This window comes from Rousettus aegyptiacus, unplaced genomic scaffold, assembly GCF_014176215.1.
Source record: "Rousettus aegyptiacus isolate mRouAeg1 unplaced genomic scaffold, mRouAeg1.p scaffold_m13_p_8, whole genome shotgun sequence".
In the NCBI taxonomy this organism is placed as follows: domain Eukaryota; kingdom Metazoa; phylum Chordata; class Mammalia; order Chiroptera; family Pteropodidae; genus Rousettus; species Rousettus aegyptiacus.
Window position 1 is genome coordinate 54,554,580 of NW_023416311.1, and position 72,089 is coordinate 54,626,668.

The window sequence follows — 72,089 nt, forward strand, 5'->3', positions numbered from 1 at the left end:
TTTAAATGTCTGCTCTTCAAAATACACAACTAAGAAAACAAAAATACAACTCACAGACTGTGAGAAAATATTTGCAAACCTTGTATGCGACAAAAGGCTTATATTCAGAGTATTTGTGTGTGTGTGTGTGTGTGTGTGTGTGTATCAATAAGAAGATAACTCAGTTTTTTAAATGGACCAAAGATTTGAACAAACACAGAAGATTGGCAAATAGCAAATAAACAGGCCCAAAAAAGACATTTGACATCATTAATCATTAAGCAAATGCAAATTAAAACCATAATGAGCTACCATAAACATCCACTAGAATAGTTAAAGTTAATAAAATTGACAATATTGAGTGTTATCAAGGACAGAAGCAACCAGCATTATAATATATTGCTGGCAGAATGCAAGAGAGTACAGCTACTTTGGAAAACAGTGTGGCAGTATCTTATAAAATTAAACATAGATTTACCATATGACCCAGTATACCCTCTCCTAAGCATTTATCCAAGAAATTAAAGCATATTTCCACACAAAGACTTATGCGTAAATCTTCAAAGCAGTATTATTCATAATAACTAAAAATTAGAAACAACTCAAACGGCCATCATCTAGTGAATGAATAAACAAATCATGGTATATTTAAAATATGAAATACTACTTATTAATAAGAAACAAAGCTGATAAAAACAACACAGATAAATCTCAAAAGCATTAGGCTCAGCAAAACAGTCTCGACACAAAAGACTACCATTTTATATGATTCCATTTATATGTATGACATTCTGGAAAAGGCAAAACTGTAGTGACAGAAAGCAGATCAATGGTTGCCTGAGGTCAGGAGTCAAATGAGAGGATCAACTGCAAAGGGCACCAGAGTACTTTCTAGGATAGAATATTTTTATATCTTGATTGTGGTGCAAGTTGCACAGCCATACATAATTACCCAAATTCATCAAACTGTACACTTAAATGAGCAAGTTTATTTTCCTCCTTAAAAAATATATTTTTTATTAGTTTCAAGTATACACTACATTGGTTAGACATTTATATAGTTTGTAAAATGATCTCTCTAATTGCTCCTTCTCTCCTCTGGTTTTCCACTTAGCCAATATATTAATGCTAACTGTGTTCCCTCTGATGATGAGCAAGTTTATTATATGTAAATTATACCTCAATAAAGCTAAGAAAAGAAATCTCAGTGTCAGGAAGTCTTCATTTACTCCTGCTATTCTATAAAACCATGCTCTCTGAAATACTCTGAATACTTATCACAATTTTATAACAGACTTGAGGTTTCCTTTCAGAAGGAACCACTCAACACTTTGTATCTGTGATTTGTTTGATATTGTTTTAACTTAAAAAGATAAATCAGAAAACTGAACAATAGTTTGACTTGTTCCTTTGTCATCATCAGAACACCATTTTCTGAAGAGGAAAGACCTCACCTGAAGTCAATACATTCACAATGTAATGCAATTCAACAAGCATTCATTGAGGGTTTGCTAAGTTTTGAATTCTGGAACCAGACTGCCTGAATTCAAATTACATGTCTACCACTAAGCAGTGTGACCTTGGACAAGTGACCTAACTTCACTGTGTTTCATTTTCCCATCTATAAAATGGAGATAATAGTAATACCTACCTCATTGGGTTGTTCTGAGGATTAAACGAGTTATTAAGAGTTCTTAGAACTGTGCGCAGCACATGAACGAGTACCTTGCCTTAACTATTATTATGTGCAAGGCGCTAAAACTATAAAGAGGAATGAGACAGGGTTCGTTGTTGCTGCTTATTCATTTGTTTCAATGAGCTCACAGTTCAGTGGAGAGACAGAGAAAAAACTAATAACATGTGTCAAAAAAGACACAAAGAGAAATGTTTACACACTATAAGAGTGCAGATACATGAGCAATTCATGGTGGCAGCAAGGGGAGCTCACTGAGGGATGCTTAAAGAGCAACTGAGTCTTGGAAGAAAAGAGGGAGTTCTCCAGACCAACAAAAAAAAAAGTACAAACAATGGTTGTGATCCTATACTGAATGTCTGCTAAATGATATGCACTGTGCTATATATTTTACACAGACCATTTCTCTTGTAATTGTTATAATAGCTCCATAAGACATGTACTAGAGTACCCATTTTACATGAAAAAACTGAGAATCAAAGATCGTCAATCACTTGTCCAAGGTCACCAAACTAGTACATACCTAAAGTTAGAATCCATATACAACCTTTCAGACTCTAAAACCTGTGCAGGGAAAACAGCATAGCATAGACTGAAGTGTTGAAGCACATAATAAGTATTGAGAAAGAACAAAGAGCTTAACGCAACTAGAACACAGATAAATCTAGGAAGATGAGCTCTGGGCAATCCTGCCACCAGTTCTCATATCTCAGACAGAGAACTCTATTACACTGTTCCCAGACAGGAAGCTTTTTATGGTTGCTTCAATAGATTTTATTTTGTTAAGTATGTATTCTTCTTTCACGAGACACACCTGTGCCAGAACCCTGGGGAAATTGTTTAGGAATACAGATTGTCCAGGTACCACACAAGTCTATGGAATCAGAACCTCTTTGATCTGGGCCCTGAACTTGCCTTTTTTAACAACTTCCCCAAGTATTTCCCACACATACAAAAGTTTGAGAGCCTTGGCAATTGCAGATTTATTCAGAACCCTACCCCTCAGGACTCCTAGAGCTGAGCTCTCAAACTTCAGTAAGCATACAAATTACCTGGAATCTTTTTAACAATAGGATTCTAATTCAGTCATCTGGGGGAGTAGGGAGGGGAACTGAGATGTTGCCAGATGTCGCAGATGTCACTGGTCCACAGCCCATGCTTGGCATCACAGGACTGTAAATTATTTCACCTGGATTATTCCTTCCTTCCTACTATCCCTCATGCTCTTGAATTTATCTCCAGACTACTTCTCTTTTCCCAGGTTTACTGCACTTTAAAACAACCTTCCATTTACCATCTAAAAATGTACTTTTGCTGAGAAGTGAGGGTCAAATTTGTATTTTCATATTTTCATTATCGAAAAATAGTTTTACAAAAGTGTTTCTTAGATGTCTAGAGTTGCTCACTGAAATTCTAAGAAGGCCTTGGAAGTCAGGCTAGTAATATATAAAATAGAGAGACTGATAATGATTAAAGGTGTGAAAAATTGACCTTCCCTTGTGGTATAATGTATATAGTCAGTAATAGGGTCCTACTAACATTTTCTTCAATACATTCTTTTAAATACCACAATGAAATCAACAGGGCTACTATTTCTGGAGTCATCAAGGACTGACTAAGAAAGAATCTTAATCAGAATGAAACTCCTCATTTAGACCTTAAGGAACCTCAGCTTTCTGGTCTCCTGTGCAGACACGCTCTGGGAGCCTCTCCTTGCTGGCACTCCTGCAGCCGTGTGAAGCTGCCTGCCAATACTGCAGCTTCCTGGCACCAGGCAATGGCAAAAGCCACTCCAGCTAAAAGGTGTCTTTTGCACTCTGAATGAGAATGGCTGCTTTAGAAAATGGCCTTTTCAGTTCCTAATGCTATTTTTCTATGTTCTATGATATTTTAGAAGTATTAATCCTTAATCCTCATGGAGAAGATCCTTTGTAAGACCACGCTTAATATTTTTGCAGTAGCTGTTCTAATGGGCTCTCCAAAGCCTTTCCTAATATGTGTCCATTGACTTGAACTCATTTTTGACTTTGCAATTCAGACAGTTACTTTATCTCTGTGGTTAAAACTCTTCTGTTTGTTATTCCCACCTAATAAAGGGGCTACCTTACCCACACCCTATAAAATGGACAGGCCTGAGTGCTTTGGTGAATTTTAGGTGATGAAAAACACATTTTGGCCTGAAATCCCACATCTTTCCCCCAAAGTCTTAGAAACTACCAATTAAATTACTAACATTGTTGTTAAGAAACATATTATCTATGTATAGACAAATTTGTACTTTGAAAACTAAAATTAAGGCTCTCTTTGGTACTTAGGAAGCCCTTCTTGGTGGGGTCAACCATCTATGGCTCATGGGAAAAGCTAAGGAAGATTCTTGGCAAATTTGGGAAATAAATACAGTTTAATTTTGAGTTCTTTCTACTTCCCTGTTATTTGCTTCCTTCCTCACCCATCACTCCAGTTTCCCATTTACTTAATAAATTTTCTCAAATAGGATACTATTAGGCTCTAGAGATATAATTTTAAGTAAGTCTAAAGTAGTCTCCACTCACAAAATTTTCACCCAGTGGAGGATATAAGGGTAAACAATGACAATATAGTATGCTCCATTCTTAAAAGTGTTTGCCAACCAATCCCTGGCATGATTTGATGTCTACTCAGTAGGTTTGGATTTGCAAGATCGGTTAATTCTTCCTGGGTAGGATCACTATGCCTGCAATTTGTGTTGTTGACACTAGGGGATACAATGGATTCCTGGATTACATCATATATTCTAGCTGGTTTTTGCCAGTCTCTCAGAGTACGTAGCATAGAATTGAGTCAGTTTCCTTTTGTATAAAAGAAGCTTTTGCCGAACTAACAATATAAATAGAAAACTACTCATTAACATTGCTAATTGTAAAACTACACAAAATAAGACTTAAATACAAATCCATACAAATAAATTGGTGCCTTCAATCACATGACTCTGACTCCTGTCACTACTCATTTAATGTAATGCAGTGTTGCTTCTCAGGTCCAAACAAAATTTCTCCCTGACTCGATTTTTAGAATTAGAAACGTTTACACCGCATGTAATCATCTGCCTGTACTTTGGAGCTTCTAAGTGAAAGTTTACCTGTAGTCATCTGACTGTACTTTGGAGCTACTAAGTGAAAGCTTACCTGTTGACTGGGATCATAAACAGGATTACACACAGGATCTACGTTTTTAACCATCTCCTTCTTAATTATCTAGGCAGGCCCCATTTTCCCCCTTTCATAATGCCCAAAACCAGAATTTCACAAGCCTTTCCACTTGGAGAATCCTCCTTCATAGTTACCCCTTTTTCCCAATCCTGGCCAGATTCTCTGTGCCTCAACTAGAGTAAAAAGAATAGGAGACTGACATATGAATGCAAGGATATTACCCAGTGAAAACCTCTTTGAATCAAACACACACACACACACACACACACACACACACACACACACACAAACATGACCTCCAACAAGCCCTCCAGCTATTTCACTCAGATATTTTCTAAATAAGCCTACTTGTTTGAGGGGTGTCTTACATATAATGGTTTAAGATTACTCTATGATTTGTGTATTCACATTTCACTTTATCAGAGGATTATCTTTACTGATTGATTGTTAAAGGACATTTTCTACTTCTCACAAGTATTTGAGATGACTTGCACAAAATTCACACATACAATTAAACCATATGATCTCAAAAAAAAAAAAAAACACACACACACAAAGGTAAAAAGAGAAAGAGAGAAAAACTGAAAATAAAACTTTCCAGAACTGGAAGAAATCTAGCCTGATAGACCATCTACAACATTGAACAGTATTTATTTGGTATCGTGTGTGTCACCTTCACTCTCTACTATATTGTGAGCTCTTTGAGAACTAGAGATGTGTCTTAGCCAACTTTTGTATTCAAGGCTTTTGGCAAATGCTGGATACAGTCTGGATTTTCGATAACAGTTGTTGAACTCACTCTGAATTTCTGAATTCTCACTCTATTTCTTTTAAGGGCTGTGCTTTATTTTTTGTTTTCTTTTTTAACACTTTAACATGCAATTTAAATACATTAAAATATCAGGACCATTTTAAAACATAGTTTTATGTGGTTTTTCTCATGATATTGCAATATTACTTTATAAAGAATTAAGATATGACTCTTCCCAGAGTGACTTGTATTTTTAAAGGTTAGGGGGAAAACTTCCCTCCTTTTTCTGTGTCCTCTGTCAATTTTTCTCCTTCGAAACCCTGAAAGAACCTCTGCACCCACCAGACAATCTTACCGCACAGACATGCAGAGAACATGATTGTTAAGCCACCATTGCTCCTGTCCTCCCACCATTCCGGCCACCATTGCTCTCATCTCTTCCCAGACAAGAATATCACCCTGCTACTACTCAGAAAATTGTAACCAATAAAGATCTGTTTTTTTGATTCCAAAATATTGTTAATCTCTCTTAAAAGCTGACTGATCACTGTTAAACAGTATTTGTAAATACTAGTGCACACAATTTACCTTAGAGCCCTTATAACCTCATCAACATTTTCTAAAAGATTTTACATCACCAGGATAAAATTGTATGCCTTTCATTATTCAGTTTAGCTTTTGAAAATATAAGAAGTATCAAGATAAAAGCTGATTACATTTATGATTTATTACATTTATTGTTTACTAAGTCAAATATCATTAATAATATCTGTATTTTGCCAACCATGTTATAAAATGTCATAATTCCTAATCCTTGAAGATCTGTTTAAATTTTAACACCTCATAAAATATTTCTGTCCTCCAAATCTTAACAAAAATATTTTTAATTAAAAACAGCTATTGATTTTGTGTCCATCTCTGATAGAAAATTTCCATGACAATGATCTTTGTCTGTTTTATTTATGCACATTATCCTAAGCATCTAGACCAATGCCTGGCACCAAAAAAAAAAAAAAAAAAAAAAAAAAGTACCAATTAAACATTTCCTGAATAAATAGCAATATTCTTTTTCTTCTTGGCCTATCATTATTTCCTTATCTTTACCACTGTAAAAAGGGCAGCCTATCACTAAGACTCTCATAATAGATTGGCAGTTTCTTGAGAGGATATTATTTATTTTTGTAAAAGCATATAACAAAACACAGAAAATTCTTGGGTGCCGGTGAGAGCATGTAAGCGGCCAAGAATAGCTGCATTCTGAGGTTCCTCATGGTAGCATGATTCTGAATGGAGCATCATGGAAAGCATGTAGAAATCCAAAGATAATCTTTCCATTACCTTCAGCCTAGTTTTTACCCTTATAAAACTGCAATTGGTTTAAGTAACTAATGAGAAAAGAATTTGGAAATGGTTTAAAGCGGAGGCAGAAAGATGATTGAGTGATTGGGAATTAAAGCTAATAAAGTTGAAAGAACTTGTTCAATTTGGTCAGAAAGAAACAAATAAAACTGAAGAGAATGGATTGTTGTAAATGAGCCTGCTTGGGAAAGAGGTTTGAGGGTCTCCAGAAACACAGCCAACATTGCAAGGGTGTCAGGGGTGAAGATGGAAGAGGATAAGCAGCTGGGAACTTATGTGTTGAGCAGCACAATGGACAATGTCCAAAGGATGTGATGAACTCAATTTCATATAGCAGACAAATCTGTAATCAAGTAGGCAATGGTTTCGTGGCTCTGCATAAGCCAGTAATAACCATTATGAGAGCAGCTTATGCTTATTAAGTACTTTCTAAGTATTTTACATGTGTATCATTTAATTCTCACAATTCAATGAGATAGATACTGTTATTTCTCTGTTTTACAGATGAAGAAACTAAGGTAACCAGTAAACTTAATTTAAAAAAAAAAAAGAAAGAAAGAAAGAAACTAAGGTAAGATAGATATAGAAAATAAGATGACAAAATCCGAAATGGCAAGGTCATTTGCCCAAGTACCAGGTGGTACAGCCAAGTTCCAACTCAAACAGTTTATCTATAAATCCACTGTTGGCCCCACGGGACAGTCCACTCTATGAGCTGTGTGATCAGTCAGTAGGGAGTCCAGAGATCAGCCCACAGGAAAGAAGAGGCAAGAGACAGGCAATAAGGTGGGGGGTGGGGGGCAGAGTGGGCTAAGACTAACTGGAAAGTTAGGATGGTAAACAGAGGCAGAAACCAGCATGTTAGGGGAAGGAGAGACTCCAACAGAGAGGTCACATAGCAGTCAGATCAGGCACACCAGATACAACCTGTGTGGCAGGACTCATGCCGGGCCCAGGAGAAAAGACTAAGGGCATCAATCTAATTTCAGTCCTGGAAAAAAGCAGCAAAGAAGAAACTGATCCTGCAACAAGGGGCAGGGGTGGTGGTGTGGGGGCTGGGGGGGAGAGGCAGTGGGGCCTGGAAGGAATAGGGTGACCAGAAACTGCTACCCCTCAAACAGCCCACCAGCCACATCTCAGAAATTGAAGGTGACTTAAGAAGAATCTGTCCTACCTTGAAATCCCAATAAAGACCTGAGTGTCACCCATGAATTTTGTAGCAGGTGCAGGCAATTCAATAAGGAATAATAATAGAATTAGATGCAAAGCCCTATAAAATGTTACATTTTTAGATAGGTGAGCAAACTGTCAAAGTTCAAAGAACTTCCTCATTTATTCAGGATAAATCATTTCTTTGGAAAAGCTTAATTACTTAGAATTATCTACAAAACTTTTTTAAAAAATTTTTCCTAGGTCCTATTTCAAACTTACAGGGTCGGAATATCATGTGGTAGGGCACAGGAAATTGATTTTTTTTTTAAGTGTCCTAGATAATTTTGGTGATATGTGTGATGCATCGGCATGAACACATGCAAAATACTGCCAACAAGAGTCCATTTGTGGGAATATTCCTCAAGAGCTGGATCTTTTTGCAAGTTCTGAGAGAGGTCAATGCCACTGCCCTGCCAAGAATACCAGTGCTGGGCTCTTAGTTTAGGGATATGCTGAACCCAATCAGGAACAACCCTTTACTCAGATTGGTGAAAGCTATCTTGATTCAGACACTTCTGCTGCAGATGGTAATGAAGTAGGGTCTTAAGCCAGGGCCTTCAAACAAGAGGATTTGAGAATGGCAAGGTCAACTGGGAATTAAGTAGGAAACAGATTATTAAGTGGTTAAATGAAATAAAGGCAACCCTGCAGTATTGCACAGAGGTAGGTTTAAATAATGACTGACAAGGCCTCTTTCCTAAAGTTATGACAGTTGTTCAGTGGAAATGATTACACCCATGGCTTGGTTCTGCTCCCATCACCTTGGTCTTGTTCAATCACTTTTGTCCTCCTCTGGGTGGAGGGCTCATTGTAAGCCTTGGGACTAAATAAGAGTAATAGATAATTTTTACCAAATGCTTAAAACTGTTGGTTTTGTCCTACATTGTTTATAAGCAATTTCATCTAATGAGCAACTTTAGGTCTCTAGGATGATTTGAATAGCAAAGAGATCTCTGATGATTCAGTCTAAGGATCCATAGTTTCTTGGTCTTATCTTCCAGTGTATATGCAGCTTTCTTAGATAGTAAATGGTAAGAAGCTATTTCCATCTCTCTTTAGGGCAGCTTCAGAGGCAGGTTACTTGAATTACAACCTTGTGGATTGAGATTAGGCAAAGGATAAATTTACTGATAATAAGGTTAGTCTATCATTGTGACCTAATTGTCATATAATCCAGTCTGGTGTCTTCTTCCATATGAATAAGATGATGTTTACATAATCAATTCAACTGGCTGTGTATTGGGCCAAAACAAACAGAAAGATGGCTAAAGACATAGTCAACCTTGTCATCATCTGCTCTTTTCTGTTATTTAAACACAGTCTAAATTGCTAAACACTAGACTTAATAATAAAAAGAAGTTGAACTCTCTTAATGGATTTAATAAAATGTGATGGCTTTTCTGAGGATATTTTTAGTGGATTCATGTCAAGAAGATAGGAGCAAGGTAGAAATAACAAGTTGGCCTTTCAAGGTCTCTTGCGTCAAAGAATGCAATGATTATATCACATGCAGAAGAAGTGCCAGCCAATTTTTCCTTCGTGCCTAGCATATATTTTTGGAATTTAAAAAAGAGAATGTTGATAATTTGCCACAGGTTCAAGCAGAGAACATACCACCTTTCACAGAACTCTATTTTAGAGTGACAAGAGGCTAAAAGGCAAGCTGATCAAAAAAGCTTAGCGGGGACAGAGTAGGGGAATGATGAAAATCACAGCAAACCACTAAGTGTGTTTACAAATCAGCATTTCTTTCAGCTGTTTTTCTCAGAATGCTACCCTTGTGAAAATGGCTTACACAAGGTACAGCCTAAACCCAAACACTTCAAAAACACTTCACCTTTCCCTTGTGCAACCACCTTGGCTTTGAGCCCCAGACCCAAAGAACAGGTAGAGGTTACCCTTCCAGGCAGCTAAATATAGTGAGAGAAATGAAACACCCTTTCCCAAGCACCCCCTCCAAATCAAACAGGATTTGGAGGGGGTAAGAGGCCAACAAGGATTTAGATTTGCTGAAAAATTTCAACAGCCATAAGGATGACTTTTGTAGCATAATTAGTTCACAGTAGCTAACAGCCAATGGAAATATGCAATCCTCTGAGCTGCTTGTTGTAATAGACAAGTCCAACCAATCCATAAAGAACCAATGTCCATAATTGAAAAATAAAACATGTAAAAAGTTGGCAGCTTCTCTGAGCCTGACTTCCTGCCCATGATCTGCAGAGTAGAGTGAGAAAAATTCAGATTCAGTTTTAAAGTCAGATGGCCAGTTTAACACCCAACTCATTTTATCTCTCTTAGCCTTTCTCGGTATCATTATCTGTAAAAAAAGAATGATAATTATATCTACCTCACAAGATTACTGTGAGGATTAAATGATGATGATGATGATGATGATATATTTTTACTACATAAAAATGTTTGCTGGCATTAGGAAACCTTGTAGCATAATCCTCTTCCAGCATATCTTCTTTTCAGTCTCTCAGGATGGAGGAGATATGGTAGTGATAAAATGGGATGCCCCTAGGACCAGAAAAAAAATTTCACTCTGTGTAAAAAATCTTTTTAAAGTTCGTCAGTCTACTAGTGGGTATTACCACAGTCCCTCAAATGTCTCCCTTAGATATATGTGTGAATCAAACCATTTCTAATGCTCCACTAATACAAAAACTTATGGAAACTCATTGGGCATAGAGGGTGTATCAATGTGACTATATTATTAGTCAGAGAACAAACATTCCAGGTAAGCAATTTTGTTTTTCTCTCATAGATTAAATACATTCTCATGTGCAGAGACTAATGGGCTCCAGGGATCTTTATATATTTAACAATGATATAACTAAGTGGCAAGGTCAACAATAATAAGAAGGCAAGTGCAATGAACCAAGCAATTTTTTTACAAATATTGTTTTTCCTTAAGGGAAATAAGACACACCTTTAATAAAACAGCTCTGTAACTTGAAACAAGAAGAAAAAAGATACAGGGAGAGAAAGACTACCAACCTAGAGCAATCAGCTCAAACTCTAATCTTGGCAGGAAATGAAGTTCACAGACACAGATAAACTTCTTGGAACTTGGTTGACCAGGTTAAAATCCTTAGATCCAACTTTGAACAATTTCTTCTCTTAATCTACCAAATCTAAACAGTTACCCCATGCTTATTCCTTTGAAATACTTTATATTTTCTTCTGCTTTTCCATCTTTACTTGTCTCTGCCATCTTATCGTCTCTTGCCTAGATATTGAAATGCCTCATCCAGACTTTCCAAACCCTAATTCCCAAGTGGCAGTCTCCAATAGGTTTCTAGAGAGTCACAATTTAGCTCAAAATGCAAGGTGAGCTCCCTGTGCTCTACAAGTCTGACCTCTTCCACCTCACTTTCAAAGTCCTTCATAATATGACTCCACTCTACCAACATGACCTTATTTTTTAGTCAGACTGGCTTTCTCACCAATACCCCATGAATATGTAAGACACATACCCACACTGCTCCATCACCCCTTCCATTGTTTCGCACATACTGCTTGCCCTAGTGTGGAAGCTCTGCTTCTCCAACTGCATATCCAACTCTACTCATTCTTCAGGGCCTAGGTTTAGTCCCACCACCTCCATGAGGCCTTCTCTTACTCCTACGCAACTGAATAAACATTTTCTCTGTACCATATAATCTATCGATTCACAAAACATATGCTTATTGTTCACCACTCATTTCATATGCACTAGAAGAGTCTCCATAACTAGTTAATAAGTAGGTCATAAAATTCTGGTCCTCATGCAAAACGTGATCCCAAACACATTTCATTTGATCCCCCACTGCCCATGAAATTTCCTCAATGAAATCAATCTTCTGCCATCAATCTTCAAATTATTTAAATTAAGAACATATAAGAATATACATCAATAAAACCTCTGCATTTTGAGTGCAGGAGAAAAGGCAATGGATAAATTAGAAATATCATTGAACCATGATTTAGGAGATCTAGCTTCTAGGCACCGCCCTACCACTAACTAGCTCTGTAATCCTGGTGAAGCCATGTAGTGCCTCTGCAAAATAAAGGGGTAGGATGGGTGACCTCCATGATCTCTTCCAGATCTTTCTTCCTATGATTCTAAAACTCCCAACAAGGTATTGGAGCCTAGTTTGGTCGTGTCTAAAAAGTAGAAGTGAAGAGGTTTCTCTCCAGGAAATAGAAAAACTCTAGTGTGTCACCTTTATAATCACGATGTTAATATTTTGAGGGAAAGTTAGTATCAAATTATTCCCATATATTGGGTAACATGTTATAGTAATCTTCTAGGTCAAATACAAAAGAGGCAACTAGTTAGTTTCTACTTCCTGAAAGTCATCATTATGTTTTGAACCAATATAGTAGTGGCCTATCTTGCATTTAGGTGTCTTAAAGCTACATCATGAAGCTATATGAAAGTTTAAAAGAGGCCCAAGTCAAGTTTGGCAGGAAAAAGTCCAAGGGTATGTCACAGAGTAGACCTAAAATAATTTTGTGCATAAAATCCTGAAAAGCAAATATTCTCCTGTTTTCTAGCCAAATGTATATTCTAAGTAACAAGAAATACTAACAAAATATGCTATAAATCTCTGAGATCTTTATTTTTCTTTTCTATTAGTCTTAAGAATGAGAGAGTTTAAGACAAAAAAAAAAAGAAAGAGAGAAAAGAAAAGAAGATGTTATAAGTCACCTGTGAAAGAGAAATTGTAAAATAATACATAGAAGTCAGAGAGTTTTCTAAGGGGAGAGGAGTAGTCAAGAAGGAAAGGATGTTAAAAGTAGGTCATCCAAGGGTTCTAGTCACACAGGAACAGTAATATGTCACAAAATCAGTCACACTGTGATTCTGCTTTGGGCATCCCATTCATTCATTTATCATTCATTTATTCACCAAGGCCTTATGTAATGTACTGGGCACTTGGGATATAATAAAAGGAAAGACACAGTGTCTGTTCTGCAAGAAGCACTGTGCTGAGTTACACATATCATGAGCCAGGAACCATTATACTTCCTTTATCACAGATGAAGAAAATAAAACTTTGGGAGATTCAGTAAGTTACCCAAGGTATGATCTGAATGTTTGCATCCCCTCAAAATTCATATGTTGCCATTCTAACCCCCAATATGACAGCATTAGGAGGTGGGATCTGTGATTAGGTCCTGAGGATGGAGCCTGAGGGATTAGTGGCATTATAAAAGAGATCCAAGAGAAATCCTTCACCTCTTCCTCTGCCAAGTAAGGTTACAAGAAAGGAGGCCCAGTGTATGAAGGGGCAGGCCCTCACCAGACACCAAATCCCCCAGAGCCTTGACTTTGGACTTTTCAGTCATCAGAACTGTGAGAAAAAAATTTCTGTTGTTTGTAAGCCATCCAGTTTATGGTATTCTGTTATAGCAACTTGAACAAGCTATGACACCAGGGTGACGCAGCTAGAAAGGAACAAGTTTTCAAACCCAGGTCTGTCTGTCTCCTCCACAGCCAGTGCTCTCCACTACACTGCAAACTGTATACTCCAACCCCACACTAGAAACTGATGCGAACAGTGGTGAGTGGTAATGGAGACAGGTGCAAAGTACTGTGCCTTCTGTTACTCATAGACATATCTATCACCACCAACATGAACATGTAAACCTGCACACTAGAACAAATTTCAAAAGCTGGGAAGAATGGATGGGTATCTGGCCTGTAACCAGAGCTCAAAAGACCTTGGTCCTCCTTTGTGGGTTCAAGGCCATAGCATCTGGCTTCAGCAGCATCTAAGGTTGGTGTGTATAAAACTACCTGGAATGTGGACACAACTAGACCAAGGCCACAGGGGGACCAAAGTAAAATATTTCAGTTGCTTATTCTCTGCTCATCTTCAAAAAAAAAACATGCATACACGCACACACAGGCACATACTCCATTGCCCAGCAGTTTCTCCAGAGTATTTTATTCAAAAATTTCCTTCTTCTTCCCACCAAAACACATACTATATTTTATACATGTTTAAAATCTAAAAATAAAAAGGATGAGGGAAAAAAAAAAATGGAACAAAACTCTTTCTGAAAATAAAGTCTCCAGGCAACTGGGGAAAAGAAGACTCTGGGTAGCTCTGTGGCTGTTTGGTCCTCCTGGGGTGAGCAGCTGCCAAACTAAGAGTACTCCAAAGGGGCCTAAGGGTCACAGCCACAAAGAACCATAATGCTCTGGAGGCCCTGGGGAGGATGCTGCAAGCTCAGTGGGGCCTTGGCCCCACCTGCTCTAATGCAAACCTGAGGCCCTCATCTGAGACCTGTTTTGAATCATAATATAGGTGAAGATGTTTTGTTTATTTGCTTTATGGTATTTTGTTTTTTATTGTTTGTTTTAACTTAGTAAGCCATAAAAACATCAGTGGGCTATGAGGGAAAGACTTGCCTTCAAAGAAAAGCTAAGGAAAGAATTTTGGCTGCAGTGAAGTGCGAGAGAAACACCTATCAAACCAGCATGAACCTCAAGCAAGTCTCAAAGGGGAAAGGAAAGTCCCTTTTATCAAGGCTTCATTAAGGACTGTGTCCTAGGTATAATGTGAAGAACCTTGTCTTATTTAAGCCTCACAGTAAATTTTGAGATATTGTTCATCTCTTTTACAGAAGAAAAAAAGGTGAGGCTCTGGACAACACAAAAAAATTTGCTGAGTATCACACGCTAATCGGCAGAAGCCAGAACTAACGGTCTATCAGACCCCAAGCAAGTCCCAGGAAGAAACTTCTTTCTGTGCAGAGCATGTGGTAAGAAGAAATCCTAAAGAGAAGATTAAAAATTGACATCTTCATTTACTGTTTAATAATCTACTTATTTGAATAGAAATTACATGCACGAGGAAAGTTTTATAAAAGGGTATACAATGAAAAGTAAGACTCCTCCCCACTCTCAGCTCTTCAGTTCCCTTCCTCAGAGGCAGTTGCTGATAGTAGTATAGTATGTCAAGATAGGCTACCCATACACAAACGTACACAGCCCTCTCTTTTTTAAAATATAAATCCCAGCATTGTGTGTCTCATTTTAGATACCTAGTATATTTAGGCAGTTTTCCACATCGTTACATATAGACCTACTTCATTCTTTTAACAATTGATATAAGACTCTATTGTATGAATGCATGATAATTAAACGGTCATTTAGATTGTTTCTAATCTTTCACTATTGTAAACAATGCTATATAAATATCCTTGTACATTCTTCCTTGAACACATATGTTAGTATACTTTGGAAATACATGCTTAGAAATAAAATTTCTTGGTCAATAGTATGTGCATTTTAAATCTGGATAGAACCAAATCGCCTCCCAAAAGTGTGCACAAATTTACAATCCTCAAAATACATACCCATGCTTGCTTCCACTGCCTCCAAAAGAGTGTTCCATTCTGTGTTGAAAAGTACCTGCTCCTTTAAAAGTCACATACTTCCTTGGAGTGAATAGAGGACACCTATATTTTAAGGCCTGGGCAATATATTCCTGGAGTAAAAGAAGATTTTCAGAGCTCCTTGGACCGCAGAAAATGCTGATTAAAAGCATCTGGTCCTCAATTAGATGATGTTGGCAAAGCAGGAAAATGGAATAAATCCCTGAAAACAAGCAGTTGGCTGTGACTAATCAGCTCAATTCACCAGGGTACTGTCAGAGCCACAGGAGTCACCCCTGGGTATCCTGGTAACCCCACCAGCCTGTTACACAATGAGGCCAGGGCTGTCTGTGAGCCAGGAAGGGGATGCCTGCCACAAGCAGGGGCATTCAAAATTTACTGTAGGCTCCTACTTGTTGAGGAAAAAGAGTGTGGGGAGGGACATAAGATTAAAAGGAGACCTCCAAGTGTTAAACAGTGTTTCCTAACTGTACTGAAATGACGAGAAAATAGATATGGTAGAAATGAAACACCTTATATTTTTCAATATAAACACTTTCTAGGGTGAATAAACCCATAATAGATTTGAACACTAATATCTCCATTCGATTGTGCAGCCTGATCAAAACTGTAGGTCCCTGGCAGGAAACCCGGGCTTCAAGGGCTAAGAGAACCTGAGGCACACTTCTTCTCTTTGTCTTAGCTTTGCTTATTTTAATCTGTTAAAAGTCTGGGTTTGATATCCCTTCAGGATGCATTACAAAATATGCCTCTTCTATTAGGCAAGTCATTGACAGAGGTGTTGATTGTTCACACCTGGGGCAAAGAGCCTGCTGGCACTATGATCCTGAGAGGACAGAAAAGGGCTGACTTAGTGGGTGCCGATGATGAATTGACATGAGAGGGACTTTGTCTTTAGTGGGGGTGATGAAGTTCCAGTAGTGGTCATATTAATGACCATTTGCAGCTGGGCCTGATTTTTAAGCTTGTGCGCAAGTAATGTGATTAAAAGAACAAGTAAATATGCATTGTTAACACCTCCTGTCAAAGATTTGTAAATCAGGTGGCTGCTCTATAAGCTGAATATTTTAAACATTTAGGGAAGGAACCCCCCAGCAAGCAACAGAATGCCTTCTAATTATTACTCGTGCTTTTTTTCTAATTAGCAACCAACAGCATATTGTCATGGAGGTACTGTTGGGAGTTGCATGTCTCTGTGCAGATGTATTCAGGTACTTGAATGTAGGTTTCTAGGTTTGATACACATTATTATAAAAGTTGCAGGGCTGAAACAATAATTTCAGATGGACTTGTTTCAATCCATCAAATCTGAAGCAGCCTCTATTCTAGGTCAGCTTCACAGGTAGTTGGAAGCTGTTGGATAAAATTTGCTGTTGTCCTTCCCACATCCTGTAAGCAATATACACAAGTTAACCAAATTTCCCATTGTTAGCTCTATTCCTCTGAAATATCTCCAATTCAGTCACTAATTCACTTTCAAGTATCATCTATTACCACTCAGATGAGCTCTGCCCTGTTCTCATTGATTGAGTTTGGTTGACTGATGGATAGATTCCCTTATTAGTCCATCATCTGGACAGAGAAAAAATAATTTGGAACACTCATTTTCAAATTGCATTCTAGGGGTCATTTAGCTCAATGTGAGTTTCTATGATTCTTTCTCCCTCCATTGCACTTTTTTCTATTATGTACTTGTGGTATAGAGAGAGGTTTTTGTAAGCAAGAACTCATGAATATCTATGAAAAACAGGAAGATAAAGAAAATTTTGAATCCTAAAAAAGGAAATAATTAACCCGAAGTTAAAAAAAAAAAAAGGTATGTATACTCTTAGCTCTCCTGTTATATAGCTTAATTAAAGTGACTTGGAAAAATGTGAATGAAACCTCTGATGTTAAAAAATCCAATACATAAATTGAATCTATCAAAATGGTATGCTTAAGGATTTCTCCCCATCAACACTGAGGGAACACTATCCATTATAATTTCATATAGCATTACATGAAAGCTCATCATGTAACTGTTGAGCAAGGCATTCTATTTGCTACAAATAGGAGCTCCATAGGTAACTTAGAATCTATCCCTGCACACCAACAACTTATAGAGGTGCTATCTTTGCCTGCCTGCTCTTTAAATTAAATTTTGTATCAGAGATGTTTTAATCAAAACAAATAGTAGGATTTAAAATGAAAAGTGAATTTCAACCAAATATGTCTACATTAATATCTCACCAATTATATGGTTTTGGTTGCTTTATTTGAAGTAGTAGTAACACTTGAGGTAAATTGGTAAATGACTTGAAGGGATTTCAGAAATGTAGGACTAACCATCTCATGTAGAAATTTCCTCAATTAATCCATCAAGGTCATCCTAGCCTTTTACCTAGGCTCACACAGGTAGCTAGGAGCAGAAATAAGATAAAATTCAGGCTTTCTATCTCCTAGTTTATCTGCAGCAAATTAATGGGGCCAAAGGGACCATTGTACAAGACTCTGAACAGTTTTCATTAACTCAAAATAGATAATTAACATGATTTTTAAAGTAGGCCTCATTTTTCAGAGCTTACTTATTTATTCATTCATTTATTCATTTCCTCTTTGCTTTCCCACGTTGGTCTAAAAAGTGATCTGAGGTAGTCTGTAGAGACATGACATGCAACAGGGTAAAGCATGTATATTGACATAAGAGAAAAGTATTTTCCAACACTTCAGAAGTATTTGTTATAAGAAATTCTGACAATATTTTTACTAATTGAGAGTAATCTGCTAATTGGTGGAGCTTTATCATTCTATTTCGTGATGAGGTTCTTTTTATCTATATTAATTTTGAGTTCTTTGTTACCACTACAGTTCTGACTCTCATTTTACAGTTTCTAGAGAAGATTAAAATTGAGGCACATTGTTAACTCAAAGGCACACTATAAGTGATTTCAAGCCAAGATATGAATCTTAAATATATAAGTAGTCCCTGCACTAAAAAGTCAGTATCTGACCCAAGACCTCTGCTTGATCCAAAAGAGGCTTTGACCTTCAAGCTGCCCAGCCAGTGAGTGACAGCTATCCAGGGGTTTCCAAAGTCCTAGGACACACTTCACATCTAGTTAAGTTCATGAAACTACAGTTATTAGAAACAGGGTTTGGTTTACAAATTGTAATTTAGGAATGCAATGGTTTATTTTTTTCTCAGTTTTCGACTTTCAAAGTATTATTCACCAGCTCACTTCTTAGCCTTAGAAGACTCAAGAATAATATTTATGCTGCCAGGAGATGAAATTGGTGCCCTTGACAGCAGTGTGAATAATGTTTATAATTTGAGGTCACAATTTTTTTATACTAAATGTCTCAATTTAAAATTATAAGTGCTCATTCATTTTTCAAGACCTCGTTCAAATATCACTTCCACTGAATCCCCTAGGCAGATTAGCTGTGCCCTTTTTTTGTTTCTCTACTACACCATTCCCCACACTGCATTGTAATCACATAATTTATTTGTTTATATGTCTCTCTTGCTTCCCTGACTATGAATTTCTGAAAGGCAGGAGACAGGACTTATTTGTCCTTTATTGATAAATAGTAGACACCCAATAAGTATCTGATTCCCTGACTATGAATTTCTGAAAGGCAGGAGACAGGACTTATTTGTCCTTTATTGATGATAGACAGTAGACACCCAATAAGTATCTGATGGAAGAATAACTATCATTATTTTGGTAAAAATCCTTACAGTGTTTCGAGCTATTTTCTTTAAGTGAGACTGTGGTAGAATCGGGAGAAAATTCCATCAGAGAGACCGAGGGGCCCTTCTGGTGTGAGTTCAGGCTTTAGAGTCAGAGGAGAAGGCAACTCGATAGGGGAGAAAGATTAAAAATTAAAGTCTTCAGGGTCTCCTTAATTCCTTCTGCCTTTTGTCGTCTTCGTCGGTGGCTTAAAGCAATATAAAGTAGTGAAATAGACATTTGTTGTTGTCCAGTCTACTGTCTTTCTTACTTCTGTTGATGATAGAACCTTGATTTTGTTTTGGAGGGACTCCTCTATCAGATACAGTCTGGTGCAGTTGCCAATTTAGATGCCCTTCCCTCCTCTAGCCAAGAGGTAGGCACCTGACCCACCCTAGGATGATCTGGTCCCTCTCTCTGGAATATGAACAAGGGACAAGAAGCTGATTGACCCAAAAGTGACCATCCAACAGTCCCTGTTTCCCAGCTCCACAATGCCATTACTTCTCCGTTCTTCTAAGCCTCTTACCTGGCCTGTCCTTTTGGTTGTTTGAGCTTCCTGACTTCCAATAAATTACTTCTATGATTCAATTAGCTAGGAGTGATTTATGTGCTAGCAACCAACAAATGGTAACTGATAGAAACAGTGAATTGAAGATTAAAATTGTATCTGATTTATCTAAAATCCTAGCAAGAAGGAGTAACTCTAGATATTTCCAATCTATTCCCAGGCTCAGTTTGCCTCTTTTAACATATTTACTCACCATCCGGGTAAGAAATCTGAGAAATCTCAATTCCTCTTTGAATATTCACCCTGTTCCTAAAGTAACCCAGTTTTTCTATTAATTCCCTAGGCCAGCCCCAACATGCCTTGCCTAGTAACACACCCCAGTGGGCTTAAAGACCCTGCAGTGTTCATCCCTAACCCTTCCGTTTCTTGTTTAACCACCCATCCATTCTGCCACAAAAACATTGGCACCTTTTCATTATTATGAGATTTCCAAGTCACCCTATGTCATTCGCCCACTCCCAATTCATTGTTTTACCTCAGTTCACCAGCAATCACCAATGGGAAGCCTAATTACATTCTTATTTAACATTTTTATAGATTTTACTCTGCAGCAGGCATTATTCAAAGTGCTTAATACATTTTAACTCATTTAATCCTTATTTAAAGAAACAAAAGAAAAAACTAAAACAAAAACAAATGAGGAAAATTAGGCATAAAGATCTTTAGTAGCTTGCCCAAAGTCTCAAAGCCCATGAAGAGTAGAATTAAATACAGGCAGTCTGGCTCCGAGACTGTACTCTGAACCACTATGCCACGATTTTGAGATGATGAGTTTATTACATGGCCAATTAAAGGGAAGAGCTAATCATATTTTAATCTGCAGCAGCTCAGAAGGTTCATAGACAGAGAAATAAGATTAGTCCCCACATGCTAAAACCTAAAAGCATCAAGTAAATTTGGATTACCCTTCAGGACTCCTCTTTCTTAAACACCTTGGAAACAAGCTAAGACATTCAACATCCAATCACATCGAGAAGATTCCACTGCCTTGGGTAGAAGGTGTTCTTCTTTAATTGGCCTAAAACATGCTGATTTTCTAGAAAGTTTGAAATCTAAACTTTTACTCCTTGTTGTACCCAGTGCTTCACTGCCTCTGAGGGAGAGAGGAATGTTGCTATACTCGGTCAATCACTGCTGTGCCCTATGGCTGACTTTTCTAATTTCTCTCTCTTTAGTTCACGAAAATGGATAAAGCAACAAATTTGTTCATGGGTATGGACGGTATGCTGAGGTCAGGCAGTCAAATCCCTCCTGGACATGTGGCCCCTCCTCTCTCAAGTAGGATTGTTAAACCATTCCTAAACCATGTTACTGGTGATTTTTTAATTGCAATTAAAGTTTACTATAGTCATGAGAGTCTTGCTGAATTATATGTACCTTTTACTGTCTTTGAATCTTTAAAAGTTTTCTGGTAGTGTATCTAAAACAATAATTTGCATATTGAGTACCTCCAAGTACCTATGGCATCCTAACTCCAATAACTCCTCCCACTGAGCATGACAACCTGAATAGTTTTTGTTCCATTAACACTAAACATTCTGTGTTCTGCAAAACACTTGTGATATAATGACATATAAACAAAGTATTGATAGCAATTTTCTAATTTTCTAAAATCAGGGTGAAATATAACTGAAGGTTAATAGTAGTTATCTCTAAGAAGTACAATTATTAGTAAATTTTAACTTCTTAAACTTATTTTACATATTGTCTACAAAGAACATTTATTTGTTTTATAAATAAATAAACCAGTATTTGCAAGAATATTAAGCTTTATCTGTGTTCTGATTATATTTGTGGTATCATGGTCATACTGTACCAAGTACTTTTTTCTAATCTCTAATTATAATTAAAACAAAATGAGCAGAACACTCTGCTCTTTATTTTAAAAGTAGTAAACAAGAAATATGGAAAAACTTACTAAAATAAGTGAAAAACTAATTTTCATTCTTATTCCATAGTTATATTCAGACAGTAAGAGAAATATCAGTTTTACTTAAGAAGGCAGTCTGGTGTCAGAGGGCCTAGAATGTGAATGACGGACCTCCTGCCCACTGCCTGTAGATGTGTCATATTAGTTTCCTGTGCCATAATGTTCTCAACTGTAAAATGGAGATGATAACGCCTAGTATAAGGGCTGGGAAAGCATCTAGGATAGCTTGTGGCAAAGAACAGCCACCCAATAAATGTCCATTTATTCGTTCGAAAAGCTTACTGTAGGCCTCCTCTGTGTCAGCACTTGCAAGGTACAGGAACAAATAAAATAGAAATTAAAGACCTAGATTTCCGTCAAAGAGTTTATGATCTGGAGAAACAGACAAGGAATCAAACATTTACAGTGCAATGGGTAAGTATTAGAGGTGCTAGGAATCTTTATTTAAATTTTTAAAAATTCTAATAAACTTAAGTTCTACCCATGGGGTTTCTATTTTTCTAGGTTGTGACAACTTAATTGTAGTCAAATTGGGATTTCTCCATTTCTCTGGGTCAGGCTGGGAGTTTCTGAGATGTTCTCTATTTTGTCTTCAGTGGTTGGTCCAGGCAGGTCATTGCTGATTTCTGTTCATGTTTCCAATCAAAAGTACCTTGGGAGCCAAGTCTCTTTAATCCTTTGTCCTTTTAAGGTACATTAGATCATTCCGTGGCACCCACACCCCACTGGACTCCAGGAAACATAGCAGGACCATCTCAGTCCTTTATCACTTTCATGCTTCCCTCGGAGCACAGGGATACTGTCCTCTACTCCCACACCCTGTCAGGCTCTATGGAACCTCTGCGGGCTCCCTCAGGCCTTTCCACCTGGGTGCCCTGTATAGCCATTTCCACTCTGAGTTCTTCTCACCTCCCTGGGCTCTATGCAGGAAAGGAAACCTGGGTTCCCTCTGTGCTCAGATCTCATATACCTCTCAAGGGTTTCTGTCACTCTTCTTATCCCTTGCTGAGCTCAGAGGAAGAACCAGGCAGAAAGCTCACCCTTTGTCAGGGATCCACAGTGACTACTCACCTCTTGCCTACGCTTATCTGGAGCACTTTCTCTCTTCTGGAGCATGGACGCTTTACTCACTCAACCTGTCTTCTTTCAGTGATTTTTTTACCTATGCACATGTATCTTTTCATTCTCTGAATGGCCCAGAATTTTGAAATTTAAAATTCAAGAAAAGACTGTATAATCTCTTCCTTGATGCAACAAAAATGCTGTATCAAAGCCAAATCCGAAGTGACAAACACTATCAGCTAAAATTCAAAAACTCATATCCCACTGTGTAATGCAGGGGCTAAGACAGTTCAGAGGGAGAAGTGCCTAGCTGAGCTGGGATGCTCAGGGCAGACATCACAGTGAAGGCCCAGCCAGAGCTAAGTTTCTAGGGATGAGTCAGGGCTCAGCTACACAGTCAGATGAGGAGAAAGGTCATCGCATACAGAGGGACCAACATATACAAAGTGTCACTGTTACATGAGTCAGGATTTAAATTTATCTCCACTGTCTAAGCCACATAAATTACATCTCATTTTGAGAATGGAATAAGCACAGACATAACTGTTTGAGCAGGAAGTTACTTTCGGGATCATCTAATCTAAACCTCATACGTAACAGACAAGGACATTTAGGCCCAAAATGATGACTTTTAATCCAATGTTCAAAAACAAATGAGACTAAATTCAGCCTCCCTCTTCTACCTACAACAGGAACTGTCAATTTACCCTCCCGACCTTCTCCTTTGAGTCAAACTTATGCATCAATTATATCAATATTTGTAACAAGCTTAGTAGTGAGTTCTTTATCAAGGATGAAAAGAAAAAGATACTCTCCAATGATATCATTGATGTTCCTAAAATAGAAAATCCTGGCTTCTAGGAAATTATCCTAACAAGATAATTTATGGAGAATGTATTATATGCTAATGTCAGAACGCTGTACTTGCATTACTTGCCTTAATACTCATATTTTCAAAGTATGTACTATTATTTACACCCATTTTATAGATGAGGAAACTAAGGCACAGAAAGTTAAACAACTTGTCCCTAGGTTATATGGCTAGTTAGTGATAAACAGGTAGTGAATATAAAACTCTAATATTCATGCTTTTAACCAATACGAGACAACATTTTTCTTCATGCTGTTATTCAGCCTATAAATATATTACAAATATACTTGCAAAGATACACAAATACATATACACAAGGCTTTTCATTACAGTGAAGTTTGTTTTAAAAGACCTAAATACCTACTAATAGAAGACTAATTTAATAAACTATAGCATATCCTCATCATATGCATAGTAAAAATAGGATAAAGCTTTATGTGCCTAAATAGACCAATCTACAAGAAACAAGATATAATTAACTTAAAAGTAAAATAATAATAATAATAAAAGGTGTGTATAGTACTTTCTATTAGAGTTTTTTAAAGGGGGATATATAAATAATATTTGTTTGATTATATAGAGAATGTTTCTGTAAAGCACTGGCAAGAAATTAGTAGTGGTTGCCTCTAAGGACAAGAAGAAAGACAAAGAAACTGGGAATGTGGGATGGGAAGATAATTTATTTTTCACCGTATACCTTTTTGTAATGTTTGCATTTTTTACCATGTGCAAATAAGACCTATTCAGATTCTACAAAGTGGTTACATTTTTAAATTATCAACTAATGGGATTTTTTTAATCCTAAAATAACCATTCGATCTTAAGAATTATATAATTAAAGCACGTAGTCACTTGAAACTGTTTTTAAACATTCAAGTTATCATATTTGTATTAACCTACAAAACAGCTCTTTGAAAACATCAGCCTCCTTAACTCCCTGCCAGGATATTGATTCACTTCTGACTCATCAAAGAAAATAAAGAAATAGCTAGATGTATAACTAGCTTGATGCCAGTTGGTATGTTGGGAGCTTAGGGCAAGGGATGTGGGTAGGGAATGAAATGACAGGAAGAGCAGAGGGAGGAGGAGAGAGACAGTACCAAAGAGATAATTCCTACTAAGATTCCCTACATTAAGAAATTCCATCCCTACCATTTAAGACAGGGACTCGAAATTCAGAATGTATGATTTGCAAGATGTAAAAATATGCTTCCAAACAGACTCTTAAATCCCAATGTACACCACATGCCACTATCAATACCCATAAGATAAATAATGCTTAGTGATTGATCCTGATATAAGGTGCTCCAACTATTTTCTTTCCACACTGTTCTGTTTGTTTGTTTCATTTTGTTCCATATCTACTGACTCAATTTTTTTAAAGCTCAATCACATATTCATGAAATTTCATGTCTGTCTTTAACATTCACCAAGTTTCCCTTAACTAAGAGGATGTGTATTTGGGCAGACATTGTAGTGACCCGAGTGAGAAGGAGACTATTATGGACTCAATGTTTGTGTCCCTCCAAAATTTCTATATTGAAGCCCCAACTTCTACTGTGATAGTATTTGGAGATGGGGACTCCAAAAGGTAATTAGGGTTAGATAAAGTCCTCAGAGTGGAGCCCATGATAGGATCAATGCTCTCATAAAGAAGAAACGCCAGAAGGGACATTTTCTTTTCCCGTCTCTCTCACTCTGTCTACCAAGTGAGGACACAGTGAGAAGGTGGGATATTTCTTTCATGGTACAAATAGAAAAAATTGTCATAATGCTCCTGACCTGAAGATCATTTTAAAATAGACACTTGTGTGTTCAGAAGTCAAAAAATAAGTTGCTAAACTGTCATAGATAAATTACATCCAAATAAATACAACTAGCCAGAACAATAGAACAAAATTCACAAAGAAAAATGTTCATTCCAGCAGTAATCAAAAAAAAAAAAAGCAAATTAAAACAAATAAATGATAATACTCAATACACATGACTCTGCAGAGAAAGCCAAATGGTCATATTACATAAACACTTTAAAAAAGCAATATGTCTATATACAGCAAGAACCTAAAGATGCTCATGATCTTTAACCTTTATATCATTTGGGGAAATTTAATTATGAGAAAATACTTCATCTGAATACCCATAAAATGAAAACCTATAGCTATGAAGATGCTCAATACAACATTATCAGTGATATATATCTATATTTCCATAATATAATTTAATGAGCTGAAAGATAAGTGGTCAATAGAAGTTAGTAAATTAAGATAGATAATATGAAATATGAAACCATTTAAAATGGCAATTGTTAATATGATATAAAAACATGGTAAATTTTAATGCTGAGAGACAGAATGTTATATGAAAAAAAGCATAATATAAAATATGTGGTTGTAAATATAAAACACATAGGCCCATGAGAACTAGAAATTATTATGCAAAAATATGTATCATTGCATGAGGAAATGTGATTATGAATTGTTTTCAAGTGCTTATATTATTGTGGACCTTTATTAAAAATCACAGGGATTTAAGCATTCAAAGTTCTTTAAGTATAATCGAATACAAGGGGAAAAACAGCTAACTTTACAAAATACAAGTTTCAATTACTAAGCTTGTAATTCTATAGCTACTAGTTATTCAACTTCAGCAGCCTATTATGGAAGTTGTGTTCCTCACCAAAACGTTTGGTTTGATTTGATCATTGTCTTTTTTACAAACAGAGAAACTTGGGAATCCAGGCCCCAAATCCAAGTCCATAGTGTTATTAAGAAATATTTCTTTTTTCGGAAGGAAGATTAAAAATTTCGACACTCTAATCATTTCTAATATTTGCTTTTTTTGCCTACAGGAAAGAAGAAGGACATGTGTTTTCACTTAATATTTATGACTTTTCATTATATGTTCTTTAGAACGATATGTTTATAGCAGGGATACTAAATGAAGAAAGACCAAGTTTCAAACAGAAAGTTGACAATCCAACAAAATTTCATTTTACCTTTTTTCTTTACATTTTTATTCTCATCCTTTTGCCTCATAGTCCAAACTTGTGATTTTCAACCCTGAAAAAGTAATCCTGGAACAACTGGCCCTATACTGAAAACAAACCAGAGACAGGCTACCAAGCAGACCCTGGATGTCCACTCTAGATCTGGAAAAGGAGTAGGATGCCCAGACAACATTCACTTCTCACAAGACAGGAAGGCACACAAGGCAATTAGAGAAATAAGGTGAAGTCTCAGTTGCCCTTAGCCTGTTTCAACATAGATTCTGAAACCAAGTGGACTTAATGTGACAAAGTCCCAAGGGAAAAAATAAGTTATTTTTTAAATTTTTGTTTACAAGGAAATGAGACAGTGTTTCATTCACTTTGAATGGATTGTTTAACCCATGAAGTAAACATGTAGGCACTTGCCCAGAGAATACAGAAATCTAGCAGTAGGCTTAAGAGCAATCCTTCCAAAAAGCATTACCTCTCTGCCCTCTGTCTCTTTCCTCTACATGGCTCAAAATCTTCCCCTTTTGCTCAGTGAAATTCAATATTTTTAAAACTCTTTCTATTTCTTTTTTTTTTTCATATTTTTCTTTAGTTCAGGTTGAATGGGAATTGCTTTCACACTCTTGTCTTGGTCAATTAGTCAGCAGCCTGTAGAAGTAGAATGCAAGCCAAACTGGAAATGTGAAAATCGGTGTTCGAGTCCCTATTCGGTCACTAATTAACTGCATAATTATCGACAAGCCAGATATTTCTCTAGGATTCTCTTTCCTCATCTGCAAATTAAGAAGAGTAAATTGCACGATTGCTAGGATACAACCAAACTTAAAATGTTCTGTAACTAATAGAAAAAAATAAAAGATGGTGCCAAGAGATACTGGTGGGAAGTTATACATTTTAAAAAGCAGATGAAAAGTATTATAGAGGTGGTAAAACCTTTCATCTTCACCTGGCTTGATTTCTCAGAACTGAATCATCGAATGGAATGAACAACTCAGAGCTAAAAGACATATAGATCAAAACAAAGCTCTAAAAATAAAAGATGAACCTATGTTAGAAAGAGGTGACTGGGAGCCAGTGAAGAAATTCCTACTGCAGGAATTTCTTACATTCTTTAAGACCAAAGCAAACAAGTAGGGAGGAAAAATTTAGGTTGCCATTTCAGAGCAGCTTTTCTTCCTGGAAGACCACTTCCTAGGGATTAGCTCTCATTTGACCAGTTCTGTAGCCTGAAGGAGACGTCATCCTGAACTAACTTTGCATTGATTTATCACCATGAGACCTAAATCATAATCAAGTTAGAAATGAATAACATACAAACAAGACACAAAGAGAATAAGAATTAGCACAATCCATAAATGATTCCCAAATCTACACTATTCATACAACTTTTCTTCCTGGACATGACAGTAAGTCACAGAGTTTGCTATTTTGATCTTTGTTTTATTTCTTCCTCATCTCAGAACCAAGGCATTAAAAGCTAAAATTATGTCTTCTCACCAGTCATTTTGTAGAGTAGTCAATTCTTTGATAGAAAGCAACAGAAATTATCTGTATTAGTCACCCCAGTTGCTGTAACAAAATACCACACTGGATGACTTAAACAACAGAAGTTTATTTCTCACAGTTCTGAAGTCTGGGAAGTCTAAGATCAAAATGTTGGCCAATTTGGTTCCACACTGAGGGCCCTCTTCCTGGCCTGCAGAGAGCCAACTTCTCACTATGTCCTCACATGGCAGAGAGAGGAATCAAAATCTCTGGTGTCTCTTCTTATAAAGACACTAATCTTATCATGAGTGTCTCACTTTCAGGAATGCATTGAAATTTAATTATTTCCCAAAGGCCCCCATCTCCAAATACCATCACATTCGAGGTTAGGACCTCAACATATGAATCGGACAAAATGCACAATTCAGTCCATAGCACTACATAACCTACAAAGGAAAAACACTTATGAAAAGATATTGAATAGCTCACAGAATCACAGAGAAATCTAGCAAACCAGCAGGGTAGCTCAAGAAGACTAGGTATCGAGAACCAACAACAGTCCATCCGTGGACTGTTGATACCATAAAGAACCAGTTCCAACAAAGTTTTCTTTTTATTTCCTTTTATTAAAATAATTTTCTTTTTAATTACAGTTGAAATACTATATGTTAGTTTCAGGTGAACAACATAGTGATTAGGCATTTATATAACTTACCAAGTGATCATCCTGATAAGTCTAATACCCATCTGGCACCATATGTAGTTATTACAATATTATTGACTATGCCCCTATAGTCAATATTTATATTTGTATTCCCATGACTGTTTTGTAACTTCCAATTTGTACTTCTTAATCCTTTCCCCTTCCAACAAAGTTTTCAATCTTTGAGTGTCTCCATGCAAAATTCAAACTCAAAGAGAATGGGATTATCCTAGTTTGAGTCATAGGCAGGGTACTTTGATTAATAATTTCAGGGGCGCATAGAAGGGGTGGGGGTGAGGTGGGAAACGGGGAATAAGTCTAAAAAAAAAAATGAAATAGCTACAATATAGCCACAAAACAACAATTAACAATGTTCATTATGAAGCAAAGACTTAAAAGAAAACTAGATTTCAATGTTGACTCAGCCACTCATTAACTGGTCATCTTGGATGAATTTATTAGGCTTTCTGTATTTCAGTTTTTGCATCATTCAAATAGGAAAAGATCTGTCTAATGGCAATACTGTATTGACTAAATAAGTTACACACAAAGCATTTAATGTGTCCTTAATGCTCAAAAATGTTAGTTCCTTCCCTTCTCCCTCTTAAGTAAGACAGGACAGCTGCTGGTTCACTGTGTAAGTCTGTGCACACAGAGAGTTTACTTTTAAAATATAAAATAAAATACAACTTGTACCACGTGGACATGTTACACTATTACAAGTGTTTTATATATTAGGCAATTATCTGACATGAGAGGGATAATAGACTTTGAGTCTGACTTAAATGAATAACTTTTGTTAAATCCTCTTAGACTAAGTTAAGAAAGTTAAGTTTGGACATTAGAGGCCTGGAGAATATAAGATCTCAGTGACAATATTGCTCATCATTTCTAAGGGCCAAAAATGAGCCTTCTGTTTGCTAAATACAAATACACACATTACCCTTTAATGTGTCCCACCACAAGGCTTGGATCTGACATTGGAACTGAGATCTTTGGTCTTTGAATTCCTTCAAATAATATGCAAAACTCTGTGTGTGTGTGTGTGTGCGCGCGCGCGCGCACGCGCACACACACACACGTTGAAAATCACTGTCTTAACAAAAAGGAAGGAAGATAAACCTCTGCAAACCACTGCAAAGAGCAACAGTCACTTTCAATATTCTCCTCCCTTTGAGATGGACTTGATATCTATCACCTACAGTGTAACCCACTATCATCTGCAATAAAAGTAGCAGCAAGAACCATCTACAAAATAAAAATACAGCCTACTGAATCAGAGAAGATATTTGCTAATGATGAATCCAATAAGGGGTCAATATCCAAAATGTATAAGGAACTCATACAACTCAACCTCAAAAAAAATCCAATTAAAATATGGGCAAAGGACATGAATAGACATACAGAGAGTCAACAGACAGATGAAAAGATACTGAACATCACTAATCATCAGGGAAATGCAAATCAAAATCACAATGAAATGCTACCTCACACCTATCAGAATGGCTATTATCAAAAAGTCAACAAACAACAAGTGTAGGTGAGGATGTGGAGAAAAGGGAAACCTCATGCACTGTTAGTGGGATTCCAAACTGGTACATCCACTATGTAAAACTGTATGAAGATTCCTCAAAAAATTGAAAATAGAACTCAGCAATTCCATTTCTGGGTATTTATCCCCTAAAACTCAATAACACTAATTTTAAAAGATATATACACTCCTATGTTCATTGTCTCATTGTATACAATAGCCAAGATATGGAAGCAACTTAGGAATCTATTGACAGATGAATGAATAAAGATGATGTAGAATATATGTATGATAGAATATTTCTCAGTAATAAAAATAAATGAAATATTGCCATTCGTGATAACATTGATGGACCTAGAAGGTATTATGCTAAGTAGAATAAGTCATACAGAGAAAGACAAAGACCATATGATTTCACTAATATGTGAAATCTAAACAAAACAAAACAGACTCAAAGAAACAAAACAAACTGATTGTTGGGGATACAGGTAAAAAAGGTGAAGGAGAGTAAGAGGTACAAACTTCCAGTTACAAAATGAGCCACAGAGATGTAGTATACAGCTCAGGGGATATAGTAAATAAAATTGTAATAACTTTGCACAGTGACAGATAGTTACTAGACTTAGTGAGTGACAAACATCTAAAGGTATATAAATATCGAATCATTATGTTGTACACCTAAAACCCATATAATATTGTATGCCACCTATACTTTAATAAAATTTTTTTAAATAAATAGCAGGAAGTCTAGAAGACACCAGAAATTACATACCTATGCCAGGAATAATGCTTATTTAGTCTAACATTTTAGCAATGGAACTTTTTTTCAAAAGTTCCATTTGTAAAGTATGTAAAGCATATTTTCTAGATAAATAGATTCTATAGGAAGTTTACATATTTGTTGATTTACAGAAAAAAAAAAAGAGGAAAAACTTCTCATGTTTTACAGAAAACCGGAAGCACTGGCAAGGGGCCCTAAAGTCACTTAGAAGACCATGTTATAGACTAATAAGCTAACAGTGAGCAGCTCTACTACAGATTCGTGTCCTCCAAACTTGGCTGCAGCTTACCTTTAGCTGGCTTCCTTCGCCTACCCCGCAATGGCTGTCTCAAAATTCTTCACTCAAGTCCTACCTGCTCCCTAACTCCCACTCCCTGGAGAGTATATGGACTCCTACACCAAGGTCAGGCCTAAATGATGGAATTGCTAGGATGCCTTTCCTCTCTCCTCAAGGTTGCTCTAACGCTCTGTATCCATATTCATTCCGAGCTCCTTCTCTATTATTTTAGTCTTTTCCCTAATAGAATATTTATTCTATTAGGGAAAATATCCAATATCACTGTCATAATTTTTGCCATATCATATTTTTGCCATCTGTACCAGTATTACTTAATAGTTTTCTTTATATCAATTTATCTTGTTTACTTATATACATTTCAACTCTTTTTCATTAAAATCTTTTTTTATGGGATTTTTAACCATATACAAAATAGAATATAAGGAGCTCCTATGTACTCACTAGCTTCAACAATCATCAATTTATTACCAGTCATTTCTCCCACCTGTGTGCCCCCATCCAAAATATTTTGAATCAAATCCCAGTCATCATATCATTGTATCAATAAATATTTCACGATGTTTCTCTGAAATTCAAGGATTTTTAAAAATCTACCTTTTTTAAATTAGCAGATAAGGAAAAAGACAGGTACAAAAGTAAGGAAGAAACGCAGCCCAGAGAGAAAAACACCACCTAAAATGAGAGAAGGAACTAGTAATGAGAGCGAAAGGCAGAGAAAAGTAGGACAAAGTCTGGCTAGCAAAGTCTTCAAAAACTGAGAGCAACAGTCCTAGTGCCAGGAAAATGGTGAGTACAGGTGAAGGTTCTGGTATAGAAAGCACTGGCATAACTTTGGGGGAAATGGGAGTGCCATTTGTGAATGAGAAGTATACCTAAGAATAGGGATGGGAATGATGGAAATTGGGGAACCGGTTCAGGCCTAGAGACTGATATGGAGCGCTAAGTAAATGACCCTGCAGTTGGAGAAACACCAAGAGACCAGAGAGGAGGTGGAGCCTGAGAAGGAGAAGAAGGTGGCAGCTGAAGGAACACTGAGTCTGGGCAAAGCATAGCTATGGGCCAAGATTAAAATGGGGTGCTGGTTTGGGGAAGAGTTTTTTGTTAGGAAATGGAGGGTAAGGCAGTCTTGAGATGGGACACTGAGAGGATTAAGAGAAGGGAAACTGAAAACTTGGTGGGCATAAAGGGATGAAAGCTGTATATTGGGTGGGGGCTGAGGAGTGGAATAGGGTATGTGACTGTCCACACTGAGTGGGTCAGGACTTTGGCTTTAAGCAAAAGAACTTCTGCATACCACCGATGAATTCCTAACTGTGAGACCCAGTGACCTTTAGCCCTCTACTCATTTCTCTGCAGTATTTCATTCGCTTGATCATCATTTCCTTCTTTTGCTCCTTTGATTTCCATAACACTCTGGTTTTCTCAGTGTTTGGATTCTCACTCTACCTCTCATCTTGTTCCCCTCAAAATCCTTGAGTGAGTCTTCCTCCTCTTCTATCTACCCTTCAAAGGCAATGTTCACCAGGGTTACTTACTTCCTGATCAAGCTCATCTACTCTCACATCTATATTTTGGTTCCCAAATCTACAACTCTAGTCCTACCTGCCATCTTGAGCCTGGGACCCAAATTTCTAACTGCCTAATGCACAGTAGTCTCTATACTGATGTGCTCCATGTATCTTAAATTCAATATACTCAAAAACAAACTAATATTTTTAGCCCCACAAATCTATTCCTCCTCCTATTTCCTTATTTTGGTCGCAGCATCTCCAGCCATTCATTTGCTAAATGAGAAACACAGGATTCAGTTTGATTCCTCCCTATCCTTCGCCACCTGGAGTAGGCACATTTGTGGCCACCAGCATCTTGTGAATATTCATTCTACATTTGAGAAATTCCACAAACCTCCAAAAGTGGAAACCAGGACCATGCTTTCCCAGCCAACCTTGCAGCCGAGGTACAGGCTTTTGACCCCATGAGGAAACCAAAGCTGTACAGTATCTACTTTCATGAGGTTGGAGGTAGAGGTGTACAGTTTGGGGCAAGAAGCGATGGAGATTCTGCCTTCCATGCCCTACATCAGTGGTCATCTGTAGTGTGATAGGGAGTGCCCAGTGGTGACAATAGTGGACTCCTCACTGTAGGGACCCCACGGTGCGGTGTGAGCATGGTTCCTGACTGCTAGCCCCAAAGCCTGACACTCTGGATCACCTGGAAATCCTGTGATCTAGGTAATACCCTTCCATATGCCTTTTTCTACTTTAATTAGGTGAGGGTGCTCCTTTACTTGCAACTAATTGCCCTGATACCAAAGTTGCTCCACATTCCCAAAATCAGTCACTAAATTTTGTTTTCTGAACTTACCAAATACTCTGATGTTAAGTCCTTCCTTTCCATTCCCATTGTCTCCATCTTGGTTCTGGCTTCATTGGCTACTTACACTCCTAGGGCCCCTTGCTTTAGCATACCTTGCAATGTATATACCTTTGCTTATATGCCCTATGAAACTCATCGCTGAGCTCAGAGTGCTAGCATGGTTGGTGAGGGCTCACTTCCAGATGATAGACTTCTTGTTGCATCCTCACAGGGTGGTAGGGTCCAGGGAGCCTTGTGGGTTTTCTTTTATAAGCGCTCTAATCCCATTCGAGAGGGCTCCACCCTTATGACCTAATCACCTACCAAAGGCCCCACCTCCTGATACCACATGACATTGGGTGTTAGGACTTCAATATATGAATTTGCAGGATGGGGAATGGGACATAGACATTCTGATCATAGCAATCACTGTTTCGTCCATTAGCCTGGGAGTGAAAGCAGTGCAGCTAAGTAGAAAGAACCCAAGTTTTGATTTCAGGCAGCCACGGGTTGAATCCCAACTTATTTGTTGTGGAATCCTGATAAATTCACTTAACCTCTCTAATCTTCAGTTTCCTTGAGATAATGAGAGTGAATATTTTAGTAGAAGCAAATTTAGCAAAGAATTGAAGACAGAACTATTCAGATTCCATTTCTCTGGGTATCATATAAGCCTCCCTCTATCTATACCAGAACAGCTACTGAATCACCTGGAATGTGAGCTCAGGCTGGGCTTCATTCCTGCTCGCTCAGGCCCAGCCTAGCAATGAAAAAGTTGTGTTCTTCAGCCCCAGCCTCCTTGCTTTGGGCAACTCCCTGTCCTTCCCGTGCCCCAGGAATACACTCGGTACCCTCACAGTCCACTGATATCATACTGAGCTGGCTGAGCTTCACCACTGCGAACTTTTCCCACAGGATATAAGGGCAATAATTGAGATAAAACACTTGGCAGTACCTGACGCATGGCAAACTGCACTCAAAAAGAGTAACTATTATCATTATTCATTCTGAGCAGAAATGCACCGTCTTTGTATTCCATCAGCACCTAGAACAGTAAGAGGCATGGAAATTGCACTTGATAAAATTTTAGAGAATATATGAACCCATTCTGTTTTTACTAGACCTGGGATGTTTTCTTCTCCTCTAGCCCTAACTTTTTTTACTTAGCAAAATCCTACTTAGCTTTCAACATCCACCACAAATTGCACCCCTTTTACAAAGGCTTTCTTATTATACACAGTGATGATTAATAATTATTTTCTCTGAATTTTCAAAGTTGTTTATAGCTGATACAGAACTCATCACAAAGTCCATGACTTGATTTATAGTTATTTATTTACTTATGTGATCTCTCTAATTAAATATTTACTTATTGAGGACAAGGGCCTATATTACTTTCTCATAAAATTCATGCTACTTGTGATGGTTAAGTTTATGTGTCACTTTGGCTAGGCCATGGTACCCAGATATTTCGCCAAGTACTATTCTAAATGCTGCTATAAAGGTATTTTTTAGATGAGACTAATATTTAAATAAGTAAATTTTGAGTGAAACAGATTATTCTTTATAACATGGATAGGTCTCATCCAATCAGCTGAAGGCCTTAATAGAAAACAGACTGACCTCCTCAAGGAAGAGGGAAGCCAGCCTCCAACTGCTTTCGACTGGAGCTGCAACAACTCTTCCCTGGGTCTCCAGCCTGCCAGCCTACCCTGCATATTATGGACTTGCCATCTTCCACAATCTGATTCCTTAAAATAAATAAATATAGAGGGATGATAGATAAACAGGTAAAGAGATCAATCAATCTTATGGGGGATATGTGTGTATAGATGTAAAAATAAATATATATCTATATATATCCTGTGTTTATATAAATATGTATATGTTTGTGTATATATATATACATATACACATACACATACACATACACATACACATACATATACATATACATATACATATACATATATAGCCTATTGATTCTGTTTCTCTGAGAATGCTGCCTGGCTAATACAGTATTTCTCTAGTATGTGCCTTTCCATGGTAGTTGCTCAGTAGCTGTTCCATGGAACTAGAAGTGAATGAATGAATGAAGTGCACAGGAGAAGATGAAAAATTTGAGGCAATCGAGCACAGGAGTGAGGGGAATGCCCTGGTGGGGTGGAACACCATCCTGAGGATAAGGCTTCAGGAATCATACCTCCTATCCAGTTTTCCTAAACAAGGCCCAAGGCAGACACTGACTATTCAGTAATAAAGACAGAGGTTCTTTTGATTGACTCTCTAAGAGACCAGGGTTCAGACAAGGTAATGATGAAGAAACTCCCAAGGAGTGAGTCAGTACCCACTAAATGCTGCTGCCTGACTAAAATGATGACACAATTGTTATCTAGGTGTGCACCTAAGTCCGGCAGCGCAGGCCAGCCGTGACCCTCTGTCCTTCCCATACTGTGCTCCCACTTTGGCTCGCCACATCTATTGTGTTGTCTACATCTACTCTTATACTCTCCCTGACATAGTTATTCCCAGACAACCTATCTCTCATTGCCTTACATCAACTAGGGTAGCCTGTCCAGTACTTTGGGTTTCTCAGAATTGCCCAGCCAGGGCCACATTTAAAAGCCATTTTATTCTCTAGACTCTGCAAATACAGGAACTGTATAAGCAGGTTTTTTTTTTTTAAGGGAAAACTATAAAATGCGGACAGTAAATTACATCGCTGCTTCTCCCTCCCATTGAAAAATGGCAGGCTGCTAAGTGGTTTGGAGCTCAGTCAATGTTTCAGATTAAAGGGAGTTGAATCTAAACCTCACATTACTCCTAGAGCATGAAAAAGATAGAACCTTAAATAGTCCCCATAACTGACAGGAGGAAGGGGGATGACTGTCAGTCATTATTGCTATTTTTGTATTTGTGGATAAATGGAAGGTCTCTGGAGCTTTTTAGAGCACAAGTATGCCCATTTTAAAGCAAGCCAATTAAAGAGAATCCAATCTAGCAAAACAGATGAATTAGCAAGTGTTTCTTCGTATTACAAAATAATTCTTCACTCCAAAAGCAATTAAAGCAGTCTCTATGATTATTAATGGTTTAAAAGTCTACCTCAAATGTGTTTCTAATGATCCATCAGAAAGTATTTCCGTTATTGAAGGGTCTCGGTAATTATTTAGAGACTATAATGAGCCGTATCTGTACTGCATTATTTAAAACTTATATTTACTGGAAGACTGTATTGAGCAAAAGGATTTCTTAAATACACAAATAACCCCTCTTTTCAGATTGAATTGGAAAAGGAAAATTAAAAGTAAATAAAGAATGTAGCCTTAAGAATGAGGTTACTTGAGATTCAAAATACTATAATACTCTTATATACTCATTTCTCATGGCATTAACTTTAAACAAAAGATTAAGTACTTGAAGTTATAGAAGCCTTGAATATATAATTCGTTCATTCCACAGGTTTTGTTTTTATTACCTAATACCTCTGAAGTACTGTGCTATCCCCTAAAGTGGATACAAAATGAAGATAATGTTTTCCCACCAAGAAAGTTGGAGAAATAAGCCATTCATATGAACTACTTAAGAAATGAGGTTAGAAATCATGTAGTGCCACATAGGAAGTCACATACAGCTAGTAAAACCAGAAAGGGGAAACCAATATCGGCTAAAGTGGTGAGAAATATGAAACTTGAGCTAGCTGTTGAGAGAGAGATAGATGAGAGGTAGAACGGCAAGCTGGCTTAAAACAAGTCCAGAAAAGGATTTTAAAGTGGGAGAAAAAAAGTGGAAAGTGCAGAGATATAAAAAAAGAAACGGAAGTAGTTACAGAAGCTATCATCAAATAGCAAGCAATGGGAACAAATGGAATAGTACAGGGAGAAAACACAGTTCAAAATCATGAGACCAAAGTCCACAATAGCAAAGGGCAGTCTGGCTGGCTCTCAGGGCTCCATCTTTCAGGCCGACTCTATTTGCAAGATGAACACTAAAAGGATACACTATAACTTGACAGTGTCTAAGTGACAATTAAACCTATTTTAATGAGGGACCTAGTTTGGAACTTACAGAACAGTTTTCCTTCTCTCTTCATTAATCTGTCAGCACTTGCAGTTTTCTGACACGAAATACCTAACAAAGTGTTAATAGGAATGTTAAGTGTTCCAGCTTGCTCTCGTTCTCATTACTCTCATTATGCTCTTATGAAGTGTTCTCTCTACCCTATGCTAAATTTCCTTAATAAAGCTCCTGACTCCATTGAATTCCCCTCCAGCTGTTGGAAACCCTGTCCATGATCATCCCAGGGACAATATGTGCTTTTTCATTAAGTCATAGTAAGGTGATAGATTTTGAGAATTATCTGCAGGTGAATTGCCCTAGAATTAAACCTTTAAGTTCTACAGCAGAGTCAGGACTAAGAGTTATCCTGGCATAAAGAAAACTCCCTTTCTGGTACCAAGCTGAGGGACTGAAGCAGAGTTTAAAAGATCCAGGGCTAGAGGGTAGAGGACAATCCACTTTATATATCAAATATGTTAGTTATATATTTCTAGATCATGATATCTTTTAATCGAATAGCATTTTACACTTTAAAAAAATCTTTCTTTACCTTGTTTCATGTTCCGAATGCTTTCAAATAAAAGACGCTTCAGAACTAGAATATGTTAATTTGCTTTATTAAATGTATACAGTATAAAGCGCGCGCGCGCACACACACACACACACACACACACACACACACATTCTCATGTAACCACCACTCAGGATCAATTTTTAAAGCATTCCAAGCACCCAAAAGGGTTTCGGTGCCCCTCCCTCAATAATTTTTTCTTCACAGCATTGAAGCATTTTTTAAAGTAAAAATTAAAGTTAGAGAAAAGAACTCTCACTGATGTGCTTCCAAATATTTAAGAAATAGTGATGAAAAAAGAAAAAAAATACTGTCTTCATGGTTTATATCACGAAAAAAATACCCCTCTCATCAAACTCCAGCCTTATGAGTTCATTTAGGAATTTTTGAAAATACTTTTAGAAGAAAATCATATCTAAGAAATATTTATACCAGGAATAACAAGTACCAGAAGACAATTATTAGCCTTTAAAAAATTTAATCCAGAAACATACCTCAATATATTGCCATTACTAACATGTGACGTCAGTGGAAAGAGGATAAAGGAAGTTGAGCAAGGGAGAAATCTGATCTGGCTATTTTGTGTGTGTGTGTGTGTGTGTGTGTGTGTGTGTGTGTGTGTGTGTGTGAAGTCTTTTGTTAATTTTTATGCTCTTGACTTTATCTCACTTAGCATGGAAATAAGATACCAGCATAGATGTCACTGAGGGCAGGAATCAAAAGCAGAAAACAGTTCCCAGAAAAGGGAATTTCATACCTTTCTGAGAAAACAGACTGGGTTATTTTAGGAAACTATAGACTTATGACCACTGAAATAGTTAAGCAGGTGGCTTTTATCCCCCATAAGCCACATAACACAAACCACAGACAATAAATATCACTTGTGAAAATCAGGCAGAATGAAAAGAAGTTTCGTAAATGCAATAAACTATAGAGAGCACCAAGAGACTTCACCACAATAACCGCTCCTTTGGTCAGGGTTTGAAGCACATTCTGTAATTAGTAAAGGCTGAAGTCTTTAAATTTAATCATTATCAATTTACTAAAAGTATAAAAATGAAATCTTTATGAGAGCTGTAATTACAAACTTTTGCCCATCACTCAACAGCTGTATGTCATATTCTAATGTCAACTTTATTTGCAACATGATATAAGCAAAGTTATTTAAGATGCTTTGTTGAAAGCTAACTTTCTCCACTCCCCAACATAATCTCTATTCAATATTCACTATTATCCATGGCAGCAAGAGGCAAGAGAACATGCTTGGCTTCCCACTACCACCTGGTCCATAGCATCAAAAAATACTGGAGTCAAAGCAGAAAAAACTATTCGTTTGCTACCATTTTTACCCCATTCTCCAAGCCAATAGGACACATAAATCTATGTCACTTAAAATCCTTTGACAGTTAATCCTGAAGAAGTTCATCCTGAAGAAGTTACCAAGGTAAATTACTCCCCTGTCTTCATCTAAAGATAAGCCACAATGACACTAGTCTAGCTTTCCCACAGAGAAACTTATGACTGGATCACATACTCCTAAAGAGGCCCTTATCCACAGTTTTACATACTCAGTTTGAACTAAGGATGGATCAGGAGCCTCCAGCAAACATATACTACCCTGTGTTCCAAAAGCCTTTATAATAACATCATATAGTAGGAAGCAGAATGATGAACCTAAAAGCCCAGCTTTGAGGCTAACTACTTGTATGAATTCAGCAACATACTTAACTTCTCTATGTGTCAGTTTCCTAATCTGTAAATTGGGAATTACAAGTAGCTACCTCCCAGAGTTATTGAAAGGATTAAATTAAATAAGGCATGTAGCATGCTTACTACAGTCCTCAACTAAGACCATACATCAGGATTGTATAGTGAAATACAGTTTTACATTTGTGTAATGAGATTGAATGGAGTCTCCAATCTTTGCTGACCTACCAGAATAAGACACAGTGTGACTTCAGTGTTCTCTAGGAAAGGGACTCTGAGATGAGTGTTTCTATGAAGAAAAGCTCTTAAGAAATTTCCTCAGAATCAACAATTACAGAAGAGTAAGGGAATAGGAATGGGCACAGAGAGGTGTTTGACAGTATTGCAAATGCGACAAAGGACTCAGCTAATTCCACGGGGTTCTCTGGAACTTGGTTGGTCATTCTGAGTTGTATCACTTGAGTCAAGGGACTGAGCTTTATAATCCCACCCTGCCAAGCCATTCAGTGTAGGTTATTCGCCAGGAAGAAGCATAATTTTTGGTGAGGTGGCTCCTTTAGGCTGAGAGTAATGCCCAGAGAGGGATTCAGCTAAGACCCATCAGCCAGCGACAATCCAGCAACTGAGTCCCGAGGGGAGGACTCTCAGCAGCACACTGTATCCACCTAAGCCCAGCATTCATGCCACTTGTATCCACTTGCTTCTTATAATAAGTGCTGGGAAAATCCTCCAAGATTCTGATTGATCTCCTTTCCTGGTTATCTTACAACAAAGAGGTTACTGGGACAGACAAACACTGCAGCTAGTCTTAAAGCTGTAGCTAATACTCATGATCTCCCTCCTCTATTACCCATTCCAAATTCTTCTTACCCTCAGCTAGCACCTCTTCTAGTGCAGATAGTTTAGTTTTGGGGGTGACCCAGGCCTCATCCCTGAGAGGACTGGGTCCCTGGTCATCATGCCCTTCTCAGGCCATTGCTGATATATTTTCCATTTACTCTTAAAATTGGGCAAAGAAGTATTAAGAAATTCTCCAGTGAAACACCTAAGTGCATAACAGATTTTCCCATCCCCCACTGTGTAAGCGGCACCCTTGCCGCTTTCTCTTTAGGGAAAAGTGTGGTGACTCCTTTTCTTGACTGCTGGCTTCTTGGCCTGAGGAACCTGAAGTGATAGGATAACAGCAAAGCCTAAAGCTTAACAAGACTGTAGTACCATCCCTGATGGAAATACTCCTCTTCTGGGAAACAGGACCTCTAAACCCAAAGATCTCAGAGCTGTGAGACAGGAAACCCAAGTTCTCCAAATGGGCCACTTGGAAAGTTGGTAAACAGCTGTTCCTATTTCCAACCCTGGATTCATGCATTTTGCCTCTTGTACACACAGAACTATATAATGATTGAGGGGACATGCTGCACTAACACCCATCCTTACAAGTTATCAGTTCCAAGCTGGCACTCATCCATGCTTCACAAAATTATTTGGTCACTCTCCTCTGCAAGGCAGCTTTTAGGTGGTATGGTATTTGATAAATCCAGTATGCTCTTCCACACCTCGTTTGCTGAAAAAGGGTTCCTTGGTTTGATGCAATGTTATATGGAGCATGTGCTGGTAGATCAAACACTCTCCAAGCTGTGAGATAGTGGTGCTGATTGAGGCCCTGTGGGAGGAAAAGGCGAGCCTACACCCAAAAATTATGCTGATATCAGGGTGGAAAGGATGCAATGGAATCAGGCTGTCACAAAGTGCTGGTTGGTCTTCCTGAGGGATGGTACCATATAAGAGACTCAGCATTGGTCTCTGTTCTGAATTGAATGTTTGTGACCCCCCAATATCCATATGTTAAAGCTCTACTCCCAATGTGATGGTAATAGAAGGTCGGGCATTTGGAAGGTAATTAGGATTAGACAAGGTCACGAGAGTAAAGTCCTCATGAATGGAATTTGTGCCCTCGTAAGAGTCACAAGAGAGCAGAGATCATGCTGTTAGGCCCATGCATAGCCTCCATCACTGCCACCATGGCTATTCCACTCATTTTTCCATTATGTCAGCATTGAGATGGCCAACAACAAAGACCGATTGACATCATCTAAATCGTTCGGTCTACTTGGTTGTTTAGTGCCTCTTCCATGACAAACAATCCCTGAGATAAACATGTCATATAAATATCTTCACGTTATGCGTCCACTCCTGTGTGCCCATCTATATTTTTCTCTCCAGATCTCCTTTTTTTGATTCTCCTTTAGGGATATTAAAGACTAAATGCTTGTGTCCCTCAAATTTTATACATTGAAGCTCTAACCCCCAGTGGGACTATATTTGGTGATGAGTCATTTGAGAAAGCAACTAAGGTTAAATGAGGTTATAAGGTTGGGGCCCTGATCCAATAGTATTAATGTCCTTATAAGAATAGACACGAGAGCTCTCTCTGTCTCTGTCTCTGTCTCTCTCTTTCTCTTCCCCCACACATCCCTGCCCACATCTACTCAGGAAAGGCCTTATAAGAACACAATGAGAAGGCAGGCACCTGCAAGCCCAGAAAGGAGCTCTCACCATTAACTAATCCTGCTAGACCTTGATCTAGAACTTCGAGACTTCAGATCTGTGAGAAAACAAATTTCTGTTAAGCTACCCAGTCTCTGGTATTTTGTTATGGTAGCCCAAGCATACTAATACAAGGGACTTTCCAAAAACTCCACACAGTATCTTTTTTCATCACTAACACCTCTTATATCATAGAATCTTCTTGGTCATATGGCCTAAGCAGGTCATATGACTTAACCTGCACCATAGCCCAGAACTAGTGCACAGTGCTGTGGGCCCTACTCAAGGACGGAAGCTCTATGTAACTCTCAGAAAATATATTGAAAAAATGTTCCCAAGTATGTAATATACTGCCTTCAGAACCTAAGAGGCCTAGAAGATGTTATACCCACTTCTTAGTGATAAGAAGCTTGAAATGCAAGAATTTGGTCTTTCTTTATCTACCAACACATCCAACATTACCATTTCTTGTTGCACCAAGCCCAATTAATGTGGTATTGCTAAAATTTTAACCTTTCCTAGAAATGTGCTACTCTTAAAATTTAATCTTTGTTGTTGTGGTTCAGCAAGAGCTATCCAATACTGTCGTCCTTATAATTAGTACTTTCACCTCTAAGATGTTGCACTAGTCAGATCCTTCCCTTACTGGGAAACCACCAGTATAAGTATACAATTGAATGGCTACTTTATAATGGGGATAATTCATCTTTGCCAGATAGCTGCAGGAACCCAGCTCCAAAACTCCACTTTAGAGTCCACTTCCTCAGAGCACTTCTGGTACCAAATCTCTTAATTCAGCTTTCCTGGGAAACAGACTCTAAAGGAAATTTGAGTGCACAAAGTTTACTGAGGAGGGTCCTTGGGATCGACACCTCTGGAGGAATGAAGAAAGTAGGTGTAGACAAAGAGAAGAGTTGAACTTCTGTGCAGTCACAACAAAGAAGTCAGCCATTGCACTAGGAATCTGTGGAGCGGGGATGGCTCTTCCTCAAAGCAATGCGATTAAGTCTTTATTCCCCTGCCTGAACAGTCACTGTAGGTAGAATGCCCCTGGAAAGTTGGTATGATGTAGTGTGAGATAACTCTTGCTGAGGACAATTCCCAGAGAGAGACTTAGTTTCGGGCTCTCAGCCTCCAACTTTTGCATTTCCTGAGGGAATTATGACTTGATTCTGAAAGGGAGATCTAGGTAGTATATCATAATATCCACTATGAGTAACAACTACTTCACACACACACACACACACACACACACACACGCTCGCACACACGCACACACACATGCACACGCTTTTTTTTTTATGAGATCTAGGATAAGGTCAGGAAATGATGTTTCTTTTGCTAGATGTTTCTAGGAAAAATAAGACACCCCACCCTTCAAAACACTGCAGATGGTTCTTCTACCACAAGGAAAGTACACAATGATTTCGGTCAAGGACAGGGTCAAGAATTTAAATGCTCTTGCGACAAATGAAACCAGAATGTAACATGTAACCCAGATAAATGTCAGTTCGAAATATTTAATTGCATAAACATAGACTAAAAGAGAACTGATATAAATTTCATGTAGAAAATATCTAGGGAGTGTGTGTGTGGAGGGAGGAGTTCCCAAGCTTACCTGTGTTTCAAGAGTATAAAAATAACTACCATAAAAGCAAATGCATTTAGTCTCTATTAATAGAAATATAATGTCACTAGCAGACATTATGGTTCTGCCATGTATTCCATAATGAACAACCACATCTAGATCTCTCAGCCTCACATTTTAAAAGACATAATTCAAAACCTGACTGAGTCCTGCGAATAGCAATCAGAGGTTTAAAAATGATGCCCTACAGAGAAAAGCTAAAGAGTAAGGGGCTGGTTACTCCAGAAACAACAGGCCTTCATCAGAAAGGGAGTCAATTGAATATATTGGGTCTGAGTTTCTCCAGAAATAAGGACTAGGATTTGTGGGTAGAAATTAAAGGGAACGGATCTCAACTCAATATAATGAAAAACTCTCAAATAGTTAGAGCTGTCCACCAATGGAGCCAGGAGTGATGGCCTTGTCCCAGAAGTGTCCAAGTTAAGGCTCCCTCAGGGATGCTGGGGTCCCCCCAGCCACAAACACACACACACACACACACACACACACACACACACACACACACACACACAAATCTTACTTTTCTAAGGCCAGGGGTTAAGAACTAAGACCATCCTAGACCAAGGAGTAAATATTAGAAAGTAAAGCTATTGTTTTCCTTTATTCCTCCTTAAATATCTGTATTATTATAAAACTCTCCCCAGCTCAGCAATAGGACAAGAAGGCTGCTTCTAGTATTCCATCTTACTAAGAAAACATTAGCATGGAAAAATCACATCTGAAAGATGCAATGGCAAATAGCTCATTAACAAACCAACACAACGCAGACATTTATCTCATATCTAGATATGCCCATCCATTCACTTTATCAAAAACTTTCTCAAGAAGTGAGACTATATGAACTCAAGTAAACTGTTACCTCCTTGGGACCCAGTTCGCACATCTGGGAATGAACACAGATGTTGGAGCTAAATAACTCTTCAAACTCTTTCAGCCCAAACAGTCTCACAGCCTAAGGGAAAGAGGCATTGTTTTTATTAAGACTGTCTTAAAAGCCATTAGTTATCCAGAAGTAACATCTTTTTGTTGTTGTTTTGGCTGTATAAAGTAGTCCTAGAAGATAGCTTTGTTGTTGAAATTTACGACTTAGTAAAACACCTGTTAGAAAGCAAAAGATAAAGAACTAAGGAAAAAATCTCTAGAATAATTATGAGTATTTGTTTGGTTTGGTTTTTTACTTGTTTTTATTTTTTCCTGTGAGTTCCCAGAAAAGTTTCAAAAATCAACTATTCTGTGTTAGGTATACATAATTAGGGGGAAGTCAGCTAATTTTAGGAACACTGTGCTTAAAAGAATATCCTCCTAGAAATGATGCTTAAAAAAAAAAAAAAAAAAAAAAAGCCATTCAGGCACACACCCTGAATGTGCCCAATCTCATTATCTTGGAAGTTAAACAGAGTTGAGCCTGGTTAGTACTTGGATGGGAGACCACCTAGGAATACCAGGTGCTACATAAAAACACGATCTATTAACATTTATTTTTGTATTAATTTGGATTAACTAGTCACCTAAAATGCTAGCCACAAGCAGCTGTAAATCAGTTGCTAAAAAGCTAATGTAATCTTAATCTATAGTAATAGAAGCGTAATTTCATAATTAAGAAAATAAAATCCAGGGAAGGAAAATGTCAATGTAACTTGGGGGAGGAGAGGGAGTAAAAAAGGTGAAAGAAGGAAAAGTGGGCAAATAGGTCCAGCAGTGAGGACCTGGTAAAGGAGCATCAAAATGGGGAAACGGGGCAGTTCTGGAAATAGCACTGAGATTCTGGCCTTGGGAGCTGAAGAAAAAGATATCTAACTTGAAGGATAAATCTTAATGACCTCAAGGATGGGTCACGCACCCAAATTTAAATGAAGAATTAGCTAATATTTGAGAGGTGCTTTGCTATTTTCAAAGTACTTTCATGTTCATGATAGTGTTTAATCTATCCACCTTCTGAGATGGTTTCTATTATCTTCATTTTAAAGATGGAAACTAAGGCTGAGATGAAATGATTTGCCCTGATTCACACCAGGCCGTCTACCTCCAATCTCACATGCTCATCACACACCACTGCAGCTTCGAGATTATTTTTTATTTATTTTACTGACTTTGTAGATACTAGAAGAAAAACAAACTAGTTAAAAATAAATAGTACTGAATTATACCACTCTTTATATATTTCAAAGTATTTTCACATACAGTCTATTGTTTGCTCCTTGGGAACCGTTTTATAGATTAAGGAAATTATGACATAGAATAATTATTTTACAGGATATCACCGATGGAAATTAAAAGCAAAATTTTCCAAGTCTAGGTTTTCCTATGCCACCACACTGGGTCTTTTTCTCAGTACATGCATTTTACAAATCTGATTTTAGGACTAGGCCATAATGAATGAGACTTATAGAAGAAGAAGAAAAAAAAAAACAGAAAGGAAAAGAGAAAAGTTCCTAGGACACACAGAAATCAAATAGGATCTCACAGTCACAGTTACATTAAACTGGTTTGAAAAAAACCTGCAAGTTAAAAAATATTAACAACAACAATAATAATAAGTGCTTTGGAAAAGGTCTCTGCTAAAATTGCCACGCAGCTCATGTTGAACTGCTGATCACACCACCAAGAAATGCATTATCAAAGATCAACACATATTAAGAATAAACCACAACTTAATAAGTGAGAGGCATTATGATTCCCACTTGACCTGCCAAAATAATTGGGTCTAGTTTTTCTAAAGCTGTGTTGCAGGTAGGGGAAGGCATCTTGATATCAGATAAGAGAAATTTTTTTACCAACTACATTCATCACACATATGTGGTACATAATCAGAAGGCATTTTACTTTTATAGGGCAATGGGTAAATATTCCCAGAAAAAAAAACTGAGTAACATTTGAATAAGATTTCAATTATTATAGCAGACACATTTCCTTTTTTGAGTTCCCTGCTCTACCCTATTTGATGTTTAGTTACAGATGAAAATGTATTTGTGACGTCGTTAATGTACTAATATTTTGCTGATATTCTTCTTCAAGAGGAAAAACTACTTATGTCAGGCTGTAGTTGTTTTACTGATTTTACAAACTGCAAAATAAAGATCTGAGAAATAATTAGCTCAGCGATTCCTGACCTCGATTTAGTAATGCAGTCTTTCTACTCATCTCACACCAGGATATCTGCAATTATCTCAAAGTTCATGATGGCACTTTTCCAAAAGTGTCAAAATAAACCAAAGAAAAAAGGTGCAAAACTTTTAGAAGATAAGGTGGCAAAAGAGTGTCACAAAATCATATTATAGGTAATGCAAATCTAAAAAGAAATCTGAGATCATCGAATTCGATCAATAGCTCTCAACCTGGGCTGAACAGCAGAATACCCTGAGAGCTTGTTTAAATACTAATATCCAGGCTACACCTCAGACCAATTACAACGGAATCTCTCAGAGTAGAACCCAGGCCTGAGTATTTTTTTCAAGTTCCCCAGGAGATTTCAATGCACAGCCAAGATTAAGAACCACTGGAACAGACTCATTAAAAGACTAAATCCTGAAAATGGTACTCTTAAGTTAAGTTTAAGGAGAAAAAAGTATGAGAAATTAAGTGAAGCTAGCTAAATCACTCCCTAACTGTATGACTAAGGACAATGCTCTGAGTCTCCCGACTTTCTCAGATGGCTGCCATGAAGAAGAAACTAAATGAGAGAACATGCGAAAGCACCTAGCCTCATACTTGACTTACAGAAGCACCAAATAAATCTTTCTTTCCTCCCTCTTCTATTCCCAAATGGATTGCAAGAATAAACCTAATCACAGTCACAACTATTCCCCCAAAAAATTTTAGGCAAATACAACCACTACCATTCTTTAACCAGTAATGGAACAGAAATAAGTATACCAAGTCTTCAATTTACTACTGACTCCCATGCTTATCTAAAAATTGGTTGTTTGAAACAAAAATGAGTTATAATAGTTTGTCAGTTTGCTAGTCCAGAAGATTGATTATCGCCAGTGTTAGCAAGGATGTAGAAAAACAAGGTTATGGAAATAAAATTAGTGCAACGTTTTTTAGAAAGTAATTTGGCAGTATCTATCAAAATTTTAAAGGTACATATTCTTCATTCCAACTTATTTATTTCTGGGCACCTATCCTTGAGACATACCTAACATACCTACTCAAATAGATATTATTGGGTGTTTTTTTTTTCATGACACTGATGACTTTCTGAAATTCTTTGCTTGTTTGCAGCCTATCTTCAGTACTAGAAGGTAAACCCATGAGGGAAGAGGCTCTTCAGTCTTGTTCTGTGGATGAGAAGGGTTGGGCTTGCCAACAGGGCCCATGTTATGGTTATATTTGCTGTCCTCAATGCCATGTTGCTTGAAATACATAGTTCTTTGGTTTCTAATGAGTCCATCAATCCATTTACGGCTTTCTTTGTTCATTTTATATTAAACAATGCATAAACACCATTAATACATCATCTACCCCAAACAATGATATTAATAATAACATATCTATTTATATGTTCTCTCTATGCCATCCTCTGTGTAGCCTCCATCCCCACCATCTCGGGGGTAACCACTATCCTGAACTTTGTGTTTATTATCCCTTTGCTTGTTTTTGAATGTTATGAAAATGGTATTGTACTACATATAGTTTTCTAAGATTTTCTTTTTTCACTTAACATTTTATAACAGATTCATCCAGGTGTTGTGCATATCTGCACTTTCACTCATTGCAAGTAAATATTTCATTATGACAATTAACCATAATGTATTTATCTATTCCCCTATAGTTGGTATTTTTGTGTCCATTTTACGCTATTAAGAACAGTGGTACCAAGAATATTTTTCCTGACATTTTTATAGCACCAGGTCATCTTCTGTCAGGAAATCTGGCTGCCATACACTAACTCCATCACCTATAAGAGTCATAGATGGGATCCCCTAAAAGGCTTAATTTTTCACCCTATAAGCAGACTAGTTCAAGGCACTTCAGGGAGGGAACCCATAAAAGGAGCAAGTACTCCTTTAAAAGGCAGCACTTGGCAGCAAACATTTATTGTCATAACTAGCCCCTTTCAGAGCTATCCTGTTACCTCCAACCCCAGACTGGCTACATACTTTGCCCACGTCCTGCCATAATTTTAAAGATATTTTTATTTGAAAGACAAATTCCTGAACAGTGGTTTCAATACTTTATTCCCATCATTAGACAACATTAACTGCAAGTAGAATTTTAGCTACTGATATTAACTCCCACAGATATTCTTCTTTAGCACTCGTACTTGACATCTAATGCCACAAAATGCAGAGACTCCTTGATGCACGGGCGTGCGCACACACGCGCACACACACACTAGCCTGAATGAGAAATCCAGTAACAATAGCTACTTACAGCTCATTTTATTTCCTCTCACTGAGATAAGTCATGAACGATTTAGGGCAATTCAGGTAAAGAAAGAATAACCTGTGCATTATCTATAATAATTTTTAACTTAACTCGAAATAGGGCCCAAATTGTTTACAATCCCTCGGTAAATATTGCTTTTGTCTCACAAGTATTTTAAGATCTTTTCTGAGTTTCCATTATCCAAAGACTTCAAATTACATAAATCATTTCTTTCTAATTAGGTTTTTTTTTTTAATTGCTGCCTCCACCCATGAAAGAGAAGACAATAAGGACCACCAACTGAAGGCCATCTAACTAAAAATAGCATTGTAGTTAACCATGTGCCCCACCCTGTGCCTTTCTCTTTAGATTACAGGTGTTAGGGAGAGGAGAAAGAGGCCACTTTGCTAAAACTATGGCCTCAAATTTCTAAATACACACTCACCAGTCCTGCTATCTACCAAGGCCTAAATCCTCAGGAGGCAGGAGCACGCTTTGAACCTCCCCCAACCCCAGTCAGCACCTCCGCACACTCAGCTCCTGCCCTTGCATCCTCCCCAGCCCCTTGGCTTCTGTCAGCCCCCCTTCCTCAGTCCTGCAGCTACAATGGGAAACACTGGTGGAGGACACCCAGCCAGCGAACTACCTTCAACTCCAGCAGGGACTGGAACATTATTCAACAACGGTGAGCTACTTCTCAAGGCCCCTCAAACAACTTAACGACTCTCATACTCTGGCCAGGATCATTCTCTCCACGGACCTCTTCACAAAAACTGTTGAGATCATCAGCGAGAATCTCAACATCTTAACCTCCCCAACACACACTTTTATCTATCTTTATCTATACCCATTAGTGTCAGCTTTCTTCTCATTCCAGAAGTGATCTCACTTTTTTGGTTGCTGGCTAATTTCTTTACCTGTGCCGGCAAACTCCCTCCCACATAGTTCAGAATCATCCTTATTTCTCTGTTGGTAAGATGCTTTGTCAAAAGGAAAAAAGGTCTCTTACGATACTGTAGACAAGAGGCAGTGCCACCCATTGTAGATACTGCCGCCTGCATTGGAATGAATCATCAGAAATAGAAAAGTCATAACACATGTAGGGCATATCTTTCTTCTCTGAAGTAGAGATTCGATGCAACCATTTTACTCTGTGGATAATTAGTGGTGATGTGGAAATGGAGAATAGAGTCCTCTCTGGTGAAAAACTATGCCAGAGTTGTCCCCACTTCTACCCCATGACTCAGGTATAGAATTGAGCTAATAACACTCATGACACTCTGGCCTAATAGGTTGGTGCTAACTCTCTCCCTTGTGTCTATTTCTTTTATTCAAGATTCCTCCACCCTCACCATTTCCCTCCACAATGGTAAGCACTCACTCTGATATGCCTTGGGTATATATACATCTTTATAAAGACTACAAGGCCATGTGTGAGCTGGTGTCTATTATCTCTCTGACTTTATCTCCACCACCCTCCCTCATTTCATTCTATTTTAGCCATTTCGGCATCCTAGCTATTTCTTGAACTTACTAAGCACACCTAAGGGCCTTTGTACTTTCCGTTTGTTTCTTCTACCTAAACCACATATTGCTCAGAGAGCCACATGGCTCACTCACTTCCTTCATGTTTCTGCTCAAATAATGTTTTTTTAAAAGGAGGAAGGAGGGAACCTTGCTTAATCATCCTATTTGAAATAATAATCCTCCTGTCAATTTGTTTCTAAATTGTGGTTTTTCTCTGTTGTAGATAAGTTTACTAAGAAGTAGGGCATAGTTTGTTTAGCTTTAGTAGAACCTGTCTAACAGTTTTCCCAAGTGGTTGTACCAGTTTACACTCCTAGTAGCAGTATGTGAAAATTCCAGCGTTCATGTGTTTTTAACCAACATAAATATTATACAGTAAATTTTGTTCTCCTTCCCATTGTTTTCACTGAATACTATGCTTTTAAGATAAACATGTGTCACTATACACATATTCCCTCTAACTACTGCATAGTATCTGATAACAGGCTTTTAACAATTGATTTCTTTTTCTGACTTTTTGGAATGATGCTTGTCAGTGTAGCAAGGCTTTTGTTTGCCTGCCCAGTACCCATTCCCCTCTTCTCTGTCCTGACAATTACCTGTGTTTATCTACATGGCCAAGTGCTCCAGCCCCAGCCCTCAGAGGTGACACTTAGATCATCTAAACCAATCATGGCACATTTATTTCCTTTATGACCCTTTCCTGGCCAATGAGACCTGAAGGGAAGTCAGCAGGAATGGACAGTGGGGAGGTTGCTTCTGAAAAGATTTCTTAGTTCTTCTACAGAAATACAAGGAAGAGGTCCACTTTTCTTACCTCAGGACACTGGTGTGATTGTGGTAGCTGGAACTGTGGCACCACTTGTGACCAGGGAGGGAGCCAGATTACAGATGGAAAAACTCTGGGTCCATTTTGACAGCACTAAGCTATGAGCAATCCTACCTCCAGATTTGTTTGATGAGAAAATTATTTTAGTTGGATTTTCTTACTTGCAACCAAAAAGGTCCCATTATAATAAATAAAACATTTTAAATGAGTTCATGTAACACTAGTTCTCAGTCCCTTTACTTTGTTTTAAATACCAATTTAATGCCCTTTATTGACTTTGAGGTTAATGTTATGGTGCTGATTATCTACCAAATAGGTATCTCTTTCAACTTACTGTTCGGCGTTGTGCAACTTGTTCATTTCATTTACAATTTTAGAACATAGTGACTTTGAAAAAATATGACCTGCTAAATGAAAGATATCAAAATACATCTTGAGCTAGTGTTTTAATTTTCTATCTTAGAAGAGATATGGTAGCCCAAATTTTTCAAATATACTAGCAGTCATGTCTTTTATAATCACATATTTCATAAATTTTTAGAGTGACTTTCATTAATTTTAATTTTTAGATAGGTGATACATATATTGATATAAGACCCACTATTACTTACATGGATTCTTGATTTATGTGACCTGTCTTTTATAGGCTAATCAAAATTTCAGTGTTTTACCTTCATACAGTATAAAATAACTACACATGATAAAACAACTATTTTCTGTTAGGCACTGAAACTGCCTTTGTAAGCATTATTTAATTTTACTCCTATGAGATACTTTTAACTTTTAAGAGGATTAAATGAGGCTCAGAGAGGTTAAGTAACTTTCAGGTAACACATTAAGTGAGGAGTAGGGCTGGATTTGAACCCACACCCATCAGATTATAAAAAGCACACTCTTTCTTAGCCACTGTCATATGACCCCTCTAATTTTTTACTATAATAACTACATACATATTTTAAGGCCAGATGGGAGGTACCATAACAAAAGTTTAGCTCATTAAAATAAGCTGAAATAATAAGTAATATCTAATGTTTATTGGGAAGTTCCTATGTGCTATAAAACTGTTCCATGTGTTTTAAGCATATTAACCAATTTACTTTTTGCAAGTTTATCTTCAGATAAATAATGAACTATTTGGGATAAACAGAGCAGCCTCAAAAAAAGCAGCAGTCTTAAACTCAATTAATATTCTGATCATATTTCACAGAAATAAACTGGAAGACAATTCATTGCTTTGTTTTATTATTTGGGAACTCTTTCCATTGCAATGGACCAAAAAAAATCCCAAATCAAACTGACTTAAGCCAAAAAGAAACTATTAGCTTACATAATTGAGAAATCTTCAGAGGCAGAGCTGCTCCTCCAAGCAGAGATGGATTCTGGACTCCAGAATGTCCCACAGCTTGTTTTTACCATCTTTTGGTTCTATCCACACCCCCTCCTAATTACTCCATTTCACTGGCTTCTTTCTCAGACTCTGGTTGGTGATTTCTGATACCTCTAAGTTCTTCCCTCCTGACTACAAGAGGCAGCAGCTCCTACTCCACATACGCCCAAGTTCAAGGCCAGAGGGACTTTTCTATGAGTCCTAGAATTCCTCTGATTACCCTGGCTTAAGCCACTTCTAAAACTATCCTGTGGCAAATGAGATAAGTCTCCAATTCTGGTGCGGGAGCTGAAACCCACTGATTGCCTAAGGCCAGAGAAACTAGCTCTACCTCTGGAACCACTGGCTGAAAATCCAGCCATATGAACTGGGAATAGGGGTAGAGATGGGTCCTTGGAAGAAAATCAGTGGAATGCATGCTATTGTAGATGGTCTCCCGATGAACCATACCTCCTGCTATTTATGCTTTTTATAGTTCCCTCTCTGTAAATCTGAGCCCTAGGACTAGCTTTATTTTTAATAGACCTTATTTTTAAAAACAGGTTTAGATTTATGGGGAAAAAAAAATTAGGCCATAGTACAAACAGCTCTCATATTCTCTTTACCTAATTTCTCCTATTATATTAACATTCTATATTTGTGTGGTATATTTGTTATAGTAATGAACACATATTAATACATTATTATTAACTAAAGTCCATAGCAATTTATTCAAATTTCCTCAGTTTCTGCCTAACGTCTTTTTCTGCTCCAGAATATCACATTATGTTTACTGGTCATTGATTCCTTAGGCTCCTCTTGGCTGTGACAATTTCTCAGACTTTCCTTGTTTTTGATAACCTTGATGGTTTTGAGGAATATTGATCAAGTATTTTGTAGGATGTTATTTTATCGGAACTTGTTTGATGTTTTTCTCATAGGTTTTTCTCAGGTGTTATGGGTTTTTGGCAGGAAGACCATAGAAGTAAAGTGCCATTTTCATCACGTCATATCGAGGAGACATACTGTTGTTATAATTTATCTCTGTTGATACTACTGTCCTTGATTATATCACTGAGATACTCTTTTTATTCTCTTCCAAATCATGAGCATCTCACATTTAAGGAGTGGGGATTCACACTTTCCCTCCTTCAGGGTGGAATATCTACATAAATTATTTGAAATTCTTCTTTAAGGCAAATTTGTCTCTTCCTCTGCCTCTGTTTATTTATTTATTTAATCATTTATTTATGTAGTATGAACTCAATAGATCTCTATATTATACTTTGAGTTATAATCCAATACTAGTTTATTTATTTTATTGCTCAAATTGTTTCTGCTTTGGCCATTGGGAGCTCCATCAGTTAGCTCCTGTGCATGACCAGCTTTTTGACCAATAGAGTGAAATAAGAATGATGCGGCATGACTTCTCAAAAGTCTTACAGCTTCTGCCAGGGTCTCTTGAACCTTTATTCTGGGGAAACAACCCCCATGTAAGAACTCTAACCATTTGCAGACTGCAATGCTGTGAGGAATCCCAAACTAGCCATGTAGACAGGTCATGTGGAAAGAGACAGATACTAGCGTCTAGCTCTTCCAGCCATTTTAGCTGTAAAGCCAAATATGTGGGTCAAAAAACCATCTTAGATGTCCAATCCAGTCAAGGCTTCAGACTATTCTAACCTCAGCCGCCATCTGACTGCAACCATATGCGAGGCCTCAAGCAAACTTCAAGTTCAGTTGAGCCCAGTCAACCTACAGAACCATGAATGATAACAATGAATTACTGTTTTAAGCCACTAAACTTGGGGGTGGCTTGCGATATAGCAAAAGACAACTCAAACAGATGCAAAAATCTACTAAATGTGCTTGCTATTAGCTCTCAAATTAGAACAGTTTTATTAAACAGCATATAATAATGACTTTCTTGTTTTGTCACTCAGAAAAAATCATTTATCCAGACATATATGATAAAATGTTATGGAATTTTTTTCTTCTCAAATAGTTATTTAATCTCTGAGGTTCTTAAGGTAACATTCTGTTCAGAAACATTGCTCCATACAGATAGTTAGGCTTTCTAGATGTATTAATGTCAGTTTGAAAATAGTAATATTAGTTTTGAGTAAGTCTGCTGCCTGTCTGACAATTACTCAAAGTAGACTTCTAAACAGGATTTTTAGGAAACAGAATTCATAAGAATCCAGAAACCTGAAATGTTTCCCAGTGTCATGGTGGAAAATATAATTCTACATGTGAGCCAATGTAAACTCCTATTGGCACCTTTACAGGGGCTTTGAGAACATAGGTCTCCATTCTACCAGAAGGCAGAACTAGAGGAGGTGGGGAGGGTGAGCCGGGGAAAGAATCCAAAATACATTTCCAGAAGAGATAAGATTATTAATGTTAAGATTAAATTACCAGATTCAAGGAAGCTGTGTTGCATCTTTTTTTTTCTCTACAAGGGAAGGTAGGTTGGATTTCTATTTGATTCCTATTTGCTCTCTCTTAATTAATATTTATGGTCTCTCATTGAGAACAGTTTGCTTGTAGACTTCATTTGCAAATATATTTAAGCTTTATTAATATATATTAATTTCATCTAGAATTTGAAATAATTTCACTTGGCTTTGGTTTAAGTTTATCTTTAGATAATAAACAAAGAATTTGTCTAACAAGTTAGTAAAATAAACAAAGCTAAGAAGGGTTTACTCAAAACAGTTAAGATCAAAATATTTTTATAAGCTCCAAGAAGGGCCACTAAAATCTAGAGATAGAAGTTTCCTTAAGGCTAGAGATAATACCCTGAACGTGAAGACTGGACCTTAGAAGGTATTCAATGTTTACTGAATGAATGAATAATTCAGACTTCAATGATTTTAAGTTTAGGGATTTGTGTGATAGAGAGGTCTCAAATGACGGTTCATAGGACAAATTTGGTCCACACGGTCTTATCTGGTTTGGCTGGCATATTGTTATATTTTATTTTGTTAAAAAGGTAAGTTCTTTTGGTTCAAATCTTTTTAAAAAATGATATATAGTGAAAAGTCTCACTCTCACCTCTGTCTTATCTACCCATCTGCCCCAACTTCCCTCAAGGTAAAATCTTTTATTAGTTTCTTTTGTATTCTTCTAGAGCCTCTTTAGGCAAATTTAAGAAAATATGCATAACCTTTTCCCCCCCTTTTTACAAAAGTAGACTATTACATGCACAGCTTTTATTCTTTATTTTTTTTCACTGAAATTACACTTGGAGATCTTATTCTCTAACCTAGTCAGTTTCACTCATAGTATTTCATGCCCAGCCATAGCAGACATTTTAGTTACAGATTGAGTAATAATACCAAAGGCAGGGTGGGAAAAGAGACATATTTTACCTAGTTTATCACACCAAAGTAGCTGAACAGGGATGGGGAGGCCACTACATAGTAAGATGTCTTAAACATAGTGAGTACATCCTACACACTAGTTAGTTACACTGAATGAATTGCAGCACAACATCTACAGATTGTTAACTGCCCCACTCCCCACCTTATGCACACACGCGCGCGCACACACACACACACACACACACACACACACACCCCACAGGGACCTCAAAATGCAAAATCAATGACAATGCCAGAATTTCTAAGTGAAAGAATCTCAAGACATCCTTCCCTTTTCTCTAGGTGCCCAACGGCTCCAACCCCAACTCCCCACATTACACTTTTCAGAGGTAAATTCACCAAATGTCGTATTTCCTAGATTTGCCCAATCTCAAGAAACTTAGCCTTTCTTGTTAAAATATTAGATTCCCAGTCTCATCCCTTGGAAATTCCTATCTAAGTCTGAATCTCTGCTTTTAGGAACTGGAAAGTTTGGGAGACTCTTCTAAGATGTTGCCAAATACATTCTTATGCCTGTGTTGAAATAGACTTTAGGTAATTATAATTTGATTCCGAGTACCTGCTTAGATGTCTTTTTGAATGGCTATTTTAAATAAATGTTCTTTTAAAGAAGTGCTTCCCAAAGATTTTCAAAAGGATAAACATATATAATGTTAATACTTGCTTGGTACACTGGAGGAGGCCACTGTCAGCCAGTGGAAACAGACCCAGGCGTTTTGGAGGAATGACAAGATGAAAAGTGGTATTCCATAGCACAATGTTTGGGAAATTCTGCTTTAGAATACCTTGTGGGAAAGGAGAGAGGAAACTAACATTTGTTTAGCTCTTGTATGCCTGGTGCTATACTTAGAACTAAGGCTTTTATCTTGCATATAATCTAAGCATAGACAAATGTGTATTAATACCTCCATTGTAAGGAAAAACAAACTGAAATAGCCAGACTTGATCAAACCTCTTCCAAAGGTAGTGTCAGGAGCTAGAATTTGAACTGACATTTCTGGCTCCCAAGTTCAACTTTTTTTTTTTTTTTTTAATGATTGCCTCAAATGGTGGCCAATACATATATCAAATATTAAGAAATACTCAAGAAGAACTCGAATGACACAGCTTCTCCTGGATGCATTTTGGATTAACCCTAGTTGCTGAGTGCTCCAAACACAACCCTATTTGGGATAGCCAGTCTCAAAGCTAGTCCCCAGTGATCCCATGGGGACTATTCACGCTCTAATATTCCTCCTCTCACATTGTAGCAGTATTGGTCTGCATAACCAATAAAATACAGCAGACATAATGATATGTGACTTCAAAGGCTAGGTCACTCACTCTGGGAGAATCTAGCTACCATGTGGTTAGGATAAACTCGAGCAGCCTTATTCAAACAGCCTTCTAGGAAGGAGCACCTGGTAGGAAGCTGCCCAGTCGTGGGAATAAGCCATCTCGGAAGCAATTCTTTCACTGCCAGTCAAGCCTTCAGGCGATTGAGGTCCCAGTTTATATCCTAATTGCAACTTTATGAAAAACCCTGAGCCAGAGTCTCCCAGTTAAGCCTCCCAGAGCCTTCCAAATTCTTTACAAAAACTGCGAAATAATACATGTTTGTTCTTTTAAGCCACTAACTGTTGCAGTAATCTGTTGTGCAACAATATATCACTAGTATAGGTTTCTATTATATGGTTGGAAAAAAAAAAAAACAGTAGATACTTGCCTGCATTGTAATCTATATTGATATAGACCGTAGTCACTTGAGGGAAGGGGAAAAAAAAAGCAAGACTTTGCCTCAAAAAATAAATAAATAAATAGATAGATAAATAAATAAAATCACTTCAATAAATATATTCTAAAAGATTTTTTTACACTTTCCAAACATTGTTAACTTTTTACTTTGCTTTATCAAGGACTGGTACTAAAAATAGAACAAAAACAGAAGGGCACGTTTACTTCAACTAAAAAGTGAGAGAAAGTGTCTATACAAATTCGATGTTTAACTAGTATGATTGAAAAATGAAATAACCTACCAATGAGTAGAAGTGGTTTTGTGAATCCAGCTCAGTGCTGTGCCAGACTCTGACATACAGCCTCAGATGACAAACTACTTATGCAGGCTAAAGGTGAAGCACATGTTTGCTCATTGGTTTATCAAATAGAAAACAAGCACCATCTGTTAATTACCACCAGACGACCTCAAGAGAGAAAATAAATGAAACTGAATTTTCCTCTATCCAAAATAGATATTTTTATTTTTCTTATTTTTTTAATTAAAAAAATTTTTTTGGTCATGCTCTGAGAAAAGAAGCCTATAATTAAGTCTGAAAAAGGTTCATTTAAATCTATGATAATTTTTTGATTATCCATTTAAACATACTTCCAAGAAAGTAATTAACAAGTAAGTGTAAATAACATAACAACATAACAACATGATAAATGACTCCTCAGTGTATTATAATATAGCAAATATTATCACAGCACACTTTATTATCATTTGGGCTTTACTTTTGCCAAGTTTTTATAATTATTTTTACCTACTACCCACCAGAGCAATATGGTATAACAGGTTAATACGCTAACACAAATGAGGAAATTCAGACATGAAAGATTAAGTCCAAATGTGGTTTTTTTAAGCATTAGTGCTAAGCCTAATATCATCTAGCTAATATAACACTTTAAGTATATTACATCTAGATTATCATCTAGGTAATATCATTTAGCTCTTGGGTACTTGTCTTTAGTGTGGCAAGTCCCAGAATGGGGTGGAGGGTGCGAAGGGAAGAAAAAGTGGTAAAGAATACTACTTAAAAGCAACCTCCTCCTTATCCTTATCCCCAGGCATCTGGTATTCTTAAGTTCTTTCCATCCTGCTATAAATCTTTCAAAGGATCACAAATAGTGTTGCTTGTCTATCTTTATGTGGTATAACTCCAAGCTGTCCACAACCTAATCCTGCCAATCATTATTAACCTAAATGAGGCTGAACAAGCATGGGCTTCAGGCTACCTTCCAAAGGAAGGTCCATTACCCTCTATCTAGTAAATCTCATGCACGCAAAAGAAGCAGTTCACTCAGGTCTACCCCTAACATTTGCAGGACTGGGGCAAGAATACAAACGCAGGCCCGTATTTAAATACAAATCAGGCTACCAAAACTGTTTGCTAAAATCTCTCCCTATCTTGGCAAATAATTTCATAACAACAAAATTTTTTAAATGTGTGCAGTGCTATGGGTTTTATATGACTGAAGGTCAGCAAAATAACAGACTACTAAATTTAATTATTAATGTACCTGCCTAAATGATATTTGGATGCGTAATAAAAAGATAGCCATAATTCATAAAATATCATATATCTTATATTTTTCCTACTTTTGGTTCACCAAAATACTCATTGTTTTTAAATCAAGACTTTTATATATTTAAGTTCTACTGACAGAAAATGCCAAATTAGACAACGAAAGGCTCACAATTATTACATAATTTTTATTAATTCCATTTGGAGAACTGTAGCTCTGCTAAGGTAATGGCAAAAGGAATTGTAAGTAATATTTCTAAAGCAATACTCAGTTCAGAAGTGAATATCCATTTCACATACCATGATCAAAAACTAGTAGGTTCGCATACAATAAATTATCATAAAAATATTCTTAAATATTTTAATTTCATCATGTAGGTTGCTATCATATTGTGATTTTTCAGAATAGCTTAAGATCATCATCCAGCCAAGTGCTCTGAAGGATTTCTTCCTATATTTGTTGATTTCAAGACCATTCATTTCTACATCTCGTAATGGGAAGGCCAAAGTAGATTTTGTTGTTTCTGGGTTATGAAACTGATATAAAATTGATTCTCTTTCCATTCTCATTGTTTTAATTAGCAATCAAATCTTTTTTTAATAAAGAATATAAAGTTGCAAGATTTTTTTATCTGACCATTTAAGCTGTAGATTTAATGAGACTAATGTTCTTATTAATTTGCATTGTTTTGGTCAGTAGTTAAAGCTCATTAAATAAGAACTCGTAATGTTTTATTTGTCAACTCTGTTAGATCACACTGAACAGAAGTCTGCTCACTTTCATTGTTCCCATACTTTTCTTTTTAATTTAAGTCGAACTTGTCTTTGAAAATTTTCTATTTTTTTTTTCTTGCCAGCTTTTCTCCTTCTCTAGAATCTCTACTTTTGATTTGTTTTTATCATGATTCTCTGTTCTTCACCAGCCCTCATTCTCTGTGATCTAAGAGATTAAAAAGCAAAATGGAGTTGTATAAAGTGTATAAAATTTGAATATTTTTAAATAAAAAATGTGAATTTTAAACACAGAAAAATAAAAACTTTTCATGTGTTAGTTATTTTTCTTCTAAAATATGCAAAATTATTAAAATAAAAGGCAAAATATAAACTATAATGAACATCAGATTACAAAGCAAAGCTAAATAATGCTGACAGTTTAATTTTATTGTTTTAAAATTTAATTACTCTTATTAAACACTTTTATAAAAATAAAACTATTTGCATTTCGAGTTGTTAGTGTTAAGAACTGGTATCACACTTTAAGTATATTCCATCTAGACACAGATGCCTACAAATTTAAGAGCAGCATGAATTATTTAATATTGCAAAATATTCCTCAGCCATTATCTGCAATAACTGCAAATACTGAACATATCTGGAGTGATTCCAGACCTATAAATTGGTTTTTATGGAGAAAAGCAAGAAAATGGATGCTCAGCACTAGTGGTAAATAAAATTTCATTATGCAAAATTTCAAGTACCTATTGCATTCATGCTATAGGAAGGATTTGACAAGTTAATTAATCTATCTTTTCTCTTATTTAAGTACTTCTGCTGTTCAAATCCCCCCTGGATTCTGAAGCATTCTCTTTTTTTCTCAATGGATGTAGTATAACCCATAATATGTCATACCGTTCAAATACAATTGCTTTCTATTTCTAGGAGGCAGGTTAAAAGATGTGGAAAAGAATTTCCCTGGATGATGAACGTTAGTCACAAGCATAAATATTTAGTGACAAGTGTCTATGATTTGTAAATAATTTTTTATTTATGGGTTGTATTTATTTGTGAGCTGAAGGTCCTCTGAACTATAGGGCCCAGAACCTCTTTTTTCCAGATCTAAGATGGTACTGAATGAACTCATCTTTCTACATTTCCCTCTCCTCTATTTGGATGTCCACTGCCTCAGTGCACATCAAAACCACTATCTCTACCAGCCCACTGTAAGTACCTAACTAATTAATTTACTTTTTCTGCCACTCCGTGATTTACTTAGAATTTGAACTGAAAATGTTCTTTAGACTCTTGCATATTGTAAAAAGTTATTTGTGAGGAGAGTAGAAGTCCCTGTACTAGGGATGGGCAGTCAAACTTTTGTACCTCTGCCTGGAACACTGTGCTCTTTTCTTTGGCTATTTAATTCTTATGTAGATCTCAACTCAAATCCTTTCTTGGCGGCCTCAAATAGTTCAGATTCCCTCTGTATATGTTCCCTTAGCATTTTGCTCTATTCAACAGAACAATGATTTTACATTTGTTTCTGTTGGTTGATTAGTGTTTGTCTCCCTCCACAGAGAAGAACTGACATGAGGACCCTGTATGAGGGTGTTTCGGTTCACCTCTTATATCCCCAGAGCTAAGCCTATATTGTACACATAGAAGATACTCAAGATTTAATTACTTAACTAATTCATTAAGTAATTAAATGGAGCCATTTAGCTGCATCTTAACACTTCCTCCTCGCTTTTAGGCCTTAGTCAATCACATGGTTAAAGAAAATTTATTTGTCTTTTCCATCTCACCTTAATAGTATCTTTTGGGGGAAAGCTTTCCCAGACCTCTCTGACTTATTCAAATTCTCTTGTTTTCTTTATGTTGAAAAAAATTAAAAACTCCTTTTGACCCCTGACATGATTTCACATCATGTGTTTACACCTGAGCCCCAGAGCTCTAGTGAATTCTCTCTTAAGTTGTGGGAAATACTATACAGAAAAGACTGATTTCATGCTGACTATGTACATTACAGTAATCTTAGGAATACTTTCTCTGGCTTAGCAAAATCTTAAGTGTGGCCACAGAGCATGGTCAACTTTAGTAATAGGTGTATTTTCCCCGAATCAAGCATTTTGAATACTGATTGACCAGGAAACTAGGACGTGTATTTTCTAATAATATCACATTTTTCGAAGTAGTTCAGAATTTGTCCTCAGCATTTAGTTTTATCTAGACACTAAGCAGCCACGGAAACACAAACAAATATTTCCAGAAAGTTCCTTGGTTCCTTTTCTTTGCAAAGTTTTAACTCTATTACCATGAAATCATTTGTTTATTATAGAATGACTTTCTTCCTGGTTCAGCTGAGAACCTAAAACACTAGAAGAACCAACAAATGATGATAAAGCCTCTCTACATTTTCCTACTACTCCCAATATTTGGTGGACACAGGCCAAACTTTAATTTAGCTTCCTGCCATTTCAGCTTTCCTATACACATTTTCAAAATATTTGGTCCCTGCCTTTTCTCATGATTTTCCTTTTTAAAAAGCAGCAAAATTGGACCGTAATAATTGGATATTGACATCACAATCCACAAAACATCTGTTGTTAAGTTGAATCAGCAGTGAAAATTTTTCAGTAGATAGATTTTTTCTTATTTGAGACTTCATCTACTTTAAGCAATGGCATAATTAATGGGAAATGGCAAAATTAATGGCAAGTCATGTTGGAGACAGGCAAATAGGATACTTCATTCTCAAGAGTTACTGAGCATCCATGTGGGTTGGGGGCATTGGTTAGCTTTGTCTCAAACAACTTTGTCTCAAACTACCTAAAGTGCCCCCAGGATAGAGAAGTATTTTATTAAACTCAGTCTATAGGGAGAAAAGTGAGAAAGCATCAGATTATTTACACTCAAACTTGAATGATCAAGCACTACTTTATTGGCTCATTCAGAAGCTTTACTAAGTGAGACTTGGGCACAGAAAAAAAATTGTTAATGGGGTAAGAAAGAAATTAGTAAAAACATGACCCACAATATGGTGTTGAACCATGCCAGAAGGCCTGACCTCCCTTTGGACACAATGAGATTATCCTGGCAAGAAAAGTGTACCATCAAGTTCTGAGAAAGTGAGTGTTGGATACCCTGATTCTGTGGCCTTAGAAAAAGAGAAGGAAAATGTATAAATTTTTTTCTACTCAGACAAAAACAAGGACAAACTTGCTTTGAGGTCTTTACTTCACACAAAATAACATTAACTTGTTTTTATCAAGGTAATAAGTTAAAAGTAGAGAGTCATATCTATCTGTTTTTGTCAGGTAATACAATAGAAGTAAAGGTCCTAATAACTGTCTACTATCTTGCTTCTAGCTGTAAAAGACATACCTCAGTAGTTTTATCTGATGTAAAACAGCAGATATTTCTGCTGAGATTTTGTGAAAGTTCTCTCTGAAGCAAACAAAGAACTTTTCTTTGTGGCTGAGAGGAGCCTTATCCCTAGGAATTCTAAATAGTGCTGCTACATTGCTTCCCACTTGGCTTCAACTGTGAAAGATTATTTAAATGTTTCAATCACTTTCAAGTGCAGAAATATTTTAACTTTTGCCTTTACAAAAGCATCCTGTAAGTATGCTCCCCGCCCACCTTGGATTATTTGTTTTTAGGTTATTTTTAATAGTAATGCCCTTTAGAAAGCAAATACACAAAAGCTTTAAAATTAAAAAATGACTGAATTTACTAAGTGCTGGTCCTGGTACAATATGAGTAAAATGAAATTCTTTCTTTTAAAATAATAAAATAAACTTTAATAGTATTGTAGAGGTGGAGCCTGCTAAAAAAAAAAGTCACTTGCAGCAAATACTGGACAATCTTTCTGTAGTATTTTCAGTTAGTATCAACTTTGGGGATTATGGTTTTAGTAAATGCTTTGCCTGCATTGGATGATAACAAGTCTGGCTTCTGTTAGCTATTTCATTTCTTAGCTAAAATTGCCTTGAAATAAAGAAAAGTCTGGGTTTATTTTGTAACTATTTCATTAGTGGAATATATGTTGATTTTCTTATTGGTCAGATGTTATTAGGGGGAGGCAGGAAAGTAATTTCTACAGGATCTTATTAACTATCCATGTTTCTAAAGGTAAAGTTGGAAACACAATTCCATCTCCTTATGATGTTGCAGAAGTCTCATTTTTTTTTTTATCCTATCCTTCATTATTTAACTGGCCTGCTACACAAAATAGGACTGTAAGGTTTTCTCATAACATCACTATGTCTTTAAAAATTTCTATGACCCATATTTTGGATTATACCTTCAAGACATTTGAATAGTGAATAATTTTATGCTTATCCAGGAACCAGTCTTTCCATTACTGTTCCTGTTCTCTGTGTCCCAGTTCACAGGTTTTTAGCATAAATGAAACATAAGAAGAAAACAATTTTCAGAGATTCCGAAAGCAAGAGAAATTTGGATACCTCAAATCCCCCACTACTCCTGGGCCTAGCTATTAGTCTGATAATATTAACTTATTATTGAATATTATAAGTTTGTGCCAAAGGGAGAGGGAGGACCAAATACCTCCCATACATAGCATTTCAAAGTAAAACCTTATCATTAAAACTATCACCAGCAAAGTGAAACCAAAAGTATCATTTTCACTAAAAAAAATTATCCCTTTCACCCTGACTCCACAAGAGCTATCTGTAAAGAGCCATTATAAAATCATTTAGATCTTGACCTCTTACACCCAAGCTTCCCAGAAATGATTAAACCATCATTGCCCAGTTTATCTAGGACACAGCCTCCCCTCAGCTCACTACCATGGCTGCACAATCACTGGGAAAGTAGAGTGTGGATGATGTCTGGAGGGAAGAAAGGGCAAGAAGTAACACCTGTTATTCTACTTCCTTTCCCCAGCCACTCTTAAGCAGGTTGAGCTATGTCTGAAAAACATCCAGCAACTTCTCTTCACCAGCATGGCTGCCACATCTCTAGAGACTAGGTGATGATAGCCTGTGTGTCAACCTGGCTATGCTATAGTATCCAGTTATTTAATAAAACACTAATCTAGGTGTTGCTGTGAAAGTATTTCTATAGATGTGGTTAATATCTACAATTAGTTGACTTTAAGTAATCGAGATTACCCTTAACAAAGTTGAAGGCCTTAAGAGCAAAAACTGAGGTTTCCTGGAGAAGAAGGAATTCTGCCTTACGGCTGAAACATCAACTTCTGACTGAGTTTCCAGCCACCCAGCCTGCCTTCCTAACAGATTTTGGACTTGTCAGCCCTTATAATCCCACAAGCCAATTCTTGAAAACAAATCTCTTTATATATGGATAGTATACATATTGGTTCTATTTCTCTGCAGAACCCTGACTAATACGGAGCCTTATTACATTCCTGCTCCTTCCTCATGGGTTTACAAATTGTGAATTAAGAGCAATCATGAATAGACAAGGCTGTTCACATTGGAGAACCATGGTTCTAAGAACGATGTTTAATACTTGTGAGGATTCCTGGAGAAAACCAGAACATAGCTTTCTCCCATGTTTAGCTATGTATACATGGAGGACCACTGCACTAGATGCCTTTTCTATACCTTTTTTTTTTTTGCTTCATTTTAAATACATAATTGTATTTGCAATACAGGCAAGGTCTCACAATTCCACCTCAATTTTTGGGGAAATATTTATGGTAGAAATTGTATTGTTATATAAACCCATAATCCTTGACAATATGACATGTATTTTGGTATCTAGGTATTTCATTTCAATAATGTTTAGGCACAGATGTGTTTGATATATTTAACTAGTACATTCAAGTGAATTGAAAATCAGCAATTCTTTTAAGATGAGGAAAATCATTTCCTAGAAAGTTTTGCACAAACTTCAAAAACTAACTGAACTGTGGAAATAGAAAATGCTGATCAACAAGGATCTTATAAATAATATTAACTTGAAACAACTGAACAATGTGACTCTTTAAGCACAAAGCTGGTTTCTTGTAGCATGCTTTTAGAACCCTAAATAGTGGGGAAGCATCTATAATTTTTTTATTATTCTTTTGTATGGAAAAGTTCTGTCATGTCAGCTAATTTTCTATCCTAAAATGTTTAGGAATTTCCGAAACCACACAGTTCTGCTGATAAAGCTCTCTCCATTCATTCCATGATACTAAAGTTACTAATGAGTTTTAGTTGAACAATCTCACTTGCTTCTTTGCTCTATATTCAATGAGGCACATTTTAGATTTGCAATAGTTTATGTAAAAACACACAAACACACACACACACACACACACACACACACACACACACACACAGGAAATACCAGAACCTAACAAAATAGAAAAATAAATTCTAATTCAATTAAAATTTAAATGACCAATTTTTAAATATAAACTTCTGACTAAGCTTAGCATTATCTAGGGTAACTGAATTAAATCTCTCTCTTCTGAAAACAGAAAATAAAACAAACATAGTAATGGTGCAGAACTAGAGAACTGATATTTACAACCATTTTAACTTTAGAGATGTGTTACAAATCTGCTGCTTATTTTTATTAGTATTTATTCTGCAATTAGAGCCCTAATAAAGAGACTATACCTAATTTCCAAGCAGTTATTGGCTTATATTTGAGTCTGAAAAATAATGTTATTTCTGATATGGGAATGAAGATGAAAAAAAAAAAAAAGCGTTCCATGGAAAGTAACTTCACAAGGTGATCTGATCATAAATTCCTAACGGTGCGGGTCATGGTGGGTAGTTACGCCCCAGGCATATAACTTTTTGTAAAAGGTTTATCTTTGCCTTAAGCAAGCCCTGTCTATTGTTTCTGTGTATCTGGGTTAAGACACCTTTGAAATGCCTCTTTTCAGACCCCTCCTAAGAGGTAACCACCCTCAAGAGAGAAAACAATCTTAACTATCCCGTATTCCAATACCATTTTGCTTTCTCCCACTTTCATGTAATCTACTTTATGTTCTCTCCTTAATTTCAAATGCATAAAAGAAACTGCAAATTTTATTCTCCAGAGCATTTGAGATCCTGCTCCCCAGCATATATCATTGATTGGGGCTCAAATAAACTCAAATTCTCTACAGGTTTGGATGTTTCTTATGTCTGTCTATAGGAGCCAATATACTGCAGTGGTTCAGTAAACTACACCTGGTATAAATCCTAGCTCTACCACATCCAGCCTGTGTGACTTTGCCAAATTAACTATCCTAGGTTTTAGTTTCTTCGTGTGCAAAAGAGAACAGTAATCTTACTCGCTGAGTCATTGTAACGACAACACTCAAAAAACGGTAGATAACCTCCTATTTTAGAAATTATCTTAATTTGAAATCATTAAGTTCTGTTCTAAGAAAATGTATTTTTTTGCTCAATATATTTTAAAACTAAATAACATTTTAAATGTCTGTTTATGTTAATTCTTACTGAGGAATATAAAACACAAAAGTTCACTGTGTAGGAATTTTTTTTTTATCAACAAATTGACTAAAGTAGAGGATGAATTTCTGGAAAGGTGTGAGATATCCCCAGAAGCCACAGGTACAATCAGTAATCAGACAGTTCCAGGGGTCAGTATAGTAGAAGTTAATGACATTTTTCCCCTTCAGGGTTTTGCTGCTGCAATTATTCAATTCCAATTGTTTATGTCATTTTGTCACTCAAGATTCAAATCCCTAGCGATAATATCTAAGCAGTCTAGCTTGGCTGAGGGAAAGTAAATCTTCAAAGTCTCACCTTTGCTTTGCATCCCCAAAGCAAAGTCCAAAGGCTGCTACAAAGGAAGAAGAAACAGATACCAATGAGAAAACAAATGCCCTATATGTATAGAAGTATTACCCTTTAATGTTTCTCAGAAGTCATATGCTTTGTAATTCACCATAATCACATGTATAGGACAAATAATAAGGGTCAGAAACTATGTTATTTCTTTAATGCCCAATACTCCCGAATACGCTGACATCACCTGGAATGGTTATGACAAATTTCCATTTCCACTTGTTCATTAGGAGTGCATTAGGGAAATCTGCTCTCCTCCAACTCCCTTTTCCCACCTTTACTGGTGTTTGCCACCATGGTTTCTGCATGTGGCAGGAATAGTGGCAATATCTTCCCATCCCAACTTTCATTTTGAATGGGCTTACAAATCAGGTCCTTGAACCTCCAAAACCATCTGAACTCATTTGTTTATACTGGAAGTGTACTAGTGATGCTAATCTACTACAGTGAAGTGGAAATTTTCCAATAATAACAGAGAATTAGATGAGATTCTTTATAGCATCATATACTTACCAAGTGGTCACTTACTTCAAGCTAATTTCTTTTAAGTTATGTATAATTCTAAAAACCTGGGTAACATTTTCTAAAATTACAGAAGATTGAAAGCAATATATTAGGAGGTCAATGAGATTAGGAAGGAAATTTTGCCAAAAGTACACCAAGAATAGCAAAGAAGTGACAGAGAACAGAAACTACTATAAAAATAAACAAAAACCCAAAAACATCACAGCAGATGCTCTACACATCTCAAAGTGTCCCAAACTATATTACATTTCAGTTTAATAATTGACATTTATAATGATGACCCTAAGTCCTTAAGAACTCTATGTAAGGTAGAAAGGACATGATACATTTTAGAAAGATGTGCAAGAAAAATACTTCTAAAAAAGGCTTCATATAAAGGGGGTATACAATGGGAATTTTAAACCTATATAATATTTTAGCTCCCTAGATTCTGGATAGTTAAAATGATAGTAAAAATAAGGGCTAACACTGATTGAGGACACATCCTGTGCCAGACACTGTGCTAAGTGCTTTTACTGGACAATCTCATTCAATCCTCACACTAAATCTAAGGCGAATAATACTATTATGCCTTTCTTACAGATAAGAAAATTAATAGAGATTAAATAGTAAGGATAGGTGAGATTACAATAACAAACAACCCCAAAACCTCAGTGGTTTAAAACAACAGTTTTATTTTTCACTTGTGCCACCTCTCCACCGTGGCTTAGCTGAGGCTCTGCTCTTTGAGAACTATGGAGCATCTACAGTCTGCAATGAAGCTAATTGCCATGCAGGGAGAAGAGAAAGATAGTAACTTATGCTCCCTAAAACTCATGTGGCCATGACCTATTTCAAGGAAGAGGAGAAGTACAAACCTACCATGTGCCCAATAGAGAACTGAATATTGGTGAAGAATCCTAATGACTATTAGGCACAATCACATAATTATAAAGTACGGAAGCAGGAGTCAAACTCAGGCACGCTAAAAACACTGAGTTTAGACTAAGAACTAGAGAGATCTCTAAGTTTTGTGTACCTGCAGAGGAGAGTGATTACTGGAAGACAGGAGCTGGCCACATCCTTTAGAGAGTTCCATTCTCTTTAATAGGTCTTGCTTAAATGCTGTCATGTTGGGGAAATTATAATGTTATGTCAACTTTGCCCTTTGTACAAGTCACAGAAGTAGTAGATATGTTTAATACAAATGGAAACAATGTAGAATAATCATTTTCATTTACTTTCCAGAGGTCAAATGCCCCTTCTGCATTGTCTAGGGATAACACAAATGGAAACGCTTTAAGAAGAGAATTTGGCTTTAGTATTAACGACATGTTCTATAACCTTGTACGCGTAACAGTAATAATCATTGACATCCCTATGTCTATGCTTAATTAATAAACAAGCCTCCTTATCAAGTAATTTGTGCTTAGAAGTAAACAAATGAGGCTTGATGATGATGATGATGATGATGATTATAGTTTGCAGTGGGCCTTACGGGTTTAGATTTCAAAATAGTTTTTTGCACATTTTCCTTGACAGCCTATATTGGGGAAGGTTGAATATACTTAACTGTATATTTGATAGATTTGCAAAAGTATGTTGAATGTTTACATATCTTCTGTATGACTCCAATGTAGGGAAGTATTTCTTGCAGAAGAAAAGAACGATTAACAAGGTTATTAAGTACATAGATACTTACTTTTTTCATGGGGCAAAATAAGCAATGCAACACAGTACCAACAGCAAAATTACTTAAAGTTAAATAACTACCTTGGCTTTTATATTGGTTTCAAGACTTTTCAAAACAAAATGTATGTGGTTTTACTCTCTATATAAAATAAACATACCCTATATAAACTTTAATGTAAAGTTCTGTAACCTTAGAAAGTGAGACACATTCCAAATTATGTGGCTCAGCTCAGTCTATGATCCATTTAAACAAATTAAATTAATTTCTCAACCTCTAACCAAAGTCAAAAAATTTAAGTTCTTGTCTTAATTTCGATTATGAAGGAAGTAAATGCTAAGAGAGGCCTACTATTTTTTATATCTTGTTTCTTTAGTCTTTACAATAGCAACAGACATATAGATCTTTTCCTGCCGCCCCAAAACAAAAATTTGTTGACTCATGATAATAACACCAATTATTACATAAGTACCAATTGTTATCATTTATAATATCAGCCATATCTTTAAGAACTTTGAAAGAAATGTCAACATAGAATGCAAAAGCGAAATTTATTGCAACTAAAAATGGGCCTGTTAAGTTATAAGAAGGTCTGAGGAGGACCTCTTACTATTCATGGGAGACTAATTGACATGAAATGAGAAAATGTTTAAGAAAGACTTTAATCAAATATATGGTAGCTGAAGGAAACTGGACTTTGGGTGGTAAACACACAATAGAATATACAGATGTTAAATTATAATGTACGCCTAAAAATTATATAACTGTATTAACCAATGTTACTCCAATAAATGTAATTTAGAAAGAAAGAAAGAAAGAAAGAAAGAAAGAAAGAAAGAAAGAAAGAAAGAAAGAAAGAAAAAAAGAAAGAAAAAAAGAAAGAAAGAAAGACCTTAAGACATAAAATACAAATAGAGAAGGAAAATAACAGAAAAGTGTCTTTTGGGGGCTTTCACTTAACCAACCCTAAGGATCCGCTCTTTGTTAACATTTGGACCTTGGAATTAGGGCTTAGATATAGCAAAACACATGTTCCTCCCATTCTAACTGTACTCATTAGAGAATTTAAAAGTTTTGAATTTTACTTGTCAACATTTGTTAAAGGCACAGCCCTGGAAGAACTGTAACACAGATTAAAACAATTAAACCACATCACACCTAGTACTCTGAAAGAATAGCACCTCTTTCTCTCATTAAGATTTCACATTACCAGGACAATCTCTAATAATTAAGACAG